The sequence below is a fragment of the Sylvia atricapilla genome, chromosome 5, assembly GCF_009819655.1.
Source record: "Sylvia atricapilla isolate bSylAtr1 chromosome 5, bSylAtr1.pri, whole genome shotgun sequence".
Taxonomy (NCBI): Eukaryota; Metazoa; Chordata; class Aves; order Passeriformes; family Sylviidae; genus Sylvia; species Sylvia atricapilla.
Window position 1 is genome coordinate 37477850 of NC_089144.1, and position 72089 is coordinate 37549938.

The 72089-nt window shown below is 41.5% G+C and overlaps 1 protein-coding gene across 1 annotated transcript; it reads right to left on the bottom strand.

Annotated features, from left to right (window-relative positions):
- Window positions 1-9912: 9912 nt before the first annotated feature.
- E2F7 (E2F transcription factor 7) lies at window positions 9913-27738 on the bottom strand. Its single transcript, XM_066319209.1, has 13 exons — window positions 27662-27738; window positions 27405-27485; window positions 24565-24840; window positions 22447-22615; window positions 19723-20004; window positions 18927-19085; window positions 17735-17872; window positions 16759-16953; window positions 16068-16149; window positions 14920-15439; window positions 13780-14050; window positions 12172-12596; window positions 9913-10875 (listed from the first exon to the last, which is right to left on the bottom strand). The coding sequence occupies exons 2-13, from the start codon at window positions 27483-27485 to the stop codon at window positions 10699-10701; spliced, it is 2775 nt and encodes a 924-aa protein (XP_066175306.1). The 5' UTR covers window positions 27662-27738; the 3' UTR covers window positions 9913-10698.
- Between the last annotated feature and the right edge of the window lie 44351 nt (window positions 27739-72089).

Below are 72089 nucleotides of genomic sequence, written 5' to 3' on the forward strand. Positions count from 1 at the left end.
ATGTACCCAGGGACACCTACCTGTGCATGCTACCCTGTCCTCATGGCTTCTGTCAACTCAGAACTAAATTCAGTTTAATTCATATTTCCTGGATAATATTTCCAGTTACAAGCATCAATCCTAAGTCGATCCCAATGGTAACTACAAATATACTTCAGAAAAAAATTTCTCTCAATGTTCTGTGATGTATATGAGCTGTACTGCCTCATGCCTAATATGAAGGGTTTTCTATTCCTCTGTATTCGATCCCTTTTCCATAATAGCAGCATAATGGTGGGAGAATAGCCTGTGGCACAGCCTGCCTTTTCCTAGCTGGCATTTATCATTCACTGCACCCAACTGTGCAGATGGTGGGCTTCTGTGTCTCCTAGTCCCCAGGGTAGGTTTGGCACCAGCCCTCAGGGTCCAGCTAAGAAATTGAAAAAAGTTGACTGTACTAAGACATGTGCCACTAGAACTAAACTGCACTGTCTTTTCAGGGTTTTTTTTTGTTTTTTGGTGTTTTTTTTTTTTTGGTGGTTTTTTTTTTTTTTTTTTTCCTAAATATTTCTAAACATTTATAGCATCCAAGGGATGTATTAAAAGATCAACTAGGCTCTGGCATGTAAAGTCAAACATACTGAATTGCACACTACTTAGTAGAAACAGTATTTTTGCTTGAGATACCTTCTGCCAGTCTATCAGCCATCAACGATTATGCAAGTATCCTTTCAAATGTAATTTTCTGGCTTTTCGTATACAAACAACATCATATACTACAATATATCACAAACTATCAGCAACAACTAGTGCTTGCACAACACCAAAATCTGTTCCCCTTAACCTATGAGGCAAATGCTTTCTAGACGGTGAAATCAATAATGTCACTTATTTGTCTATCAAAAAGTACAGGACTTGGGGATAAAACCAAATTACCTGTGAACAAAGACATGTCAGTCAGTGTAGGTGCAAGTGATGATGATTATTTACCTGCTATGGGCTAACAGGTACAGTGTTCACCAGCAGTACATGCACCTGCTTCTTTGAGAACATCGCTTTCCCAAACCTGAAAAAAAAATCGGGCAAAACCAAGTAGGAGACTTTAGTCTTTTGACACCAACCTCAGGACAGTGATAAGCAATGAATGAATGTATGATAGCACTAAAGCAAGTTCAGCTTTGCCTGTTGGAATTTGCCCTTCCTGGATGAATTTTCACACCAGAGATCCAAACCAAGATGACTATGCTGCCATAGCCCATGGTGGCCAGCCATCCCCATGAGACTGCAGGGTGATGCCTGCTGTAGCCCTGGCAGGTCAGGACAGTGGGCTGCCCATGCCATTGTGGTGTATTTCCAGGGGGAAGGGTCTCCAAACACACAGGCACTGTCTGCTTTTAAGAACAGTTAAGAACAGCTATTAAGTTGGTATAACCTGGAAGTCTCTTCTCCCCTTTCATATGGGGCTGGAGGAAGGAGACAGGTTCTCCAGGGAATCATTTCAGATCTTATCCTTCTTTCACCTCTCCAGCAGCAGCAGCAGCAGCAGCTCCACACCATATTCACTCTGTCAGTTCTGCTGCAAAGCCTTGAGAAAACTCAAGACTGGAACCACAGGGACAGAGCTGACCACAGCCAATGAACCCAAAACACACCAACTTAGGGAGGCCACTTCTGTACTCTGGTGGATATTGTCTCTATTTCAGATTGAGAGAAAGCAAATTCTGCAGAAACTGGAGCAGTGACTTCTAATCATCCATATCTGTGCCAAGACACCTCAGGTGCCAGAACATGTTACAATTCAGCAATGTAACTGGAATACGTGGGAGAAGACATTCATGTGAGAGGCTATCTTTTGGAAATGCAGGATGTTTGACTCAAAGGGTTTCACCCTCAGTTAATACGCACAGGCAGAGGCAGCTCTGTCTCCAGCTGTTGTGCAGTGCTGGATGAACATCAGAGCTCTGCCAGTTAATGAAATTAGAGGGGATGAGAAAACTGGCATGAAAAAGCATCCCAGTGCAATGCTCAATGACTGACTGCTTGGATTTGCTGACATTGTTCACTCTTTGCAGGACTGTTTCTGAACCTGTGATTATCTCACAGTTGTTTCAGATTTTCCTAGGCTGAAATGGAAGTGAGCTAGCTTCTATTCTGGTTCAGCTGTAGGTCACTGCCTGGGTGTTATTACCACAAAGGTTTCTGAATTTCTTTTCTTATTCTCCTGCTCCATAGAATAGGTTTCAGTTCAGCATCTTGTCCTCCAAAGTGTTTTCAATGGATTTTTGCCCCTCTCATATACAATTTCAAGCTGCTGTGAACAAGGTGTGTTTCTGGGGAGCAGACAGGAAACAATTTGAAAGAATAAGATTAATAGAAATTAATCAAAAAATTAATTAGCTAAAATTAGAATAGAAAAAAATTAATTAATTAGAATTAATAGAAAAATTAACTCCCTTTAAAAAAGAGCTTGAGTACCATCAGTTGTGGTTAGGCAGGTATTTGCACTTCCAGTGTGGCAATTAGACACTGCAGGGCTGGGCCATTGGAAGGATATGCAAACTTCTTATGATATACCTTTCTGATAAGCTGCTAAGAACAAAAATCCATCAGTTCTGGAAAATGCTCTGACTTTGTTTGCTAGAGGAGAATTTTAGCCAGATGTAGTAGGGCAAAATTCCCCTTGTGTCCCCAAGGTGGGTTACTGTTCAGTGAGTGGTGGGTGCTGAATCATCCCACAAATGGCTGGGTTCAGCCGGTCCTGGTGAGCATGATAGTGACCACAGATCCTCTGGTTGGAAAGATATTTATTCCATCACTTCACACTGCTACTCACTGATCCAAATATCCTCTGTTTGAAGTACTGCTGAAGGGGGAAGTTCTTTTTACTCCCATCTGGTTATGATTGATCTTCTCAGCCAGGCTCCCTTTGGCCAAAGAGGAGCCCAAGGCAAGAACGGTCTCTCTCCCGCTTAATTACACTGGTTTAACAGAGAAACACCAGTAATTAGAGCCCAGAGATGCCAGCAGGTATATGTGAACGTGGTGTCAGTTTACAAGGTGATACGTTAAAGCGGATTCAAGCCTGTACACAATCTCTTTCTCATTACAGAGGGGTAATTAATCACTTTGTCTCATTAGCACACTACTGGATTGAACAGAGTCATTCCAACCTTCCTCCCTATCTTGGAATCTACTCTTACACAACAGAAGCCAGTTTCCTTTGGAAAATATGATCAAGCTTTTGCCTCTGTGCGGACATGGCTCTGCAGAGTTAAGTTAATTTTAGCCTTCATCCGAAGTCGAATGACATGTTAAAGTCATTGTCTTGGAGACCACGCTGGTCCAGACATGTCATTGGCAAAGTAGAGGGACTAGGCTGGCTGACTCTGAGGTGGAGTCCTTTGCAGACAAGGGGAAGAAAGCTAAAGGTGAGACATTGCCCCTCCTCGCCCTTAGGAGCTGGTTTTAAGCTTTATGGGTGGTCCCACCCAGGCTAGATGGCAGCTGGTTAGCAGCTGTGCCTGGGCTCAGCCTGTGGCTCAACCTCAGGGCAGCCTGGTCACTGAGCTGGGTGGTTGTTGGGCTGCATCTGGCCATGGCTGCTGTCTCTGGGCCCAAACCAGACTCTTATGGGCATTCCAGCTCCTGGCTGCTGAGGCTGCTGCTTCCACCAGCCTTGCTACCACCCTTGGCTCCCAGCTTTCCTTCCCCGGGGAGCAGCCAGCCATTGCTGTGCCCTGCCACAAATTTTTAGGATTCACCTGAAGGAGAAGGGTCCAGGTCTGTGTCTTGCCTCAAACCTTGTTGGTGCCTCATTACCCCGCATGGAGAGATATTTCAGGGAGGGATTTCTGCTGCTTGTCTTTGCATCTCATTTTTTGTTTAATATTGGCCAAACAGAATCTCTTCTTGAAAATGAAACAGAGCAAGTAAGTATGACCCAATTTTGCATGGAATTACAAAAATAACATTTTTCCACCCAAAATCATAATCCAGAGCAAGTTTTTCTGAGCTTCAACAGACTTAAAAGGTTTATGAACCTTTGAGATTCATTTTGCTCTCTTTAATTAGGATCTTGTCTTGAAAAGGCCAAGGGGAGGTTTACAGATGTCTTTAAAAAATAACAAAACAGCAAGGACTTTGCTAGGAAAAAGCTGGTGGTCTGGTACTTTCTTCCTGTCCGCTGCTTTTTCCCAGAGATAACAATTCACTGGGGTTGTGTAGGACTTTTCAGCTTGCCTTAACTTAAAGAGATGTCCAGAGAGACTCTTAACAGGGCAGGAGGGAAGCTGGTGCCTCAGTGAATCCTTTTATCCTCTACAGAGGCTCCTGGAGCTCAGCCCTAGCTAATCTGGCAGGGTATTGCATAGTTATCCGATTATACCAAAATATATTCCCTGAAACATTTTTTCCTCTTTAATTGTGCATGCTGGGAAGAGCTTTTGCTTTCTCAGCCTTTGAAAATACTCTTTTTTTCTAATGCATTTGAAATGTTTTTGTAAATGTCTTTTATGTAAATGTAAGAGCTTCAAACTATGTGCTTTCTGCCACACAGTGACGAGTGGAATCTTACATTAAAAATCAGTGATCACGCAGAAAGAGAAGGTCACACCAAGACCATCAGGCTTTGTACTGCAGGACCACAAGGGCAGGTTTTGATCCTGTCCCAAGCTAAAAGGCTCTGAGATGTTCAAATAATGTGAAGACCCAAGTAAGTCTTAGCAGAAAATCCCTAAATTATTTTCAAAATTATTTTCAAATCAATGAATATATTGTCTGATTGTTTCTTAACACCTGCCTAACAGGGCTGGTCCTTGCACTCTTTCAATTTTCCTCCACATCCACAAGATGGATGCTCAGCTCTTGTGAGGCCAGGTGATATTCCTGGGTGCCATTTCTTTGGATTTAGAGAAGTCAAAGACTGCTTTGCTCAGTAATGAACAATACATCATGGGTAGAATTAAGAACTCCAGAACCAGGGAACTCACCCTCTTCCCCTTCAAGCCAATGTAGACCAAGAGGGAGTCCACTGAAACTACTGGCATTGTGTTACTTACTAGAAGGGCAGACAAGAACATGAGCATTTGAGTGTTTACCACTTAGGCCTAGAGCATCTGTAGATGATTTTTAACCATCATCTTCCAACATCCTAGTTTCAGTACAATAAGGATGAAGATCCTCATGCAGGTGAGGTGCCAAGTGGGGGATTTTGTCATTACTAGGGGCAAGCCTCAGAGCAGAGCTCTAGTCAGCTCCCCCCTAACATCTTCTACATAATTCATTTAATTCCTAGTGCATTTCAGGCACAGAACTAATCATTACCAGTTAAACAAGATATAGAATGTGTGTAGGGTGATTGAATTACCTGCTGATGGGTTATCAGTGAGATGCAGAGACTATGAAGATGCAAAGCATTTTTCTTAGCATTGAAGAATTGGCTGTCTGAATAAGAGAGGTGTTTCCTTTTGGACAATTTACTGTGGAACTTTTATGTTTACTTATTTTCTAGGCTTTAAATTGTTTCCCATTTCTTCCCAAAATATTAAACTTGGTCCAAATTGGCCCATTTCAGCTGCTGTTACAAGCATTTACCAAGATGCAGCATTTTATACATATTGATGGTTTGTTTGGTCTCAGTACATTGCCTTTGCTGTCACACCATGCTATGGGGATCAGAGTGTAAACTGCTGGTTCCTAGCTGTCAGTTTTGAAACAGGAAAGCAGCTGCTGGAAAAAAGAAACAAAACAGCTTTCATGCTCCCCTCCCACCCAGACTTGGTATATCATCTATGAAATTACACTGTTGTCACAGTCTCTCCAAGGTGAGAAATACTCAGCCAGAGTCAGGGGAAAAGCGTAAAAGTCTGGCATCTCACATTCAGGGCCGAAATGAGAAATTAGTTATTTGGAAAATGCAGTAAAACAGAGCAGCTCCAGCTGAGACAGAAGGTTTTGTCTCCAAGGAGATCCAGTGGTATCAGACTTGGAGGTTCCAGCATTTTGTGAACAAGCAATGCAGCCTTTTGCCACCCACAAACAAAGTTACTGTGGCCTGCAAGGGGAATGGGGGAACGTTTCATGCTCTCAGAACTTTAAGCTGGTGTTGACTGACATGATTAGAATTAATTTCATCACTCTAGGAGTCCTTGGAGAAAGTGCTTGAGAAAATATTCTTAAATCTCATTGCATTTCTGGTGCAATAAATGAATCTGGAAAGAATCTGGACACTAATGCTTCCTACACACATGGATCTTTTCAGATCATCACAGGCACCGTGGCTTGAATTTGCCTCAGTTGTATGTGAAGCCTTCCTTAACACTCCTTTACATCCCAAGCCATTAAATTTTAAATTTTTAAGTAGGTCATGGAGCCTTGATCAGGAACTCTGGGCTGGAAGGAGAAGGCATTGCCATCACCAAAGCACCTGGAAAACCTTCTTGTGAAGACCTGTTCCCTTGGACATGATGGGGGCAGGCTGTGCTTTGCTGTCCGCTGGAGGGTTCCCTTTTGCTTGCCTCTGGCTGGGTTTGCTGGCAGTGCTCAACACCTTCCAGCACTAGGGGGTGACTCTCCCAGCTGGCTCTGGGCTGCACAGCCCTTGCTAGGAAGCACTAAGATGTTCATCCACAATGGTACTGCTTGCTAATTTCCCTTTTTTATAGAGAGAACTGGATCAGATGGAGTTTGGTGTACTCCCCTAACTACATTTTACTTCAAAAAACAGGAGTTTTAAGTGCAGCTGGGGATGGAGGACAAGAACTGTTAGAAGATACAGCCCTGCTCCTCCTCAAGGAAACAACGGCCATGTTCCTGTTAGTGGAGCAGTTAGAGCTTGTTAGCGATTCTCATAGTGTAATCTTATTAAACTTCTATTTTTTCTTGTATCAAGTGAAAAGGGAAAAGTATTATTGTTGGAGTAGCAGGTCAGAAAAACACCAAAAAAACCACTGACTGAGCTGCTGAGTTTTCCTTTTAGAAATGAGGTTTGAGGACTTCAACCATTTGCAACTCAGAGTTGTTTTGCAGCCATTGCTGGTGACATGAGACATTAACTCACACCTCTTTAATCGCAAGAGGGGGTAGGGTGGCAATACTGGCCTTGCTGAAATCAATAGTGAACCTGCCATTGATTTTAATGGGAGCAAACTCAGGTTTGAGTCGAGCTGTGCCTTATTGTGTGTGATTAGGAAAGGGCAGGAGAAAGGGAAGTGGAAGCAACAGGTATGTGGCTGTGCTGTCCACTTTTTCTTTCCAAGCAGCTGGTGGTTCTAAGGATGCAAAGCCGCAGCAGCTCCTGGTGTGTCTGTGGCCGCAGTTGGGCAGGCACTGCTGCCATCCTGTGGAGAGCAGGACCGAGGGATGGCTGCAGGGCCACCGGGGCCCAGGGGGTGTCTGCGCAGCCCTGCAGTGGTGCTGGGGTGGGCGCCCATGGTGGCCAGCTGGGGAATCACCTTGCCTGGCTTTGCGCCAGGGTCACCCAGCCTTGCCCTGGACAGCTCTGGGACTTTAAAAGCCAATTAACATTGCCAGCTTACACTGCCAATTTATACTGGGCCTTGCGCCTGCTGGGTGGGAACTGTGCCCATGATGCGTGAAATAGCTGGATGCTGGAGCCACAGGGGCGAGCTGTTATCCTCTGCTAGTCCTTCAGTGCTCACATCCCACAGAGACTCTTCACCTGGACATGTGGTGCAGGAATATTTCTTTTCAAGGGTGTTCTTGAAAGTCTTCCGTACTGAAGTCACAGCCTCAGTTTTAATTTAATTTTTTATTCTGTAAAAGTTTAATATTTTGCTAACAGATAGTATAAAAAAAATATTCAACCCCACAGTGTGATTGGAGTAAAGCTATATGCAGACAGGTAAACAGATAGCTAGAGAGCAGGAAAAGCAGGACATCTAATCAGTAAAGAACAGTTATAAACAGCAATAAAATTATTATCTATATTAAACTAGCAGTGCAAAAAAACCAAACTGGAAGCAGCTTTACATTAAAAATACAGCTTTTTAAATACAGAAATAGCACCAATTTACAGAAGACAATCAGAAATGTAAACGTGGCAGATAGATTCAAGTATAAGTTATATGCTCAGCCTCCTCAACAACTGACTTAGGAAAGAAAGGTTTCACAAACCCTGCAGAACTTCCTGGGTATGCACTTTCCCTCAGTGCAAGAACAAATTCTACTTTTCCAAAGCTACTTTGCTGATGAGTTGTTCCTAGTTTATTTAAATTCTTAGCTTTCAGTGAAGGTAAAGATAGGAAACGTAAACCGATTCCCTCTTGACAACCCACTGCCAGTCTAGTTCAGCAGCTTGGGTACAGAGCGAAGCTGCCCGAAGCTGCTTCAGTGGTCTCACTCTATTTCAGTGAGAATTTTGCATTGACAAAACCAAGACAGCATATCCACATCCTTTTCCTCCTAGGCTCAAAACCTGCTTTCCCAGCCATGACCCACTGAAGACGGAGTCAATCCTCATTACCAGACCTGCTGTACTTACAGAAACTCAAAACTGTAAGCAGAAATTGGAAATTGAAAATCCATTTTCACTCCCTGCATTTTCAAGTATAGTTAAGTTAATTATGGCACACTATAACATCACTGACAAAGAAAGGCAATTTTGGTGATGATGCTTACACTGGAGCAAAGAGCCAGTATTAACTAATCCTTCTCCCTGCTCCCAGCTGCCATATCACTAAAAGTGCCATATCACTGCACCGTACTAGAGGGAGAGACAAGGTTTGGAGAATCAGCACCCACTGTGTTCCCTGGAACCCCAGCAGCAACACATGCACACCAGCAGAAGTGGAGGGGCAGCACTGTGCTAGTTACACACTGCTTTTCAAAGCAAAATTCATCTTAGGGGGTGTATAAGATGAAATAATTCAGAAGAAAAGATTGTAAACTTTCATAACTGTAGTGTCATTAACCTATAAAAAAATTAGCAGTCTGAAGATGCCTCTTTACCACCCCTGAAATTTCCTATAATAATTCTGCTATAGATTTTCTTCCAAAAAGGGCTAACCAAGCCCTCTCAAAAACCTGTTATTGGTCTATTCTAAGAGAAGGCCACATTACTCGAACTCTCAGCTTCATTAAAATTCTTTTTTAAATTTCATTTTCATTATACATTTCATTATAAAAATAAGATACTGTCATCAAATCCCCAGCCTCAAAATGATAACCTCCCTTTACCAACAAAATAGCACATCCAAGACTGCATCTACCCTTGGAAAATCAACACCAGTACCAAAGAGAGAGTTGATCCTGGTGGCCTTACATTTGCTAAAAGTTCAGGCTAAAGTGATGTCAACAGCAACACTTTCTGTCTTTTGAACAGGAGACTGCACAAATTTAATTGCAGTTTGCTACGTGAGTGAAAACATACCCAAATATAAGAGCATTAGCTCTTAACATTATGTCCTATATTAATAATAGAACCATCTATTATTTGAGGACTCTGAATGTGAACTGTTGAGATCTTTCTTCTTTTTTTTTTTTTTTTTATTTTTTATACTACTTTAAAATTCAATGCTCCTGCTCTTTTCAACTTCTTTTTCTGGTTTAAATAGGTAAGTTCTCCGTTGTCTTCCCAACATGCTCAAATGCACTATTAACTAGTCACAAAATTCCTGTAAGTGAAGTTAGGCACTTAAGTACATACCCCTTAAGTACACTTAAGTAAACAGCTAAGTAGGCACTTAGTAAACTCAGGTTAGACTGAATCTAATCATGAGTGAGGTTAATGACTTATCAGCATTCCTTGGTCATAAAGTCCAGACTGGTTATTTAAACAGGAGATGAAACCTTAGCACAGTCCTCTCAGTGGTTTGTCACTCTCAAATCACTTTGTCAAATCTGTTTAAAGACTCAGGTTTTGTATTCTTTATATCTAATTGCATATTTTGCTCAGAGTAAAAGTAAAAAAAAAAAAACAAACCACCAAACAAAAACCAAACCAACCAACCCAAGGACTAATACAGTTCATTAACACAACTATAAAAACGTTAACATTCACAGTTATTTTGGTCTTAGTTTTTTTCACATGTATACATTCAATGATACTGTGTTATTATTAGGTTTCTCTAATCACAAGTGCAGGGCAAATTGTACAACAACCAACTGACATTCAAGTAATCCTACCCTGAGAAAATCTGTTATTTTGAAATTGCAAAAATCTTTTTTTTCTGCTAATCCCACTCCAACATACAAAATAAAAAGCAAGAGGCTGCACTGCAGGATTTGACAGATTGGAATCAAGGAAGCAGTTGCTCTCACAACTGCAGAAGTTTATCATTTTCACCACAGATTTACTCAGGGTAAATAGAGTACATGCGAATGAAATGCTTACCCTGGATAAGTGCTAGACATCTTACTTAAAACCATAAATAAAGAACCCCTGGGGACTTCAAAAGAATCTGTTTGCATCTCCTCACAGAAATAAAGAGTTTTCCAAATTAAAATCACGTGCCCACAAGGCTGTGTGAAGCACAGAATCTGAATTCATATCAGTATGGAAGGAACAATTCAGTAAAAGGATTTCTGTACCAAGGGTGATTTTGAAGAAGATGGCTAACAGAACCAGTGGGTGAATAGATAGTGGGGAAGCAAAAAAGGGGTGACATTTTAATGTGCTCCTCTTGCCAGGTTAAGAGCTTGTTCTCTTGTAATTCACTCAGAGTCCGGGGACAATCTGCTGACCCCTTGCGAAGAGCGGAATTAGTCAGGGCTTGTACTAGAGATTTCCAGTCTCCTCTGCACAGAGCTGGCATTTCTTGTCTGGTTGCCTACATGTTTCTTCCATGCCACAGGGTCTCCAAGACTTCCAGGAGTTTTGAAAAATGCCTCATGATGAGCAGGACGAATATTCTTGGGAGTGAGAGGAGCTGAGGAAGGCTATTTGGGAAAAAGACCCCAAAACAAAACACACACACAACAAAACAAACAAACAAAACCAAACAAACAAAAAACAAACAAAGTGATTTGGCAAGGTTTTCTCAAAGCCTACACACAAGCAGGCAAACAGAGGACAGCTGGGAGACATTAATCCCTTTACCCTGCTACACACCCTTTCAGAAGCTCCATGTGAAAAGCTATGGGCTTTGCCCCTTCTCGTACTGGATGCCAGTACATCACTGCTGGAAGATGAAAGCCTTTATCTCACTTCCAACTTGAATTTTTTCATGATTAGTTCATACTCATTTATTCTTATGCCAATCTTGTCCTTTAGCTTATACGGCTTTTTAACTACCGTGATGTTTTATACACTTTTGTTATTTGTTGTCACTAAGAGAAATCAAAAATTAGTCTTCTAAACCCTGACCACTTCTAAGTGCCACTCTATTGTAACTTCCAGTGTTAGTATCTGTAATCAGACTGGCTGCCCACCAATCTCTTATTACAGACTTTTTCTAAGCTCAAAAAATATAAACATAATGTTTATAACGCTTCCAAATGTTTGATCTATTTGTCACTGAATTAGGCAATAGGCAAACAAATCACAAATTTACAAATGTAAGCTGAATTAATGCCAAAATGTCACTGCTAATAGTTGTAAAGACCCAGGTAGCACACTGTAGCACGACTGTTCTTTTTCACTTGTATTTCAGATAAATGAGTTCTTCCTCACATTTGAATTTCTGATTTTTTTTAACCAAAAGTCTGGTTCTATGGTAGACTTTAAAAAAATATCTTTATACAAAAAGATAAACGATGCTGCAAGAATAATTGTTTTCACTCCGCTCTGATGCTGCTATTACCTCTCTATTACATCGTGAAGAGAGATCAGAACAGGGCTGAAGGGATAACCCAGGACACTACCGCCTGAAAAAGTGTTGCAGCCAGCCCACTCCTGAATTGTGACGCATAATCCTCTTGTCCTCCTAATGCTTTTCTGTAGCCATTGCATAGCACACAATGACACGATCAGATGGGGAAAAAAACCTTAGGTTGCTGGGGGATTTTAGAACTTCTGTAAGAGTTATAAAACCACTTCACTGTTCAGGACTAAATGTGCTGTGCTGGGCTATGTACTCAAAGACCCTGTGCCACTGCTAAGATGGGCACACACAGGCTAAGGGGAAGACACCAGCTCTCAGCACCGACACAGAGGCATCAGCCTGGAGCACACACCGCCATCAGGCACCTGGCACAGCTCTTTCATCACCACTCCTGATCACCTTTCCCCCTTACCTGCTGCAGCTTCAGAAGGGTCACTGGGTGCCCCATACACACAGGGGAGTCCAACTTAACAGCACTGCAAGATCTTGTAAGCACAGGACTCAGGTGCAGAGCAGGGTGAGGCGGCTGCTGTGGCTCCACTGAAGGGGCAGGTGAGATCTTGGGGGTGACGACGGCCGTGGTGCTTATGAACACAGGGGTGGTTGATGCCAGGCTGGACACACTGAAATTCGTGGAGGCAGCAGCTGGGAAGGAGCCATCGGGAGCTGGGGCAAGAGGACTGGTGAATGAGGGAGAACAGACAACAGGGAAGGAAGCCAAGGCTGTTGATGGCACCATGACACAGGGTACACTTAGAGAAGGCATCTGGTTCGCAGCCAGGCTGATGGCACTGGGGGCTTGGTTTGCAGAGAACAGGAAATTGAAGTTGCTTAATCCTAAACCAAGGAGAGGAAAAACGAAGCATTAATAAACCTGAAAAAGGGAATTAAACTACTGTAACATCATCTACAATAGGAAAAAGGTGTGGCAATAAAGAAAAGTCGGCCTAGGAAGTAAACTATGACAAAAATAATAAAAAATAAGTAAGAAAATTGTCACAACCCCCTAATTCTTCTGTCCAGCTCTCTTTCTTAATCTGCCTCCATTCTTTTCACTGCTTGTTTATTCAACTATTATGAAGTACCAACTGCGCCCCTTGCAGTTTTCTGCTTCTAACTTCAATTACAAGCAACATCCAGGCTAAAAAACTCTTTTTTTTACTAACTGGAATCATCCTCTGCTATATGCAAACATATACATTACTTTTAATGATGAAAAAAACCCCAGACAAACCAAACCAAACAAACAGGAGACACCCACAAGGATATATCACAGAGGCATTAATTTTGCTGAGAACAGCTGAATTACTGTGTTGAAGTAGAAGCTGCTCTGGCTCCCAGTCTGTCTGACCTTCCAAAACACCAGGATCAGCACTTTTAAACTGAGCATCTCCAACCTAGGTGAAGTGCCATGAGTGAATCAAAGACTAAAGCAGTAGTCATGGAAATCTGCCACACATCCTATTGTCACAAAGCAGTCATCCACTGCACACACAGGCACAAAACGTGGTGGACATGAAATCCCATTGCAGTATTCTCAGCTGCTTCCTCTAGACCTCCACAGTGTCATACAAGCAGGACTGGCTACATTCCCAGTGCCTTGGGTTTCAGGGTTATACTGATAATGCATGTTACAAGACAGTACAAAGTTTGAAGGTGATGAAATTCATACACTCAGAGGATGCTGCTGTTCTATATTGGCCAGCTTACTGGCAAATCTAGGCTTCCAGCTCCTTTGAGTTTTAATGCTGGATAAGTGTCTTTTTTGCTGCACACAATTCAGGCATGCAAACCCCACATTGTTCAGTGCTATTAATGTTTGGGAACCTCAGAAAAATGCCTCTTTACAGAGGAGCAACAGTTCACATTGAGTCAAGAGATTTCAGAGTTACTAATCTATGACAGAGAATGGCTGTCAGTGGTTTTTATGACAAATATTCATCTATTTGTAGGAGTCAGTATTTGCTCAGTGAACAGATACAGAGATTTGGGTGTGTCTAGATCTCATGTTTGTCCTTACCAGCAGTAGGCTGAACATAAAGATATTGTTGTTGGAAAGGCTGATTGGCATTTTCTTTAGAGATATGCTCATTTCCTGTAGGGGGTTCATCAGGGTCTTTGTTCTGAGATTGTTTTTCTTGCTCCTGATAATCTAAAGGCTTAACAGACTCCTTGTTTGCCACCTCTGGAACATCAGGACTTGCAAGGTCAAAACGATCCATTTCTAGATTTACAGCAGCTGAACAGCCACTTCCTGGGGAAGATTCTGCCTTGGGTGACTCAGAAGGCTTCTAAACAAACAGAAAAGTGGAAATGAATATTCAAAACTGAAATAAAACAGTGCAATACCTCTCATGCACTTTCCGCATACATCTGTGCAAAGGAGCAGCACAAAACACTTTAGCAAATCACCAAGTTAAAAATTTTGTTTGAGGGTTTGAAGAGCCATTAGTGATGCCTAAACCCTGTGCCCTTTGCTGTGGTTCACATTGGACACATTACATAAGAAATAAAAAACTGACTTCTGGGATTACTTTTTTACTGATGAGGAAAAACACTTGTTTCAAATGGTTTATATTCAATATTCAAATAGCTTATATGACATGGGCTTGAGCCTGACCCCTCCTTTCAGTATTTAAGTAAATTCTGAGATAACTACATGTCACCTTCATCATCATCATCTTTCTCTCACCAGCCCACTGTGGGTAACATTGGACCTCAGAGAGAGGGACTCAGGCTGAAGAGTAGGGGGAAAGAACAAATCACATTTGCTATAACTCAGTGCAGTAAGCAACACTGCTGCTGTCTGGGAAAGCCCAGACTAAAGGGGAAGATGAGAAGTAATAATTACGTTGGTTTCTTCCCCTCTGACCCATTGTTTTGCTGAAAAAATGATCAGGACGCTAATTCCAAAGAACAGCTGAGCATCACATCACTATGCAAAGAAATCTAAGTCCATTTTCCCCTGGTAGTGTGAAAACATCTCCCAGTTAATGCTTATATTCCCTGACACAGCCCACTTGCAAGTTTATTAACATGTGGGAGGCAGCATTTTTATCTCTTAAGAGCAATGTACTGAATCTATCCTTCTGAAAACAGTCTTAGGCAAAAGTCTGTCCTTATTATGGGAAAGCCTAAGTGATAATGAAATTCACTTTACCTTGGGTACTACAAATGAGAGGGGCAGAAAACTGTGCTCCAATGTCTGCTTTTTTGCTGCTGGCTCTTCATCATCTACAGGTGCAGAGGGTGAGGAGCACTTGTGGGAGCTGCGTTTTTGGCAGCCAGTGGGAGGTACGGCAGCCTGAGCTTCTGCACTCCTGTTCCCCAGGTCTCCTGCTGCGGGTAGGAGCTCACTCAAGTTATTTTCCTGAAGACCACCACACAACATAAAAAGGGATGAAGATGGGAAGCACAGGAAGGGTTGGTTGGGGACCAGGGTAGGTTTTCCATTTTCTGTTTTGGAGGCTGCTGGTACGGAAGGGTGCGAAGCGTGGCTGCTGATGCCAACTGATAGTGAGAAGCTTGGCACATCTGCCTGAACCACAGGGAAAACTGTCTGAGGCAAAGGATTAACACAAAAATCAGAGTCCCCAGGAACCGGAAGAAGGGACAAAGGTAAGCTTATGTTGGAGTCCTTTGCTGAATTTAGTATCGTTTCAGTGTCGCAAGCTTTATTCCTAAAAAAAACCACAAAAACAAAAAACCCCTAACAGTAATGAAAAGAGAAAAAACATTTATTCCAAAATTAAACCCCTATTTTATCCTTACAAGCAAAGAGATACATGTTTGGACATAAATGCGGAAAAATTCCACCCCAAACAACAATTTTTACTCAATTTCAAAGTTTATAAAGAAGGGTTCTAAATACACAGAAGCAGAGTTCTCAGGTTTTTTTAGTGGATCAATAATAATGCTTCTGGCTGCACTTGACTATCAAATGAATCAAACAAATGAATTCAAATTGGAATAGGCGTAGAGAAGACAGATGAGAGACAGAGATGCCCTTCCATGGAACCATAATTTGCTCAGCCTATCCAGACATTAGGTCAAAGGATGCAGGAATGACCTATATAAACACATATGACAGAAAGAACTACTGAAGCAAAACACCAACACTAGTACAAGTACAGGTGGGTGTAAAATGACCATAAAAAAGAAAGCCATGCTGACATCTATCAGTATTAAACTTGTAATAATGAGATTTTCTGACAATTTTTTTATCTCAGTCTTATCAACAGAATCTATTCTTAAACTAAGCATGATAAGCACAAAGCTGCAACTGGACAAGAATTAAGACCAACCTACCGAGTATCTTCCTCTATCTTCTGCCTGCAGACAGCTGCTAGATTTATCATTTTGGAATTTTCATCTGAATTCACAATAGAGGCTGAAAGAACAGAGAGACATTCAATTAATCACAGATAGGTTTACCAAGCATATTTTGATACTGGCCAGATAAAAGAATTGCTTTAATTTTTTAGTCCTGACACATTTTTATAACATCCACTAATCACATAGAGCCAGAACCTGTAAGACACTCAGAACTCTCAAGTCCCACGGGAGACATGTTTGACACAATCATTTCCTATAAGAGGGAACTGTGAAAAGCCCTGTAATTACTTTATCTTTTTTTAACAACTATCCATTAGATTATTACAGTAAATTTTACTATATTAGAAACCATAAAATAAAGCAAGCATTTTGTGGCTAAAGATTTTTTCTTAATCAAGTTTTCACAGAAGAAACTGCAGAAAATCAACTGCAGGTCCAATTGTAGTATGGCCCAAATTCACTCCATGTAACTTTAGGCATTTGACTGGAGGTTCTAAACCGGAAGTTTCATTATCACATGGACAGTAGAAATATGGGTACCTTCCAAGAGTAATTAATGTGTTTAATTATGCTGATTCACCTAATCAGGTGCCTTAAATTGGAGCATGCCCTCATTTGGGCAGGCCCAGTGGGATAGAAAAGAATATGCTTAATTAGTAGTTACCTTGCTTCTCTTGATGTGGGCTGTTAGGCTCAGAACTGACTTTCCTTCTGGTTGCTTCACAAGGCTGTGCACTGTTAAATGAAGCGTGACGTGTAAACCTTTGCTTTCCGGTAGCACTGGTCTGGTACTGGACACAGGCTCCTCTCTGTGTCCCTGGCAGAGGATCTGATGTTGGGCTATGCCCTCTTAGCTCATCTGTAGAGACACAATATTGTACAACTATCCTTCAGGTAACACAGCTCATCATATTACAGAACTTGGTGTTAAGGGCAGAGGCAACTTCTATATTATCTCAAACCACACAACACTGAAGCAAACCTAGAACTCAGTAAGCACCCGTAGACAAGGTAAGGGCTCCCTTCCTATCCATTCCACAGTAGCTGCAGCAACTACATTCTAGTGTGCTAGGCAGGAGGAGAAAGGGTGCTAAGATAGTGTTTACATTATCCTTCACTTTTACTTGTTCCCAGCACTGTCCTGATGCAAACATCAAAGCCAAAGGGCTTCCCTTTGCTCTGGTTTCTAGCCAAGGAACATCAGCTTACAGAGATGCTCTGTCCCACCACCTTGTTCTCTGCAGACAAAGCTTTTGTAAAAGGGGCCATATGCAAGAAATAGCCCTGCTCTACCTTGGTACATCCCCTTACAAAGAAAGTAATTCACTGTATAATTATTACGGAATTACCAAAATTTTGCAACCCAGAACAGCTGTGGGCCCAGATTTGAAGATGTCAGTGCTATCTGCTATTGCTCTGCAATTTTTACGGGTATGCGTAGTTATCTGAGTCAGTGTAAAAGTACAAGCAAGACACAGTATCCTTCAACATCCCTCCACAGATCCAGATATTGGGTGCAAAGTCTAACAAGGGCAAATGTTGAGCTGGCAGCAGTTCTTTATGCACAGAAAACAACCTTTTACCACTTGGGAAGGGACAGTCAAAGCAAAAAGAATATAAATGCAAGTTACACAAGTTACCAGTCTTTTCAGGGAATTCCACAGGCCCAATCCATTTGAAGGCCGGTTTGCGCCCTCGTTCCTCTGTGACATGGACTTTCTTGATCAAGCCTAGGCTGGTGAGAACGTTGGCAATATCATACAGTCTTCGTACCTTTGCTAACCAACAAGGGCAGGAGTAGATAAGAGAGTAAGGTTTACAATGCATATAAGACACATTTATGTGCTAATTTCATTCCAGATTATCACCACAGCTTTCATAGATGAGGTGGACAAAATCAAATTGGCATGGACTTACGCCACCTCCTATGAAGCCTGCCATGCCAGCTCCCCCCTAATTGTCACTGCTACTTTATATCTTAACTGCTCAGATTTAAACTCACCTTCCCCATTTTGATGGAAATAGATTAGGAAGTGATTGCATCATCAACTTGCCCAGAAAGGGCAACTACCTCCACACTGGTAATGAGAAGCTGGGGGCAAGAGGCACAAAAGTGCACAGCTGATCACAAGAGAACACATTTTTAAAAATGTAGCACACTCAGAAAAATCTCTGTGACTCTAGTAAATAACACCTTTGAGCTGACTATGTTACCTACATATTTTCCAGCTAAACTCCTGGCATTTCCTCTTATGTTTGGGGTAGAATTTCAAGACTGAAGTGAAAGTACTTTATTTTAAAAGTACTTTAAAGACTTAAGAGTCTTGATCTCAGAAGATTTATTTACTAATGCTAAGTTTTCCGATGATATCCAAGGGATTGAAGTACTAATCCTCACTAACTGAAAGCAAACTCTGCCATCCAGCTGTAAAAGATTTCTGGGGTAAAAAAGAGAAGGAACATATTTCTGCACAGAGAAAATTAATTCCATTAAATTAAACAACATGTTTCTGTTCTGAAAAATCATTCAGAGCAGTACAGGAAACAGGGTTTAAGAATGAAAAAATAAATCAACAACAAGAACAATGTATTTTCTTCATTATTCTGAAGCTGAACTTGGGAGATAATTGTCCAAGTGACCCTTCCCCACACCAAGCTCTGTTTTCACAAATATGCATTTGCAATGAAAAAAAACCCCAGCACATATTCCAGGAAAAGGTGCACCAATTGGTTTTGCTATTACACACTGGTGGTGTCTGCTGGTGTCAGTCCAAACATGCCCCATCTCTTTACTCCCTGACCGATTCATTTGCCTGTCATTAGCCATCTTACTTTTAAATTTGCTGTGGTCCACTGTATCCTGGGTTTCCTCTATCAGTATCTTTGCTGCGATGTCCAGAGTGACTATCTTGGTCTTGGAGACAAGGAACAGCATGACAAACTTTTGGCTCATAATCCTCAATGACTTGTCCTTTCTGCTGTTTGCAGATGCTGTGTTACAAATAATACCCAAGGCTCTTAGCATATGTCATCCATCACAGTCAGAAAACTAATAAGAAGATTTCTCACACACAAAATAAGTGATGTATTTCCTTGCCAGAGAGCAGACATTTATTGAAAGGCAGCAAATAACAGATTAATGCAGACAGGAGTCTCTCTTCAAATGGCAATAAAAATTCAAATGTGCAGAAATAGCTTTTTGAAATTCCAAACCTGATTCTAGGTTATGTTACACAACTTTTCTGCCACTATAACTTTGTTACTCTAATGCATTTCATAACTTAAAACCGTTATGTGTTATATGGGCAGCACACAAAGAGTGGACAAATGAAGATGGTGCTTTCTGTCAGGATAAAGCATTTACTGTCAGATACAGGTGGGGAAAGAACTGGATTGTCTGGCAGAACTTCCAGCCAGTCTGCAGGAGAGAAAAATCTGTCTTGAGACCTATGTTAGGGACAGAATGGAAGAAAGAATTCCGTACCTTCCATGGTGAATTCAGCACCTTTTTGCAAAGGATAGCTTTTTATTATTTAATTTAATGGCAAAGCAAGGGAAAAAGTGACATAGGGAACTGGAGAAAGAGATCCAAGTCTGTGTATCATCACACATTTATTAATCATCTTACCAGAGCTGCCATCCTGTTCTGAAAAGTCCAATAATGGCCTGTCTTGAGAATCTGGAATAGTTTCCTTTTTCCGTTTTTCAAATTTGTACTCTAAGTCCTGCTCCTTGTGCTGTGAGGTCATTAACTCTCCATACTGCAGCTCTCCTGCCTCCTGAAGCATTTTCAGAGTTTGGCTGAGGTTGTGCCTGCCATGCCAGCAGTATTGGTTCTTGGCCACACGGCTGACCAAGTGCAATGACTCCAGGACATTCACAATATCATAAATTCGTCTTCGCTCAACTCCTGTTTGGGAAGTGGGAGGAAACAGATGGGAGGAAAAAGACAAAGATGCTCATTTTAGTTCAGCAGAAGCAAATAGAGAACATTAGATATTTTCAAAGTTCATGTGGGCACATCCAATTAGATACATCTATATTTGCACACCGAAAATCTGACTTCTGCATGGCTGTGTTCACAGTATGCCGCTCTTTGTCCATTTTCTCAACTTCCAGCCCAGCCATGGCTTCAGCTAAATGCACCTACACTGTGTTTACAACTGATTGTAGTCTGCCAAGCCCATTCACTCAGACCTACCCACACCGCCCCAGGGTTTGCAGAGCACTTTGGCTCTTCCTTACAGAGAGCTTCAACACTCAGACATGTACCTGTACACAAGCCTGCGTGTAACAGAGGGCAGAAAAGGGTCTGCCACAGCATAGAGATGAAAGCTCCTTGTACAGGAACCAGGGGAAGTGCAGTCCACCACTTGCATTTACACTGACACAATTACTTTTACTTGCTAATCAAGTACCAAGTAAAGGGGCATCAAAAGCTTCACAAGATGCAGAGTAGTGTAAAACGAGACCTGCTCTTCCCAAACACAACAGAAATGAATCATCAATGCTGGCTGAGTCTACACCTATGGAAAATTTATGAAATATGTCCAACTTGAGTTCAGCCTGACTGATGTGAGCAAGGTTGGGGACTGAATATGAACAGATTGGTGGCAATCCTCACTGTCCTAAGTGCTTTTGTCCAGTGCTGTTTGAAGCATGGCTGTTATACGTAACACAACGTACTATACACTGGTGGCAGCATCTGCACAAAAAATCTTCTAACAGTTAATATCAGCTGAGCAGAACAAGTGCTAGTTAGGGTGAAAGGTTTTGAAAACTTCCCTGTGAGAGGCAAGGCCATAATGTACCTTTTTGCCCATCTGAAAAACAGGGGTAATACTTACCAGTCTCAAACACATATTGGGTGAAAAAATTCATGAGCGTTTCCAAGTGTGTGAAGAATTTGGAGCGAAACATAATTCAGAGAAACAAGAGTGCTACACTTACCCTGGTGTCTGTCAGGCACCAGCAGTACAGCCCCCTTTGTGGCCTTCCCCAGGTGTTCCGTGAACAAAGCAATATACATTTGTAGCAAAAGCTGTATCACAGACACCATTTGTTACATGGAGAGCAGCAACATCAGCAGGGGTAATTTTGTGGTCACTGAAGCAAGTGGATACAAGCAAGGGAGGCAAAACCAAAGGGAGAAGGACAATCAAAACCTTTCCCTTCCTGGAAGCTAACATTTCCAACAGGAAGTTTTAAAAGAAAGTTTCCATTATTTAGGAAAGCAAGGTAATGCCACTCCCAAAACAGAGTAAAGCACTATTCATGTTCAGCTGTACAAGGTTAGAGCATGAGCATCTCATGGAAACACATAAATGAGTAACTGCAGAATCTACAAGAAAAATTAATTTTAAAAGTAATTTATCTATTTACCTAATTTGTATTCTATCCTATTTCCAATTCACTCTACCATGGCAAATAAATAGGTATTTCAGGGCCTTTCTTAACAGTCAGAGAAGATATAATTCTTTTGTTCCTTTTCTTCCCAAAACAGACAAATTACATTTTTGCTACATCTTTTCTGCTAATACCTGAGTTTTAAATTCATTTCATTTATTTATTTCTGAAAGATTTATTTCATTTCAGTCCAATTTTGTAAAACCCTTCCTAGCTAAGAAACAACCTCTCCAATGACTCAGATATTTTTGTCATTAATGTGTCCTGGCTAAGCCCTCTCTCCCAAGTTTTATTACTTCTTGCAGATACTTCATTAATCTTTTAACTAAAACCAGACTTAAGAGTAGAACCAGAAAATGGGCTACTCAAAACCATCTCACCACCTCAACACAAGACATTTTCTCATGGTACTCTTGCAGTTCTCCCAGTACCTTCCCATCACAAGGTGATATTTAAAGCTAAGGTAACCTTGCTGAACCACGAGATCTCAGAAGATATGATGTCAAACATATTCAGAAGTCAGGAAGTAAACACAACTGATCTCCTACACATACCAGTTTGCAATTGTTCTCCCAAATGTTTCATTTTGACAGAACTTTTTGTCTATAAGTCCTCCTTCAGAGGGTTTGTAAATCTAACTCCTTCAGTGTTCAACAAATTGAATATTTAAGACAGCAACAGAGCTGGTAAACAGCTGGAAGCAAGATCTGTCTGGTAAAAAGTGCATAAAGTCAGAAAGCAGAATTCAAAATGGTAGTGCTACCAAGTAACAAAGACACTGAAGAATATTAGGCATTTCCAATTCTTGATTAGTATGATTAGAAGAGCATCCAGACCCTGGGGAAGGCAGATCTTGAATGTAGTCTGTTAGAATATGATCTTTGGAAGGCCCACCTCTTAGGCTACCCCAGGTGATCAGTTACCCCAGTTTTGCAGGCATACATACCAAGAATTGAAGCCACTTCATCCAAAGAAATGGTAGTTTTCTCTGTTGACAATGGATAATTTGGATAGCGAGCTAGAAACTTTTGGCACAAGAGTCCTAAGCTTTTCTGTTTTCTGCTGGGTCTTTGCTTTTCAAATTCATCAACCGTGCTGTCATCTACTATATCATACTGTTAAAAAATAAATGTTAACCCTTTAGTGCAGAGCTTTTAAAAGCAAGACATAGTCAAGTGAGACATATTTCAGAAGTTACCAATATTTAAGATCAGATTTTCTAATTAAAAAACCATGGACTCCTTGAAAGCACAGAGCACTTAGATAATACAATTGCAAGCTTTTCTTGTTTCATCACACAAGATACCTACAGAAAAGCTCTTATCTGTGCAATCATGAAATAGTGGTCATGCATAAGGAAAAAAAACCAGTAAGATCAACACCCAAGACTAGCAGATAAGATTATACTTGGAAAGAGTATTTCTTTTGGAAAGAAGGAAGAATATGCTCTCAAACATTTCTGGATCTAAAAAAACAGGAGATGCAGAAGTCATCAAGAAGTTCCTGCAATACCTCTTTTCACTGACTCTTACAGTGACTCCCTCACTTTAAGAAATTGGTGATTGGGGAAAGGGTGGGGACACTTTGCTGAGAAACTATAAAAGGTGCTACTCAGATTTTGAACCTTAAACTTAGTCAAGATATTAACTTAAGTAGTTCTGTAGGATGGCCTGAATGTGGTCTTTCTGACTCTGCAGTGGGAAAAAAAATAGAAATCAGCAAAACCATGGCAGCAAGAATATTGGAAGAGGTATGTTTATCACAAAATGAGAATGATGGAGGATTATTTTGCACTGGTAACAGTGGGGTTTTCTTCTGTCTTATAAAAAGGAAAAGAAGTCTTGCCCTCTGGCAAACAAAAGCTGAAGGTGGTGGTAGCTGTTGAAACCCATGTTTCCTTGCTTATGGGATCTTAAACTGTCCTTTGCTAGTTGCGACTAAGTAAATGTGCGGCAGGTTGGAGCTCTGATAGAATTGATTTTTATATGGTATGGAAATAGCAGTATTTTTACTCTAAAACTTCTATTTCTTTCATATATTACCTTTCTAAATGGAGAAAATTATTAAATGTAAGTTTTATTAACTAGAAAATACTTGAACTCTTTATAGTAGCCACCCCAAAAATGCTGTGTGATCTTAGGAGGCTTGGAGTGGTAATGAACTAACCTTAAACATTAGCTTTTTTTTTTACCCACTGGACTCTATGATAGGAATGATCTTTAGAGAACTGGTTTTGTTATGACTATGAAAACTGCAGAACTTTCTACACTACTGTTGCTACTGCAGTTGCTGTAAAAACTGCACTTCTAGAGTGATCTGTACCTATGAAATGATGCTTCTCAGCAGGAGGACCCAGTACTATTTTCCTGTTGCTGAAATCACCAGGGAAGGATATCCTACAAAAAATAAACCAGGAGAGAAAAAGCAGTGGTTGGGAAAAAAAAAAATGAAGGAAGAAAACCGTATAGATGATTACTACAATCTGATGTCATTCTCTCCTGGGACAGACTTCCTAAAGTGAAGACAAGGATCAACCCCTGCATTGCCTGAGTCTTGTGAAGTAGAAATATTAATGCCTGACCTTACTTTCTGACCACTAGTTTAGGGGCTGGGGTGAAAAGTGGGAAGAAAATGCTTCGGTGGACCACTTCGCAGGACAGCTGTAGATGAGGTAGAAGATCTGGAAAGTATGTTCTCTGTCAAATTTATTTTTGAAAATGACATTTTTTTTTTAAAAGAGATCTGGCAATTTTCTTTCTAATGTGGTTCAAAAGTACTTCAGTTGGGGAAAATCACATTTATGCTCTTCACCCTTCACTGTCCTTTTAAGTAATACCCAGGCTCTTGAGGGGATCTCAGGTCAATTACTACTAAGACAGTAACTTTTCATGTCTCGAAGTCCTGCTGCTCAGCCAGTGCTGTGTAGGCAACTGTCCTTGGGAATGTCTTATTATTCTGCACCTTTCCACATGGAGCAAAGAACCCGATGGAAGAAAACTGAGGAGCAACTTAAGGAAGGTCCAAATCCTAACCCAATATAAGGTAATCATGTTCTGAGTCTCACCTGCAATGAGTCAGGTATGTCACTCTGCTCACTATTTTCTATGGGTCTGAAGAGCTCTTTCTTCTTTTCCCTGTCCCTCATGTCAGGGCTAGCAGCACTAACAAGAATCTTCAGGTTAGCAGTAGGAGTCCAGGGATCAGGCTGAGGTCTGTCAATGATCTTAACAGGTGTAATTGGATTTCTTTCCGGTGTGCAGCCTTTTTGCTTCGATAAATCAATTGGCTCATTCTTAATGGGAGTCTTTGGGGCCATCCTGGATCGATCAAATATGTTTTCCTATTAAAAACAAAGTTCTTTAGACACAAGAGGAAAAAAACATTCCATCAATCAATTTCATGATTCTTATGAAGTTAATTTTACTGACCTGTGCCTTGGCACTCATAGCTATATTTAGCACAGTTCTTCTGCCTTTGTTGGGAGTGTTAAAATATTCTACATGCTGCTGTACTGGAGGACATGTATTTGAGATACTGCCTTGAAATACAGAACCTGAAATCAGCCAGTCCAACCCATGGCCTATTAGGTTTTTAAACTTTGACTGTTATTACAAGAAAGCATGGCCCACAAACATAAATCACCAAATCCCAGAGAAACTGACATCATGCACTGGCCACATTACACTTAGCAAGAAAGAGGAGTTCTGTTTGAAAGGTCCCAGGCTAAAACCCATGCTGGGGATGCAGCTCAAACTCACAAAATGTCGAACTAAAGGGGATGTAACTTCATGTGCAAGCAAGGCAAGTTTTCCATCTGCACTCTTTACTGCTCAAAGCAACTAAGAAAATCTCCATAACTGTTCCTTGACTACACCCAAGAGCTGCTAGAAGGAAAAGTCTAATTAATCAGTTAATTTTTATCATTTCCAGAATGAAGCCCATCTCCTTCCAGTCCCTAGCTGCCATCAAACTTTTTTCATATTTTATCTATGGATCTCTTACTGCAAGAATTATCACTACAAATGAATTCACTTCAAGGGACCAACTGAAGGAAGTAATACTGGAATCCTTGACATAATGTATTTTAGTCTGTGCTGCAAGAAATCCAATTCAGAAATTGGATAAAAGCCTGAAACAAAATTTTATACTGGATTACTGCAAGAACTTTCTTAAGTTTTGCCTTTTACTTGGAGTAATTAAACTATTCTGAAGCTGAAATATATTTAAGTAGGTGATTCCAAAGGTCATCCTAACATGCACAGTCTAGCTAGAAAGCAGAAAGAAGTTCTAGTAACAACCAAAACTGGTGTTTACTAGGAGTAGTTTTGTAGCATTCAGACTGAAAACAAACCTGGTACACAAAAAGCATTGTGCTCTGAGCACTGATGAAGAACACTTCTGCTTACATTCACCTCTGAATTACCCAAAAGGATGTAATAAATACATCTCTCCTCTTTTTTTTTTTTTTTTTTTTTTTTTTTTTTTTTTTTTTTTAACAACTAACAGCCAGTTGTAACTTACTACACTGTGATAAACAGGGGTCAATTTAGAGGCTATGGTACTTCTTGGAATATATATTCATATAGTGCTGGCATTCAATATTTTCTTGCAATTTCATGTTTGGCATCAAATCAACTCTTAAGTAATGCAGAAAGTCTATCTTCCTCTAAAGCTCCTGTTCATTATGGCCGGTGATAATGGAACTGCAGTGAGGGCAGCTGAAGCAACCTGCTGTTTTAGTACCTCAGATCTTCATGTTTGTGTAAATACTACAATGAAAAATGTAGTGCCTCTACATGGAAAACACATGACTATGCTCTTTCAAATCTTTATTTCTTACTATCAGATCTTTATTTTCTACTATCATTATTATTTATTAAGGTAAGGAACACTTTTACCTTCTCTTGCCTTTTTTTTTTTCTGTAGCTGTAACACTCTGTGAAGTCCTACCTGTATTGCACAAAACTGCAAGGTCAGTTGGTAGACATAAGAGATAGAGGACAGGAAAAGCCAGCTTGATGACCTTAGCATGTAAAGCAGTAATTGAAACAAATCTCTGATATAATAGGAGCTGAACCTGACAAGAACTGTGTGAATTTTGGAGGACTCAGATTGCGCATGGAGAACAGTTCATGAATTTCATCTAGTTCAGGAGACATTACAGAGCAAGGTTATGCCTACTGCTACACGTTGTGTCCTGGCTGGTAAGGCAGTAGGGAAACAATGAGCTTGTTCCTTGCTGAGTGGCTCTACTTTAGCCTTTTGACTGGAGAGCACAATTTCATGAATACAGACCAGAAAGCAAGCTAGTGGATGTGTCCATCAGAGTGCTGAAATTACGGCTAAATAACAGAACTATACCATTCCTGTACCAAGTTAGGCCTGGTGGTTCTTACCTTTAGAACCAAGAGTCTCTACGAGAGCCCTCTCCACCTTAGCACATGGGTAACCATTGGGATACTGGAGTGAGTTTTACTCAGATGAAAGGTAAATGGTGTTTCCCGGTCTGTAGTACCAGAGTGCAATCACTTAAATTACTGACAAGAGCGGCATGACTCAGGCTCCTTACATCGGATGACTTCATTATCTTTAGGGTAGCGCTAGACATCCCAGGGTCCCAAGTGCTCTCAGGTAAGATGCCGCTGTACAGACCAACAGGGCAGAGCAGGTCCCATGGGCAGCACCTCAAACGCTGCCCACGGGAGCCACAGAAGCGCGACCCCTTCCAAGTCCCCCGGGTGGCGGCCCTGCATTCGCGGGGCTGGGGCTCCGTGGCGCCCACCGCCCTCACCGCCCTCCCTCCCTCTTGCTCCCCTCCCCGCACTGGCCCGGGGCTCCGCACAAGGCGTGCAGGGAACGCGCGGCACCGGACCGGACCGGACCCCCGCTGGCCCTCCCGCTCACCTTCTGGGCCGCCTCGACGCGGCCCCGCCGCGCTGGCCGGGCGCTCGCCAGGTCCCGCAGCGCCAGGACGCTCACCTCCATCTGCAAAGCGAGAAGGCGCTTTTAGCCCGGCTCTTAAGAGGAGCCGCTCCCGTCCCCGGAGGGACGCGCGGGGAGCGCGGCTGCTCGGGGCTGCGTTCCCGGGGCCGGAGGGAAGCACGGAGGGAAGGCCGGAGGGAGGGAGGGGGCGGGAGGCTCGGCGGGCTCCGCGCCCTCACCTCGGCCGGGGCCGGGGCGCGCGGGGGGCGCGCGGCTCTGCCGCTCCCGCCAGGCGCCCTCAGACATCGCTTTACAATCCGGCCAATCAGGCGCGGCCGCCGGGGAGCCCCGGCCGCGCCGCCGGCCAATCAGCGCGCGGGCAGGCGGCGCGCGGCATCGGGCGCGCGGGACGGGGCTCCCGCCCGCGCGGAGCCGTTTCGCTCCTTTCTTGGCGCTCCCCGCCCTCCCCCTCCCGCGCCCTTCCCGCCGCGCCAGGCGGGAAAGCGCCGGCGGTGCCTGTCCCCCGAGAGCCCCCTGCCTCTTTCCCGGAGCCGCTGCCGCCGCCCTTAAACCTGGGAGCGGGGAGGAAGGGCTGAGTCAGCGGGCGGCGGGTGCGGCCTCGGTCGCTCGGCCACCGGCTCGCAGGAAACGCCGCCGCGGTGTTCGCGCCGGGGCAGCGCCGCCCGGGGCGTGGGTCGAGCGGCTCTGCGGCCCCGGGCTGCTCGGACAGCGTTATGACCCTCGCCTCATGCCCTGAAGCGAGTCTGGTGCCGGGAGGGGAAAGCGGGCAGACGCCATGGGGAGCAGCCCGGGGTTTTCCCTAGGACTCCTCGGTGGTCTGCGCTCCTTTGGTACCTCATTAGGTACCGAGATAAAGGAAGATCTGGAAGGGAGCCTTGTCCAAAGTTAACAAATTGAATCCCGGCAGCCTGTGGAGCGGTGCGGTGATGAGATTTCAGTTGTACCTGTTGAGACTATGGAGACGCAATGTTGCCAACAAACAAGCAAACCAACCCCCCTTCCCCAAACGAACGAAAGGAAAAATGGTCAAGATCATAGCTCTCTGGAACGTAGAATACTTCAGTCATGAAAGTAATTGCTCTAGGCTTGAGACCATTTCTGGAGAAATCTGCTCCGTGCAGTGAAATTGAATTTTTTTCTGAAACGTGGTTGTTGTTTTTTTTTTTTTTTTTTTTTTTTTTTTTTTTTTTTTTTTTTTTTTTGTATTTAAGATTTTTTAAAATTGTAGTAACAGCAGACATGCTGCTGCATAATTCCTGTCTTGTTTTGTTGTGGGAGGACTTCCCTCTGAAATAGCTCATGAGTTAGTAATGAGTTGTCACAGAGGAAAAAAACCCAAGGCACAGTTCTGATAACTTATAAAAATATTCACTTAGTAATTTTTGAGGAATAGAAACATTTTCTTTTCAGTAAGAATGTAGACACCAGATGGATGTTGTCTCTTGCATTAATTGTAATTTATTCGTTTTTAAAATACTCTGATATTTTTCTTTTCAGCAAATTCCAGTACACCACAGTTTGCTGAAGAGAATGAAATATAAACTCTCAGAGAATCTCCTTTTATTAAAAAAAATGGGAAATGGCCATTTAAAAAAAGCTCTTAGTGCTTTTAAAACCTTCCTATTTTTGAGAGGAACATTATTTCCATAATGCAAAATGTGTCTCTCAGTACATATTTGCAGATGTGTAGAGAGAAGAAACATTTCTAAGGAGTGAGCTATTACTGCTGCTCTCACTCATAGGAACTCCATAACTCTGAAAACAGACTCATTAAAATCGTAAGAAATGCAGAGTCATGGAAAATCTAAGAAGAATCTTGTGTCACAGACTGACAAGCCCAGGCATGATTTCTAGGAAATCAAAGGAAAGAAGTTGAGAAGAGTGTAGCAACTGAGAAACTGCTTGTGTGCTGCAGCCCCAGTGACAGGAAATTGCCATCTGTCCCTTTTAGTCATCTAATTAATCTAAAGTGACACAGAAATATACATTCTCAGCTCTATATTTTAGATCTGTCACAGGCATTTGTGTATCCACTGCCAATTAATAACATCTATTGTAAGGTATTACATGTTGTGAAAGTTTCCTAGGTCTAACCACATTCGCAGGTCTAGCACAGAGACTTTCTTTTTAAGACCTTTATGATGGTTAGGAACTTAATATTTAAGTCACTTGCTAAAATACCATGGCATGTGCATGTAGAAATTCGTTTGATCACAGTGACTGCTTCTGGCCTTAGCAATCTGGTCATTTACAAGCCATTAATCAGAATATCTGTAGGTTGGCACAAGACTCAGGAGGCCTAAGTCTCAATACCTGTCAACATCATTACAGGTTATGCAGGCAATAGGGCACTTTCTACTTGGGAGGTTTCTGATTTATTATACTATAATGTTGCTACTGGAAAGGACCTGGAGCCTTATTTGACCTTCAAGACTTGTGACTTCTTACAAGTTAAATGAATATAAATGAGTTACTATAAAGGTCTCTCAAAGCTGTCAAGGGAGAACTAATTTGAATCTAGTTTGACACCTCCATTTTATGTTGCTGTCGTTTTACGCTCACAGTATTCCTGGCAGCAGGGCTGGGTACTACTCGAAGGAGGCTGGGTGAAATCTGCTGGGTTAAATTCAGCCCCAGAAGGTGTGGGGCTCAGCATGTGGACGAGAAGTGAAAAGCAGAGGTGAGGGAGAGGGGCCTCACGCCTGTGCTTAAGGGAGGTGCTAGAGCCCACTTTGGCACTGAGTACAGTAAAGGGGGGTGTGTGAGTCTCATATATAGACTGAGGTGGAAGGAGTGAGACATAGCACCAGGTGGGCAGCTGTGGGAGCCGCAGTGGGTGTGAAGGGACACTGTGTGCTGATTTAGTCTGAGGAAATGATTTTTATTTAGACTGGAGAAGTGCTTCTCATGGGAGGTATTGACAGGGATTTGGATTCCTCTGTACAATGATTCTTCTGTAATATGGAAACAAGAATGTTCAGGATTAATATATTAAACTGTTACACAATGTGATGAACATATGTAACATAAAAATATACTTTTCTATTTGTTATGTATTTTTATATAGAAACATATTTGTTAATAAATGCTAATCTTTTCCATAATATGAATGTTATAGTGCATTTAATAAGCTTTTTTTTTTTTTTTTTTTTTTGTGCAGTGAAATAAACAAAAACCCAAATCTCTAATAGTGAAATGCAAATTTTGAGTGGTAAACAAGTTACAAGAACAAAACTATGACACTGCATTTCCTTGCTTGGCTATAGCAGCTGAAAGAAGGTTGCTGATTATCAGATAAGATTAATTGTTACAGCCATCATATATCATAGCATCTTCCAAGGTGATTTTTGTATCTGTTTTGATATGCACAGGAAATATGTTACAACTGGCAGGAATAAGTCAACAAATTAACGACTAAATTTAAACACAAGTGCCTTCTCTTGAATGATTTTGTTATATAACTTTTTACAGGACCAAAACCCACTATCTGATTATTTATGATTTTGAATGAATGGTACATGAACTAAGATAGAAAGTCAATATCTTTGACAGAAGAGATGGATAAAAACAAACACCAATATGTTTTACAGCACTTTTCATCTCAGAATAGGAAATAGTTTTTAAGACATTTAAACCTGTATGAATTCTTGTAATGCAAAAAAAAAAAAAGATGGACCAAGACCCAGTAGTTCCTCTATTCTCTCTTTTTTTTGGCTGCCTTTTCCTATGAGCTCAGTTATGATGGAAAATTATATTTCTCCATCTGTTTTGGCTGATATTTGAAATTTCAGGTCAAAAGCTGAGAGAGAGGAAGAGACAGATCCAATTATGAGCTTTTATTTCCATTAAAAGCCAGAGTGAGTCACCCAATTGCTGAGCCATCAGGGAATCTGTGCATACCAGCATTCTCACCAGTGGAGGTAGTGGTGTGCCCAGTGTCTGTTGGTGACGGTTTCCCAAAATGCTGCTGACGTAGGTATCATCTCTTCCCTGGGGTAGCCTGGAAGCTTCCACACTTCAAGGACCTCAGGCTGCTGTGATCTAGGCATATTCTGCACCAGCAGGGGCAGTAGCCATGACAATTTGACATTCAAGAACCGCTGAAGGAGATTGCATTAAGAGATTCTATTGACACATGACATCAGTAGCAGGGCTGGGGGTGGGACCTGGAGCCAGCAAAGCTCTTCTCTGTGCTGTGGGGTCACTTGCTTTTGAAGTTGTATTCACTGTAATACAGAACCCCAGCTCTGACAGAAGGGGCAGAGAAGGGTCACAAATAGATCAGAGGTGAGTGGCTCACTTAGTGACAGAGAAGATATGCATGTTGGAAACCATTCCGGTAGAGGAAGGCATTGGATGAGTTTCCCATTTTCTGCCTGCTGTAGTTGCTTAATGTTCCATCAGTATCGTTGCTTTATCCCTTGGCTCTGTCTTATCTATAAAAAGAGTAGGTGATTTCCCTGGACTCAAATCAAGGAAGGAACCAATGATGTTTAACCTCAGGTTACAGGTTCATAGATGGATCTCAGGTCTTTGGTATTTCCCATTGCCTAATTCAGGTGCAGCCCTGCTCAGGGTTGCCAGTTCACACAAAGCAGCTGATTTTTTGCCTAGTGGGCAGTGTAGGCAAGTGCTCCAGTTGGTTTGAAAAATCCCGTCTAGGAGCTGAGGAATTGTCATGGCCATGCCTCAGTCCTTTTATAGGTCTGATCTCAAGTAACCTGACAAAGGTCACATAAGGAAGTAGGTAGCTTGCTAAATCACACAGATCTTGAATCAGCAATGCACCTGAAAATCACTTTGCATCAGCTGCTGTTAAGAAACCCGAATCCTTCACAAAGGATTGCACTTGTAGCATTGCACTCCCATTATTTTTTTCATAATTAAATTGCTGTTTGTTTGCATACTGAAATTAATGATCAGCTCTACGTAAAGTTCCAATTTCATTACTCTTCTCTAAGTGGGATACAGTTTGCTTAATGTCCTGTATGACAAAACCTTCTCTGCTAGGGCTCAGGTAGATAACTTTGCATTAAAGAGAAGTAAACAATCAATGTGTTTACTGCAAAACTCTTTTGAAATTATTAAAGCAATTACTGAAATCATACATGGTGACTCTAGAAAGCCACCTTGATGGTTGAAGCCCTGTCTCCCTGCACACTGGATATTATCTTCATCCTGGATAGGCCTTGATCTAAAAGCAAAAGATCTATTGGTATTTTTCATCTGATTGCTATAGCAGAGAGAAGCTGTGTGCAAACTGTGTCTTCTCAGATTACCTTTAGTGAAAAGTGTTTAAGTATCTCTGTGTAGCTTGTTTTGACTAAGATGAATCAGAACCTCCCAGCATAGGATGCTATTCAGACATGAGACCACACATCTATGCAGCTGCAATCTCCATTGATTCAAATTAATTAAAGTCTAGAGATCTTTTTTTTCTTTTGTGGAATATCAAGAAAACACCAACAGAGAACCAATCCTGCCTAAAATTCTCAGGAAAAGATTTCTTGTTCCATAAAACTCTCAGTAGTTTAACATAAAAGGGGATGCATTCTGTGTTGTAAATATTCAGAACTGTTCTCCAGCAGTTATTTGCTGTTATTTCGTTGTGTAGAATGGTACAGCAGTGTTGGTTTCCTCCATGGACCTGCCACCTGAAAGTTTAACTATTGAACTGGCAGTGAAATAGAATGCCAGGTATCTTCTTACAGATGAATGGTTTTCCTTTCTGATTTCCTGTTTAAAAACAGGACAACTGCTTTTCTTAATAGTTTTAAAAAATTCTCTTGAGACCAAACATGGAAAATAAAGATTTGAAAAATAAGCTCTTACCTGGAAATTTCTGTCATAAAGATTGTAACGGAAGTCTCAATTTAACTCAAGTGATGTGCTACCGAGAGAATTTTGTAAGGCTATTTACAGTTGGTGATAAAAATCTATTCATGAAATATCCTCCAGTGGAGAAACAAAATCAACAGATGGACAGGCATAATAGCAGAAAGTCAGTCCCATAATTTTTAAATTCTTAGCACAGTAATCCTGGGAAAGACTGCCATGAACACTCTTAACTCATTTAATTTCCCTGCCCTGTACTCTTTGATCTGATATGATTGTTCCTAGATTATAAAGCCAGAGGGACCATTAGATCATCTCGTTTGACCTCGCGTATGTTGCAGGCCATTTAAATTGTATTCATTACCCTTGTATTGATTCTAAGGACTTGTGCTTGGCTAAAGCTTCTGTTCTGGAGAAGCGTGTGGTATTGATCTGAAGACAACAAAAGACTTTGAATCCATCATTTCCACTATTATTAGTTTAAATATTATCCCATTGTCCCTATTAATTTTTTCCTTATTTCTAATTGGATTTTTTCTGACCTAAGTTTCAAACCATTAGTTCCTGTTATGCTTTCATATCTTAAACTGCAAGGACTTTCAAGCATTGCTTTATCCCATGGCAATAATAAGCAGGTCATGTCTTGCTCATTTTAACAGACTTCACTTCTAAAAAAGCTATTTTTTATTTTTATGGTGTACTGTTTGCTGGGTAAAAAACTCTCTGGATGGCCAAGCTCAGGGAGTGAATGGAGATACATCCAGCTGGTGTGTTGTCACTGGTAGCATTCCCCAGAGCTCAGTGTGGGGATCAGTCCTGTTTAATATTTTTATTGATGGTCTGGATAAGGGAATCAAGTGCACGCTCAGTAAGCTGGTAGATAGCACTTAGTTTGGCAGGAGTGTTGATCTGCTGGAGGTCAGGAAAGCTCTGCAGAGGGATCTGGACAGGCAGGATCCATGGGCTGAGGCCAACGATGTGAGGTTCAACAAGGCCAAATCTCAGCTCCTGCCCTTGGGTAGCAACAGCCCCATGCAGTGCTGCAGGCTGGGGACAGAGTGGCTGGAAAAAGGCCTGGTGGAAAAGGAGCTGGGCATGCTGATTGACAGCAGCTGAACATGAGCCAGCGTGTGCCCAGGTGGACAAGGCCAATGACATCCGGGCCTGGATCAGCACTAGTGTGGCCAGCAGGAGCAGGGCAGGGATTGTCCCTGTGCACTTGGCACTGGTGGGGCCACACCTCGAGTGCTGTGTCCATTTGTGGGCCCCTCACTCCAAGAAAGACACGGAGAGTCTGGAGCGTGTCCAGAGAATGGCAATGCAGCTGGTCAAGGGTCTGGAGCACAAGTCCTGTGAGGAGTGGCTGAGGGAGCTGGGGCTGTTTTTCCTGGAGAAAAGGAGGCTCAGGGAAGATCTTTATCATTCTTCTCATAAAGCAGTCCTTATGTCCTATGTAACAACCCTCCTCACCTGTGAATTTTATCAGTCTTTAGATTTTTGTCCTTGTTTAAAGTTTGCACCTACTGAGAAGGTACCAGCACAGTTGTCCTTTCACAGTATGTTTTAAAGGCTTGCTGCTTCTGCAAGTTACCATGCATCAGCAAAACTGTCACTGGACTCACTGCCCATCAATCTGCTGTGGAAAGGAGAGCAGTTCCCATTGGTCCCTCACGTTATATATGTACAATTCACAAACAAAACTGCCTGGCTGGTGCCAACTGGTGCCAACAGATAAAGAAAACCACTTAAAAAATAAATAAAAAGGGGGAATCTCTGCTGCCAATAGGACCTGAAGAAGCTCTTAGACATTGATAAGATTGATAAGATTCAGACTTGAAGTTAAGGACCATGTTAGGCAGATTTCAGCATCTAAAGTAGAAAGTTGTTACCAGGACAGCATCTTGTGATCACCAAACATCCATTGCTGCCACCAAACCTCAGAAGTCAGCTCTTCTGCAGAAGGAGATATGGGGTTTTCACCTGAGCAGGTCCTGCTGCCTAGGAAGATACTAGGCTGCAGCCAGAGCTGAAACTGGGCTACTTAGTCCATCACCATCAGCTGTAGTTACTGTCAGTAGCTAGCCCTAAACTTGATACAAACAAATTTGCATGGCCAGTAAAGCACAAGGCATTTGCTCTAAGGGGTGGGAGTGACATTACATACACCCTTTAGGCATTTGGGTCTGTCAGTGCTGGCTTAGAGGCCTCTGACTCTCAGAGTGGAGTCTGAAACTCAGTGCTACACTCAGCATTTGCAGAGGTAGATGCCCTCTGAAATGTGAACCCACATGCACAGTGGAAATGTAAACCCACATTTCACTTGGACAGCAGGAGATAATAAGGACAAGACTGAGCCCTGAAGCACAGCTTTATGCAAGTCTCTGTCCTGTGTGATAGAGCCTGGTGTAGCAGTCTTCTGAGAAACCAATCTTCGGGGTGCAGTCTTGAACTGAAAGTGTACATTGCACAGACACTCTAGTGACGACTGCATGTCACATTATCTGGAGATTTTGATTTCAGAAGTATATTATTTGGATTTTGGGCCTGAGCTGGTGCCGTGTGACCCTGCACTCATGCTAATAAGCCCTCAGGCTAATAAACCCTCTTCATTTCTATCATGAATGAAGTAGTATATAGAACTGCTGTTGCTTGTATCACTTTGCTTTTTTTCTGTGCCCCTTTTATCCCGAGGCCATTAACCAGTTTGCTTGGAGCTGCCTTAGATCTGTTGTTTTATAGGCAGTGATATCTCTACTGTTTTTCAATATTTTGTTTCTTAGAGTTCTGATCAAGGAGAGCTCCATGGTTCTTCAGGGGACTGAATGCAATCTGGCAGAGCAGCCCTTTCACTAGCTGGACGACTTCCCCACAGAAGCATTGTTTCGAGGCTATAGCGTGGAGCAATACAGATGCACTCATATAGGGTTGTCCCTGGGGTTATAAACTAGCACTAAGCTGCTTCTGCACAGAGCCATATGATGTGTCTCCAGCTGTGGTGAGGTCAGTCTGGAAGCCAGATAAATTGCCAATAAGAAAGAGAGCAGAGCTGACTATATATCTGAACTCTTGTACAACTGTGTTTTTAAAAATATTGATACTTAAAGAAAGCAATGGTCCAGTATTACATTTGATAGATAGTAGGGTCTTATTTGACCTGCAAAGCAATGAAGACATTTAGCACCTTCCAGAAGCAGACCCTAAATCTCTTTGTATTTGTAAGGATTTAGTATTATATTTACAATGCACTTCAAGGAAAATAAAAGTCTTATGGTTGGCACACGAAAGCCGTGATTTATCAAAAAATTTTAACCAGTATTTATGGAAGCTCTTGGAGGTGAAATAAATCAATATATATATTTGTAATGATCTTGTCAGGGCTAGAGAAGAGGATAGCATTGCCATCTTATATGTTTTGTGGGATATATTACAAAAGGTGTCCTAGAGGTTTCTCTAAGTACATTTTCATTTCTTCAATGTTTGTAAGCCCAGAGTAATATTTTCCCCTTTCTTTGATGTATGAATTGGCTATTTTGGCAGGGGTCAACCAATGCCGTACAATTAACAACAGAACCCCAGCCTAATAGGGTTTAGAATGCCAGTAGAGAATGGAGCTATGTGTCTCTGCTAAATACCAAGCACTATTTGTCTGATACTCCAGCCTTGCCCTATAAGGCTCATGAATCAGTTAGGGAACTGCTAGGAATTTGGTGCATTTTAGGACCTGATTTGCTACACCAGCTCAGTTGCAGTGCAAGGGATTGGATATGAAAGCCCAGAAAGCCCACCTACCCTCTAGACAGTTGCTCTTTTTGTTTCCCTTTTTACATTTCTTGCTTCAGTCCACTTTTGGGAAAGTCACAGGAAAATATTTCATCAACTGATGAAATTTCCAAGTGGACTCTTCTGTATTTTTTTAACTTAACAATCATGTGCTTAAGCTTGATATAGTTCATACAAAACAAATGGGAAACAAGATATTCTGCTGGAGTCTTTGGAGTATTTTTTATCTAGTGGTTTACTAGAAAGACTGTCAAACTCAGTTGTTTATATTCTTTTAGAAAAATGCAAACAATACCTCTTTTTGAATCAGAGATAACATTAACTTCTCTCAAATATAACTCTGCCATATGCCCTCCCAGAGGGAGATGATAGTAAGAAATCAGAGGAAGAAAAGAGAAGGAAATCACTTAGATTTGGTCTGGTCAGGCCTATTGGCTGCAATTACCTTGTGTAAACCCACTTAATATCCATTTTGTTAAGGACTCCCATGTACATACAATCTGTCAGTCACAGGAAGGATAGCAGGTTCAGAGAGGTTACCTTGAGCAAAACTGTGCAACTCTATGTTGCTCAGTAATTACAGTTAGTGCTGGTGAGTATAGGAAAACACAGGGATGAGCATGTCAGACTAAGCCAGAAGTCTGCCCTGAGCAGCCCTGTGTCTCACAACTAGCAGGAAAAACCATTTAAGGGAAGTACATCAAATCAGAATATACAGAAAGTGATCTTTTCCCTGATCATTCCTCCCAGGTCCAGTACTTCAAGGAACCTCCTGAGAAAGCACTTCCATCTAGGCAGTCACGTTGAGCAGCCACCTCTGAACTCCACCTGCACAAAGTTGTTTTTGAAGTCAGCTGCACTCTGAGCCACCTCAGTGTTCTGAAGTGACAAGCTCCACACTATAATTACACAGTGGAATTACTGGGTGGAAAGTACTTTGCTTTGAAATATGATGTCCGACTGAGTACAAAGGTTTTCTTTACATTAGGCTGTATGTTAAAACAGTAAAAATGAACAAATGAAAGATCTGCTATGATATACCACTATAGGATTGATCTCCAAGTGTGTTAACACTGCTAGTTGACTTGCAGGTATAAATCACACATTTAAGTGACAGTGCTGTTCTTATTCTCAAAAGCCCTCTAGAGTGTATGAATGAGATGCTGTGTTTGAGCTGCAGTGTGTGCAACCAGAGGCTTCTGGTTCCTTTGGGAATTCAGTGACAGCATGAAATTGATCTCTTTCAGCTACTCTGGTTGAGCAGGTGAAAAGTGAAAATAATTATTGAGGCTAGTTGCCCCTAGTAATTGTGTGAAAGCTCTGAATATGCCTGCACTGCAGCTTGCTGACATAGTTTGCAATTGCCTGAAATGAGATAGCCTCAAAATGAAGACCAGCACTGCTTTCCTCTTAAATGTCTGGAAAGCTGCAAAAGCTGGGTAGTCTATTACATGCCTTTAAAACACTGCTCATTTTCAGTGGAAGCATTGGGTGAACTGCTTATTCAACATGTTTAGTGTCCTCTTGACACATAGCTGGGAATGCCAATAATTGGGCTCAGTGTAGTGGCTTGTCTCTTTAGATGAAATACCAAGAACTAATTTTACTGTTCACTATAAAGGAAGAATGTTGCATCTAACCTGGAGAATTAGCACCAAACATTAAATTCAAGTCACCCATACTATTTTTTATTTTGTGTGAATACCAAGGATGGCTAAATAAAAGCTCAGGATTACTTTCATTGCTTGGTAAAAATTGTTAATAATCTAGTGCTTAAACTTTCTCACTCATTAAGGAATCAGAATAATTTCCAGAAAAGTCAGGAACTGATTTTGCTCTTATTTTTAGTTCATCCTTTTTTCCCCTCTTTTTTCTTTACATTTTCAAGTGATCAGTGCAAATGGGAAACTTAAAGATGCTCAAGAGAGAGGAAGGCTGTTAAAGAACCACATGTCTGTACTCAACAAACATAAAAGAAAATAATGAAAAAATGTTAGCATGTATATTCTGGTTTTGAGCTTTACAAGGCTTAAAGTTTACAATGAGCTTTGTTCCATATTAGGCTTGATCATTCTTTTGCTGCTACATTAACAATAAAAAACCAAAAAATACTAGAGCCACTTGGTACACTCACCTGAATGGACTCTGGAGTCCACAGTTAGAAGCTCACCTTCCTGCCTGGAGAGTGGGTTGGTATGGAATAAAGACAAGACAAATTAGCCCCCTGAAACCTGAACTCCTTGGCTTCCATGAACCTATGATTAACAGCCACTAGGACAGTTTGGTATCCAAAGTCCAGGGAAGTGTTTTTAGTCTTGCATTTCTAACCAGGTTACAGACAGAGAGGGATGCTTGAAGCACTCCTCAGGCCCAGAGGAGAGACAGGATTTCAGATCCTGTCTGATAGATTCTGATATTTAGAAGGACTGGCTGTCAGTCAATATTGACTGTGAAAATCTGCTGTTGCTGGAACGAATTTGACAGAATGAAAGTTCTAAGTGTATACCTGTCTGCAGTCAGATAGATGAGGCTTGACCCAGCCTCTGCACATTGTGCTGAATACCAAATATTGTACTTTCTGCAAGAAGACCTTGGCTTTAGGAATTCCCCACAGAGCTTGGCAATACCCTAACTAAATGTGAAATTGAGATCCAGATGGTGTTCATGCATAGATTCTGAGTGTTCCCAGTTATGCTGGATCTGGACATTCCTACACGTTTTGGAGGAGCCACACAGAAAGGTGTGTAACAAATTGATGTTCCTAGAGCACTGGAGGAAAATGCTGGACACTGGAGGGAAATGTTGAGTGATTTGGAAGATAAAGTTGCATCCTACTGCCATCTCCATTGAGGAATCTTGGTTGCATTTAGTCCAAGAACTCCAGGCTTTCTCAAGCAGTCAGGTCATACAATAAAGTGGCTTTTTGTACAAAATCACAGAACAAATGGGTCTGCTGCCACTGGCTGATGGCTGGTGACATTGATTCAAGGTCAGAATCTTGTTATCATCACTAGAGATAAGCATGAAGTATTTATGGGAATGAAATGTCCTTGCTCTGATTGATACTTAATAGCTTGTCTAGTTGAGAATGGAGAAATATCTCTTTTCTTGTGAAGAGACTTGTATTATCAGTCTCACAAACGTGTAGATGGATTTGTTAAAGTTGCTGCATTCCCCATAAAATTGGGAAGCATGTTAAGTACAAATTATTCAGCAATACATTTGTGTATACAGTGAACTTAGGCATTGAAGGTCTCAGACTCTCGCTTTTCTTATATTGTCTGTGCAGATGCAGTGTGATATAGAGTAGACTTGATTCATGAGGATTCTGATATTTAGAAGGACTGGCTGTCAGTCAATATTGATTGTGAAAACCTACTGTTGCTGGAACGAATTTGACGGAATAAAAGTTCTAAGTGTATACCTGTCACTACTCGTTTGTCCTTCCTGACCATTTTTATAGGTGTGACACTGGCATCTGAAATGAAAAAAATGCATTTTAATAGTTCAGAGGTGAAAACAGCAGGGTATAGAGGATGTGGTAAAAAAAAAATGCATGGGGAAGCCTTCTGTTTTCCAAGTAATTTCAATGAAAGTACATTGACATACCATCTGTTCACTGAACAAGGTAACTCAAACTGGAGTGTGAAAAACACTGTTAAGCTGGGGGGAAGGACAGAAAAACATGCTTCAGCTACTGTTTTAAACCAGACTGACTATTCTATTCCTACAGAAAGATCCATGACTTGTGCCATGTGTCATGTAGGCAGAGGATAAATTCAGCATACTGTCAGTAAGAACTGTAAGGACTTCAGTGTACACTCACATCTGCATCTTTCTCATGCACTTGGTTTATAATGTTATCAGATTTGAGTTTAGAGAGGATGTTGGGGGTTTAGTCCCCTACTACAGCATGGGGTCTTGTTCTCCCAATGATTTTCCAGGCATTTCCTGCTCAATAATTTTTTTCTCTCTTGTGGATTCCAATGTTCTGTACTCATAGTGTGCCCATGACACATCTTTTGAGGTATTTAATGATTGAAACATTTACCTTTCATTGAGTGGATGAGATACTCTGTCATTTCAGAGTATCATTTTCTTGGTTTTTTATCTGTGAGACTCTGAAGGACACAAGGCATGGGATACACAACACAAGTGTTGGAGAATTTTTCATGTAATTCTTGTATTTTCAACCTATGTATTAATATTTAGAAGAATAATATTGACACACCATTTTTAAGTAAAGACATTTCCTTTCCTTATGAAAGTTCCATATGTGTTTCTACAGAGTATTCCAAGAGATGTTCTCAGAAAGGACTGTGCTACTGTATTTTTCAGGAAACCACCTTTTGTGAGCAACTGGACTTCTCTGTTCAATATATCATTCAATATATCTAGCCTTGGGTCCAGACTCTATGGCCTGATTTTGATCAACTGGATGACTGTAGCATAATTAAGTAAAGGGATATGACCAACTTGACTCAGCCTGAACTGTAGTCTTGAAATATTCTTCCTGTTTCTTGACAGACTGACAAGGACATGACAGGAAAATAAAACAGAGCTGGAAAGAAAGTTAGATTATTAAATATTTAATGTGACTGTGCTTGAGGTATAGTAATTCTTCTTGCTGCTCATTCTGGTTTGTCTACTCCTTGCCAGCTGAGGTGTTTGCCTGACTGCTCTTTAAATATCTGGAATGATTTGGCTAACCCTAACCTTAACCAGGCACACATACACACACTCAAATCCAGGTTATTGTAATCTCATACTTTCTTTAGCAGATGGGTTGGTTTAGAAATTCCTCTCCCTGGGTAAAAAAGGATTACTTCTGATCCTGAGGAATTGCCTGGCCTAGTTCCCAGCACAGCCCCAGAAGTACTTGGCACTGTGGTGAGGGAGGAAGAATCTGAAGATCAAAGAGAGAAGCAGGACCTTCCTGGGACAGGATTGCCTCTTACAGAAGGACACAGGCAGCCCAGGCACAGCTCTGGCATCCCGTGGAGAGGTGGTCTCCACCTGCCAAAGGGCTGATGACCTCTCCATAGTCCTCCCTCTCCTTGCCATCTCCATTCTGCAATCCATCAGCATTCTCTTAAAGTGCTGATACAGCTTTTTCTGTGGATGCTGTGCATGCCAGACCAGATTTACCAGGCATTAAAAAATGCTTATTTGTGGCATGTTTTTAATTTGGATCCATTTCTAATCTGGATCATTCTACTGATAGTTTAGAGCATGATATGCTAAGGAGTTGCCTCAGCATAACACTGGAAAAAGTGAAGGTAATAATTCCCAGAGCCCAGAAAGGAGGGACAAGGAGAAGAAAACTCTTCTAAGTTGGCTTTGCAGCAGAAGAAAAAAACCTGTGGTTTTTCGACAGAACGCTACACATGGATACACTACAACACACTGTTCCAACAGATCTAGAGAAAAAGCAGTAGCATTTTGTTTCTACAAGAACTGCCTTAGAGGGGCTTCTCTCTTCAATTGTCTCTCCTGACTCAGCTGCAGGCTTCTGTGGGGCATGGGGCTGAGGGACCAGCTGGGTCTGGAAGATGTGACTTGCCTAACCATTCCAAAGACACAGCCACCACGACAAACCCCACATTTCTCTGTAGCAAACTACATCTCTAATGTGTCTTCACTAGTCTGATACAGCTGATATTGGTATATGCAAAACTCCTGTAAATGTGAAGGAGATTTTGCCTTTTCATGCAGCTTCTTGTACTGCTCAGAGAAGCACAGAGCTGTCTGAAAGGATCTGCAGATATTGCTGGGTTAGAGTGGAGTCCTGAGGTAGAGAGAGCTGTAACAGCTGTAACACCCTTCTCTGCTTGATGGGCCAAAGACAAGACTGAATGTGTAGGAAGAACCAGCAGTGTTGGTATCACAAGCATTTTATAGACAATTTCTAGCAAGAAAAAAATGCTTCTACAGATCCTAACTATTTCAAAATGCAGACTTGGCAGAATTTTTTTATCTTGGCTCTAGTATGTCAAATTTATGGGGTTGATTCAGCAAAATCATGAAATTTTATGGCCTGGGAATTTTGTTGCTATTTTTCTTTTGTTTTCAAACAAAGGAGGTCAAACTAAAAGAGCAAGATGGTGCTTTCTGGGGTTGGAGTGTATGAAAGATTCATTCACTCGTATTCATGTTCTCCTTTATGGTTACAAGGCATAAACTAGCTATCATAGCAAACCCTGGTAAAAGAGGAAGGTCTCTCAGAACTGATCTTGCTTTCCTGTTAACTGTCTGTTGTTCTACAACTTTCAGTTGTAAATCAAATGCAGCATTAAAACCATCCAATATTAATATAAATATGTTTTGGACAAAGTAGATAATTTTGTACCATGTACCAGATCAAAACTACATGTAAGCTTTAAAGCCAAAAGCATCTCTCAGGTGTTGGAAGCTTTAGTGGCTTTGAAAGTTTAAATTTGCTTAAATTCCAGATGGTCTTAAGTTCTTCAGACTCCAACAGAAGCCATTTGAAACCAAACTGATCTGGTCGTCATTCTAGTCAGATGTGTCAAAACAATCCTTACCAATTGTGGGTGCAAGAAATTCATATCCAGTAGAGGGATTTCAGGTCTTGACTTTGACCCTTCATGTTTCTAAAGTCCTGAAGTTTTCAAACCACTCTAGAATAACATTTTGCAGTAAATTTTTTTGGTTTGGCCCTTTCAGAAAGAGAGTGCCATGTAGCTGCCATGTAGTCTGTGAAAGGATTGAGACTATTAAATTATGTCTAATTAGATCACACAGCATTTGAAGGGTCTGTAGAAGAGAATTTAAACCCCAGCTACAATCCTAGTAATTATTGAGGAGCTGCATCTGGGGACAGATGAGCTATGGGCTCTGTCATTGCTTTGTTGTGTGGCACAGAGCTGGTAACTGCACTGTGCTAGCTGTCAGTCTCTCTCTCTCCAAAGCAGGGAGGAGGATGCTGATCTTGGTAAAGCTATTTATGAAAATAGGAAGATATTAACACTTATTTATGCAATGTCCTATTTATGCAATCTGCTTCAGGTCAAATTTGGACATCTTGGAACAAAATCTTCAATCTGCCAAGGGGAAATGTATCTGCAAAAGCTGCTGGAGAAGAGCTGCCAGACCAGAACAGCCTGAGCAGAAAGCCTCATACATATACTTCATACAGGCTCCTGTTAGCTATTAAGGTCCTGGTAGGGTGATACCTTTCAGCCTGAAATTACTTGATTTTCACTTCTCAATTTTTTGGCACTTGTGTGGCAGTCACTTTGGAAGGGGCATCTGTCATTTCCTCCAGCAGTCTACAAGCCAGAGCTTGTTTTCACAGTCATCTGGTAGATGCTCTCAGCATGAACAGTGTGTCACCTTCTGTCAAAGAGGAGGCAGGGAGAGAAGGAAAGAGAGACAAAGAAGGAATAATCAATTAACAAGGCAAAAGGCTGAAGGCTGAGAAAAAATTCAGCAGGAAAGGAGAAGAGAACAAGGGGTTCCATAAAAAAGAAACAGGTGAAGAAAAGAGTAAGATTAGTGGAGGGAGGATAGTGATTCCTGTTATGCACTTAAAAAGGCAAAGCATGCCTGTTGTGCTTTTTGTACACATGGAATAGTGGTGGTTGGAATTAGGCAATGAGGTCTATCCCCAAGGAAGAGTCTCCAAAAGTGCTGATCTGCTTCTAGCCGAATCAGTGTAAACATCACACAACAAACATCACACAACAAACGAGACAGCAGTGCCATTGCAGTTGCCAGGGCAGCAGCAGTTCACTGTGCTCAGAAGTCCCACCATGTCTGATCAGTTACATAGTGGTGGACATGGAGGAGAAATGTGGTCCGGCCTAGTCTGGAGCAGGGATAGGGATCAGTCTGCCAAGGAAACTGAGCACCCTTTAAGGAGATAGATGAGCAGGTTTCTTTGAGCAAGTGTGGGCCATTCTTCAAGCTCATTAAATAGACCTATGTTTTAGCTCAGCTCCCAAAACCATGATTTAGCTGGTTTCTGTCTTTTACCATGTGTAAATCTTGTGTGAGCGGCTGGCTGTCAAAACTTGGGCTAGAAGTGGGGTTAAGTCTATCAGATTACTGCATTAGGAAAGACCAGGCAGCTGAACATAACTTCTCTCCTGAGCTTTTAAAACGTGCCTCATATCCATTTAGTCAGAGCCATTTTAAGAAATGTAACCCACACTCCTGAAAGTGCCTTCATCTTTGTAAAGAATAATCATTTTTTTTCTAGTGGACTGTTTTGAGACAGTTTGCTAAATGCAACCTAAATGAAACATATTCGCAGTCAGTTGCCATTCCTTAGAAAACACACAAAATTGAGTTATAGCAAAGATCATGGTTTTCATATGCTCTTCTACATACAGATCTTTGGTGTACTATAGTATTATAAAAGGTATTAATTGCATGTAAAGTATTGTAGTATAGGAAGGTGGGTGTCTGGAAGTGAGCAAAAATCCCGACTGTCCAGCCAGGAAGCAAGCCTGTATATTTGTTTTTGTTTGCCAGGAATCAAAACCTCTCTAAGCCCCTGTGAGCACACATGGCACAGCAGCCACCCATTGGACATGTAAGGGAAAACAGTGAATGTGAGAAAAAGGCAGCATGTGGAATTGGGACAGAAAAGCAGAGGAGGTTATAATAATAATTTGTTGCGTAAATTATGAAGTTCAGATTTTTTTTGGCGAGGGGTGGGGAGGGTGTTTGCTTATATATGGGTCTCACCCGCTGAAGGGACAGTGCTAGCACATGTGTCTACCAGACCATCGTTTTCCTCTTATTCACGGCATGCCATACTCTGCTGTGCTCCCCTTTCTAGACACCAGGTCGTGTTCCATCGTGAGGATGGCTTCGTAGCAGGAAGCTCTCAGCCTGAAGAGGGACGGGCTCGGAGCCGCCGGCAGCATGGGGAGGCGCCGTGCGATGGCTGCGGGAAGGGGACACTCGCTGCCTGCGGGATCCGCGCTGCTGCTGCGAGGACACTGGTGCAGTGGCTGGAAGGGCCTGAGGAGGGTGAGAGCGAGCTCAAAATACCTCATTACAGTTCTGCTTGGGCTGATTAGTTCATGTCTGGCGAAAGAGATTTTAATGAGATGTTGGACTTGCATGGATAGGAAGCTTTTCTCGACGAGCTGTGTAGCTGGCAGCCTGCTAGTCCTGGCAGCTGTCCGGGTCCCAGCAGGGTTCCTTCTGCCTACGAGGAAATTTCAAGGGTGCTGTGTAGCCTCCTGCTATTTTATGCTGAGAAGTAGCCCCTGCAGGCGCCACAGTAGAAGTTACAGCTCTGAAAAAATAAAGAACAGAATATTAATGTCTCCTTCCCAAGTTTAAGCAGGGACTTTATCAGGGGACTGCAATACGGCAAGGATTCCCAAGGACTGTTCCAGCTGGGTGCCTTAAACAGTCTGTGGAAGCAGGAGGAACTGAGGGTGGTTCAAGGTCCTGCTTGATATGCTAGAGCAGCCCTTTGCAGCTCAGCACAGACAATACACAGCTGAAGCCATATAAGCACCTGTTAAGCCCAGAAAGACACTGTCCTTGTGAGGAAGGTGATGAAAAAAGAGGTGGCAGGGAGGAAAATCACAAACTGGTCCATCAGGCTCCCTCAGGCAAGTGGGGCCCTCCAGAAAGTCATGCACTTCTGGCATTTCCTTCAGATTTTATAGTAAATCCCATAATAATCTGCTCTTTGTCAATAAACTTTATGTGACAGCCTGTGCGTAAGGAAATATTTTATTTTCATCATCTCTAAATAAGATGAAGCACAAACCCCAGAAATCCTAAAACTATTAATACAAAAAAGCAAAATAAAAACAGATCTCATGATACACCTGGTGGCCATTTTTTATGTAAGTGTTGTGGCTGTCAACCTATTCCTTATGTGGGCTTTGCCTTCAGCTCAGAAGTTTCAAAATTGCCTTCTCCCCTGTTGCTACTGAGGAAAAGAGACCTTTGCAAATCCTCTCCGTAGTTGTGAAACGCAAACTGAGCATGTTTGAATTAAGGAAAACATTCCTCATAATCAATTACCATTAAACATTTGTATGGGCTCATTGTGTCACTTGATGAATGTGTTTTACGTAGATTTTTACATAGAATAGCAGGAGACATAATGTGCATGCCTAGGGCAGCACCTTCCATGGATGAGATGAGCTGCTTTTGCTCTAAGATCTGTAACAGTTGATGCTCCCATTTAGCTCTCCTTCTGGTAAACCCATGAAGGAAGCCAGTGGTTCAAGTATGGAGTGAATCTTAGCCAGATAATGAGATGTCTTGTGTTTTCAGGGCAGGGAGTAATTTGTTACTGTTGTGCAGATCCCTTGCAGAATGGGAGCCCAGGACCGTGACTGTCCTCTGCTGACTTGTAGGTAATGGTGATCCAATGTCCTACAGTGCATGGTGTCTGGTCCTTCTTCCCAAAAACCATGCATTTCTTGTGCCCGATATCATGTTTTTCCTAAGCATCTCCAAAAGCTAGGCTTTTCCTTGATGCAAGAGAAAAAAATTGCCAACCTACAGCTATACATTAAAAAACTTGTCAGAGATAGATTGTTCATTTTATATGTAATTTTATTATTTATTGCTTTAGTAATTACTTAATCTGATTTTCCCACTTCGTATTTTTCCTGCACTGTGAAATTCGGGAATCATTCTTTAATTTTGGTGTTTGTAAGTAGAATTAGAACCTGCCAAACTGATGCAAGTCTATCAAACAGGTACTAGGATGAAGGGATTTACTGGGCAAAGGAATCATTAAGCTATACATAAAAACCTCAAAGGGCTGATCTGGTAAGGTATACCCTGACTTAAGGGGAAACATTCTAAAACTCTTTAGAGCCTTGAGAATGGCCAAGCATGAATTATGCTGATACATGTCTGCATTACTATTTTATTGAGAAAGATAAAGATAAAAGAGGAAAATCAATCATATTCAACCAATCCACAACTACCAAATACATCTTTAACTGCACTAGGCAAGTATTTTTATCCATTTATATGGACAAATACTTTGTCTTGGTCATAAAGAAAATAAAATGTGTGTTTTTATCAATGGTCTGTTTAAGCTTTGCTGCAGACATAATGGAACAAAATGGCACAATAGCCTGAGGCTGCACATTTTGTCTGAGGAGTCTTTCTCCTTTTTGTGCCTGAGTGAATATTTATCTTGGGAGGAAAACATTCTTTTACCTGAAAATAAGATATTTCTCAGTGGTTTGGCTTTGATTTTAGTGCACATATTTTTAGGAAGAATGCAGTTAAAGAACTGTTCTGGAAGCAAAAATAAATCTAACCTTTGAAAGTTTAGTAATACGAAATGCAAAAATCTGAATCTGTAGTATGCTTCTGTGTAGCTGAGGTGTTTTCTATGAGAAAGTTTTAACAAAAACAACCCCTGAATCTGGCTACTTAAAAAACATATCATGCAACCCTAGTCTAGTTATGGAATTTAATCTATTTCTAGAGGGACCTGTGCTACATCATTCCACAGTTCACTAGGATTCTGCTTCTTATTCAAGAACACTCACTGAACCAAAGAAATCTAGGTTTGACTCAAACTAATTAAGCTTGTGAGGATTTACAAACATCAGTCAAAATATTGCCAGCAAAATATTCAGTGGGATACACTGTAGAAGCTCAAACCTCTCTCTGCAAATTGGACAGCTTTCCTTGGATCTCCAGCTAGGAGTATGAGGCTTAGGGGATATCTTTGATTTAAATAAGGATTTCAGAGCACAAAATGGAAACAAAATGCTTAGAGGCAAAAATGCTTTACAACCTTTTCCTAGTAGGCTGTGCTGAATGTCTAAAAGCCTTAATGGCTGAACAGATGATCAGTTTACAGATGGAAAGCTGAATTGCCTTAACCTGGCCTGTTTGTGCACTCCTGACTTAGTGCCATGATAAAACAAAACATATTAAACTACCCTAAATATATAGGGTTTATTCCTTTGTTGCAACGAGTCAGAAGTATGCAGATGGTTAGTTTAAATCTTTCTGGTGATGAGTCAGCTTCTCAGACCACAGTAAATCAGTTGTTTGCAGTTATCTTTAATGCCTGTTGTGGTCTGACTTTACCCTAGCTAAACAATAAAACTCCAACAATCTTAATTTTCCATTCCCAGAGCAATAATATTGCACCTGGCACCACACACACAACACCTGGGTGTAACACAGCCCAAGAATGTTCTTCAGAGCCTGCACGTCACACAGCCATTTACATTCCCATGTCCTTTCATGAATCTTGAGTGAGGTGGGAGGACTTCAGTCTGGCAAATTTCTGTATTTTTATATCGGCACTGCGTCAGCCTGCAAAGCTGTGAACACGATTAAGGATTAGACCCACTGAGCACTGAACATGCTTGTGTTTGTGGAACTGGCTCGTCTCTCTGAGCCTGCATGGTGTTCACCAGCAGATGCCTTGTGCTGGTGAATGTCATGCAGACCCGGAGAGGAGAGCCAGTTCCATGAGCGTGTGCATGGCCAGCCCATCTGTTACAGGATTCGGGCTCTTTGGGTTAAATCTGCTTCCTTCATGTAACTCGTGCTTCTGCTGGGTACAATCCTTATTAATGGATTCCTAACTTAATAAAACTCTGACTGGCTCTGTTAGGAAGAAAATGTGTATTGAGCTGCAATTTTTTAAAACCACATTATTGCTGATACTGGCGTTGAACTTTTTCTGCATGCTCTGCCTCTTACATGGTGTGCTGAGGGGTAAGACACACTCAGAGAATGATGGAGAGCAAGTTCCAGAGGGTGAGCCTACTCCTGCTCAAGATGAAACCCACAAGTTGTGATTTAGGGCCTCTAGAAGCTTTGCACCTTAACAGAGAGGCATCTGGACTTGGGTTGGGACAGGCTAGGATGTTAATGACTGTATTCAGAGAAGTGAATTGAACATAAGATACTTCTCTTGCCTTCAGAAGAATGTGATGGCATTATGACTCTTTAGTGGTAGGCTCTGTAGTAGATATGTCAGAAACTGTAGCACTTACTGAAGCCATGGCATTCAGTGGTGTGTGCCATCAGACACTCCACTTTCCAGTGAGGAGCGTTCCTTAGCTCAGGGAATAAGCAGGAAATATCCAACACAGGTTTGTCCAGAGAGAAAAGCAGCTGGTGGGAGGAAAAGTTCAGAGGCAAAAGGTCTGCATCAGTGGTGACAGGTTTCTTCCAGAGAGCAGGAAAAGGAGTTTCAGAGGAAATTATGGATCCAAGCTGGCAGGAAAACTTCAACAAATATAGACCAATATGTGCGTTTGCATGTTTTTCTTCAGCATTTACCTCCACTTGAGATAGCGCCTGTGCAGTACAGAACTCAACCTTTTGTCAAACCCAGTACTTTTTAATAAAGCACTGCAGTTGCTGGCTGTCCTGCCTGTGTTAGATGACAGCCACTATGGAGGAGTGAAGGAGTCACTGCTAGGATGCTACTGAAGATCCCAGTCTGCTCTGAGGAGTGGTGTTACATTCTCACCATAACTAAAGTAGTTGTGATGAGCTACTCTATAGACTCTAGAGTAAATATTTACCAACAATTTGGCTTTCTCCTTAGTAAATTCTTCTTACACACATATATGCTGCTGCATTTGCACCTACTCTATCTTCAGTTATACTTACACTTGAACAGCTAGTGAGCTGTAAATTTGGGCTTTAAAAGGACAGATGATGTCATTCTGACAATATTTATTGCCAGCTTTTTCCTCCATCAGGAATCACAGAACGGGTCAGGCTGGAAGGGACCACAGTGGTCCAAGCTCCTGCTCAAGCAGGGTCATTCTAGAGCACACAGCATAGGATTGTGTCCAGATATTTCTTGAACATTCCTTCAAGGGAAACTCCATAACCTCTCTGAGAAATCTGTTCTACTGCATGGTCATCCACACAGTAAAGGAGTTCTTCTTTATATTCAGGCTGAAATTTCTGGGCTTCAGTTTCTGCTCAAGGGGTAGGAAGAAGCAAGGGTTGGGAATGATTCTTTCTTTCTGGAGATAGACTGTGAATAGAGGAGAAATATGAAGAAGAAATTTTATTTTGGAATATATTTTCAAATGATGCTGAGGGATATCCTCTTTTACAAAATGGAGATATTTAGAGGACTTTATTAAACAGGTTGTTCCAAAACTGGTAGGAAGAATACTAAACAGTAAATTGTATTTCATGAAAGGTCCTTCTTCCATCTACTGCTTTTTTTTTCTTCACTAAACCTTGTATCTATGTTTCTATTGCACTTTTCAATAATTCTTTACAGGTGGGTCATCTTTGTTAGCTATTTATTATGCTCAGCACCAATTACTTTCCCAGTCAATAGCTGTAACAAGAAATACAGTAATCCTACACCTGCTCAAGTGCTTACTGTACAAAGGTTATCCAATCCTACTGAAATCATTGTTGTAGCTTTTTATTGGCATTTGATCAAACTTTTAATTTTATATCCTTTTTTGAACACTGAGGCTATTCTGTATCAGATAAAAGGAGCACAGAGATCTCACAAAATTGTGTTATTGATGAATAATACTGAAAGATTGCTTGCTCATTTCCATTAGTTATTCGAGTAGTTTCAGCCAGCCAATAGCATATTATTAATCCTACTTTAAATCTAAAAATGATTCTCTTGAAAGTCTCCTCTTTCATCTTTTTCATTGTACTGTAAGGTCTATTTGCCATATTTTAAATGAGCTATTTTTTATCCTGTCTGAAGTATTGAAAAAATTTACCATTTTAGTAATTACTTTAGAATAGCAAATTACCAGTAAGTCACAGCATTTTATCTTCTGAAAATAAAAATACAACATCTATAACTGTCATTATGATATAGTGGTTTATTCATTCCATTGTTTTTCATTCTATTTTTTGAGGGAGAGGGAAGGTAAGTTTGTGTTTGGTCTTGAAAATAGACAGGAAGATGAGCAACTCCTGACAGAATGATCTCAGCAGATAAATAACTGGGTTTGTGTGTACAGAGACATGAACAAAAAGGACAAAAGAGATGTCTGGAAAGAATTTGAAGTTGATTTAGTGAGGAGTCCTGTGGGATGCTTGCAAGTGCTTTATTTTGAACATTAATTATTTTAGCAAGGTCAACATCATGAATGATGCTGTGTGATTAGCAGCAGAGATAACTGAGCAGAGCACTGCTCCCACTGCTGGCTGATGGCACCTGACAAGCCCTGTGCAAAAGGCAAAGTTCCGAGAGGTCTCTGAATGAACAGCCAGCAACTTCCAGAGCAAGAGAGGACTTGTGCTTCTTGAGCCCAGTATGTGGCAGAGACAAGGATAGAGAGCTGGAGACAGTGCGACAATGTCAAGTGCTGGGGGTTCATGAGTGGCAGGGTTTTAGCCAACAAGTCGTTGCTTAACAATAATTTGTTGTTTATCTCACAGCTATAGCTCCATGATGCTAAGCAGACACTGTCAGAACCACAATATATTTATGTATATTTTTCCCCCTGGAGTATTTATTGATATTTTTTCTTCTGTACACTCTGGAGCAGGCGGAGGCCTGAAGGGGGCTGTGGCCCTGTGGGAAACCTGTGCTGGAGCAGGGCCCTGGCAGGAGCTGTGGCCCCGTGGGGAGAGGAGCCCGCAGGGAGCAGGTTTGCTGACAGAACAGGTGACCCCATGGAGGACCCACTCTGGAGCAGTGTGTTCCTGAAGGACTGCACCCTGAGGGAGGGACCATGCTGGAGCAGTGTGTGAAGAGCTACATCCCATGAGAAGGAAGAGAAGTTTGTGAAGGTCTGTCTCCTGTTGGAGGGACCCCACGCTGGAGCAGAGGAAGAGTGTGAGGTGTTCTCCCCCTGAAAAGGAAAGAACAGCAGACACAGTGTGATGAACTGGCCACAAACCCCCTTGTCATCCCCCTGCGCTGCAGGACAGGAGGAGGTATAATAAGGAGTGAAGTAGAGCCCAGGAAGAGGAAGAGGTGAGGGGAGGTATTTTATAATTTGGTTTTATTTCTCATCACCCTTCTCTGATTTTGTTTGGGAATAAATTATATTAATTTTCCCAAGTTCAGTCTGTTTTGCCCAAGTTGTTAGTGGAAAGTGCTAATTCATTATGACTGGAGAAATGTTAAGAGTTTCTATCCATATTTTTTTCTTCCAGTCAATACTTTACCCACAGCTTGTTTAATTTTTCTGATTTTGAACATGACATAACCATGCTCAAATCTCTTTAGCACGTTAGTGAAGTCTCTGGTCTGGATCTTTGTGAATTAAATCACTCTCTTATTCTGTTTACACTAAAATTACATTTATAAGATATATTTATAAAATCTGCTGGCATAAGCTTCTTTTTCCCTTTTGACCTTGTGCATCGGACTCATATTCTGTAATATGGACGCGCATAGAGTATCCTTGCAGGAAACTGTAGAAAGCAAATCAGAGATCTAGTCCTCTGGTAAAGGCTGATCTATGATTAAGTGTCCTTGCTGCATGCCCTAACCTCACAAAGGAACAGACTATGGAACATGATCAGAATACCAGGGATTTGGAATATCCTTATGTGCTATTAACTATTCCACACCTCTGTCTCTGTTGCAAATATGCAGAAGAAGAAATGTTGCTGCCTGTGAATCACAGAATCCTAGAATTATTGAATCATAGGATATTCAGAGTTGGAAGGGATCCACAAGGATCATCGAATTCCAACTCCTGGTCCTGCACAGGAACATTCCCAAGAATCCCACCATGTGCTTGAGAGTATTGTTCAAATTCTTCTTGAACTCAGACAGTCTTGGTGCTGTGACCACTTCCCTGGGGAGCCTGTTCCCATGTCCGACTGCCTTCCAGGTGAAGGACCCTTTCCTGATATCCAACCTAAACCTCCCCTGACACAACTTCAGGCCATTCCCTAAGGTCCTGTCACTGGTCACCAGAGAAGAGATCAGTGCCTGCCCCTCTGCTTCTGCTCATGAGGAAGTTGCAGACTGCTGAGAGGTCTCCTCCAGACTGAACAAAGAAAGTAACCTCAGCTATTCCTTGGATAGCTTCCCTTCTAGTTCCTTCACCATCTTTGTAGACCTCCTTTGGACACTTTCTAATATCTTGCTTTTATTGTGGTGGCCAAAAGTTGTGAGAGAAAACACTTGCCAAGGGAGAGAGAAAGGATCACCATTAAGACAAAATATAAGCGGAAGAACACATAGTTGTTTCTGCTGCGAGTCCTAAAATTTGATTTACAAGCCTTAGAGGCACATAAGTCATTCAGATTTCTCACTGAATGTCAAGAAAGGTATTGTATTATGAAACTGTAATTGATAAAATTCCAGAAGCAAGAAAAAGAATTGAATAGAAATTTAAATTCTCACTTTTCTTCATACTTGTACTGTTTTTAAATGCACCCATGCAACTTCAGAGTTATATGATCATTCTTTTGACTTTGAAATAAAATTGTTACCAAATTATTTTAAAAAAGCTGGGCTTCTCGCTCTCAGGCTTTAGGAAGTGTTGCTAAGTAATACATGTTGTAGATTGAATCTATGTCAATATTTTCTTTGCAGTTCTTCTAATTCTATGTAATGGCCATCAAAGGAGTCACTGGTTCCATATTGCTCTGCATGGAGGCAGGTTGCATACTGAGCATGCAATCACAGAACCATTTAGGTTGGAAAAGACCTTTAAGATCCTCAAGTCCAGCTGTCAACACAGCACTGCCAAGTCTCACTAGACCATGCCTCAAAGTGCCACATCTTCACATTTTTAAAATACCTCCAGAAATGGCAACTCAGCCACTTTCCAGGGAAGTCTTTTCCAAAGCTTGAGAAGATTTTTCTTGAAGAAAATCCTAATATTCAATCTAAACCTTTCCTAGAATACATCAGCAGAACACGAGGATCCAAACTGAAATGCTAATGGTTACTCAGTGCACCAGATAGCAGCTGGGAAAGCTAAATTAAAGGATGAGATATTAGAATGGTTAATCTTAAATGACAAAAGCCTTGGTTGGCTCTATAATTCAAAATCTGTCCTTCAAGACTTTAGTCTATAAACCAAATCTTTTCCTCAGCCTAAACTTGCAGACACTTTCAATGTACAGGACTCTCCTGAGATAATCTGTCAAATTTATTTGTCTCTCCAGACAGATTGCTGACCCATTTTCTTTGCACTCCAAAGACAATTTAATAGAACTTGGAGAAGCATGAAGTAAAATAGTGGGTACATAAAGCCTAGGCCTCCCTGTCAAATAAGAGGGTGCAAGTTTTTAATTGTTATTTCATGAAGAGTTTCTATTGCCTCTTTCTCACAGCCTATACTTAGGCTCAAAAATCAAGAATTTTGAATTTTTTTGTTATCACTGCACCTGCTTTATCTGCCCCTCATATATGGCATGTATCTCAATTCAAAAGGTTGAAAATTTCCTTGTGAAGATTTCATAAAATAACGTGAACATTGTGGGCAGGGGGTGATTTGCTGATGCCCCACTATTCTGTGCAGGCTATACAAAAACATTCACGAAAACCATCCTCTGGCATTAGCCAGAGGAAGCCCTCCTTTGGAAAAAGTTATTAAAAAATTATAAAAGAAAAGAGGTATGAGCCCACAATTTCCACTCCCACCCAAGTCATGTTATCTCTGCTGGGGATCTCAGGGGTTAGTACTTCTTTGCTTTCAGGGTCCAAATCTGCACATAAAAGCAGTCTCAAACTGAGTAAGTGAGGAAGAAAGGAGGAAAGCTCTTTTGTTTTAAGAAAATTATGGAAGCACTGAATCAGCAGACTGCCAATAGTAACTAAAATATCCATTCCAGTGAGATCAGAGCTCTGCTCACCTCTCTTCTTTCTCTCTAACCTATTGCTATCTACAGGGACTAACTCAAGGATGTTCCTGTCATTTGTCTTATCAGGGTTAACTAGGATCAGATCATGAGTAAAGATTCCTTTTTAAAACTTGCTTCTTTCATTACAATGCTCTGTAATAATTTTTCTAGCCTCTGTTCACAGACTGCAACCTTCCCATCCCTTTGCTGCCTAACACTGAACAGATTCAAATAAATCTCCTTGTGCTTGCAAGGAAGCTGTCATTCACTGCCAGTGAGTCCCCACCATTTACACTCATGCCGGAGGTTACTGGCAATCCAGGTGCCAAGTATATTTAAACTCCTTCCCTAAGGCTGTTTTTGCTTCTTTCTTTGTCTACCCTGAATTTTGCAGCATGTAGCTGGTGAGTGTGATCCTTTTGTGCTCTCTCAGTGTACAGGGGGACTGGCCTACATCACAGCTGACTGACACTCTGGGTACTGCCTCTGAGTAGGTCATCTCTAGGGTGCTGAGCTGCCTAGGACTGAGGTATCCAGTACCAGGCTCAACTTCAGAGGCAGTTTGCCCCTGCACTGATTGCAGCTGCAGTAGTGTCACCCAAAGCTGATGACACAGGAGCTTGCTCCTCCCATGGGATGCTGCTCTCATTTTGGTGTGTTACCAGCACTGGCTAGGAGACTCCTAGCTTTACCCAGGCCAAGTGACCTCAGTGCTGCAGATGCTGGCTGATGGTCACAATCACAAATTCATCCAGTTCTTAGTTGCAGAAGTAGTGCACGGATCCTGTGACCTCTACATAAGGTGGGCCCCTTAAAAGTCAAGCTAGATCTTAATGCTTTCCCTGCAGTGGAAGGGAAAGAGGATGCAATAAGGATATTCATGGTGTTTAAGGTTCTGGAGTGCAGGGCATCCTAAACCCACATAGCTAAGACTTGTCTGTAGTGAATTCTTGGCTTGAGCTATATTAAATAATTCTGCTGCTCTTGAGTCACCTAGCAAGGGTTTCTCTCCCAGCCCCAGACCTCAGATCTACCGGATTTCTCACCCAAGCACAGAAAATGTTTGCTGAAGCACCTGAGCAGGGACTTGCTGGTCTAGCGCCTTCCTACAGTGCATCAATAGATGGCAGCAGGCAGTTCCTCCAGGAGCAGTCTTCGAAGCAGCGGCACCAGCAGTCAGTGATGATCTTCCTTTGCGATGGTTTGAGATTTAAATCTGCCTGCAGACACTTTTTAGGATGCTGTCTCCATGAAAAGCAAAATGTGTTGGTTCTTAGGTATGTTACTGTAGTATGAAAGCAGTAAATAAGTATTGGCCTCTAACTCTACAGTATTGTAAGAAGATTAAATATTTGGAACCCAAGAGATTTTGTGCTACATTCAACCACTTTCTTGCCAGTCTTGAGTGTTCACAAATCCCACTTCTTTCATTCCTTCTTGAGCTGGATTACTTCACAAAATTCTGGAAAGGGGATATTCTATTCTAAGAAGAGAAAAATCACAGGTAGATTCCATGTATTTAAGAAGATAGAGAAAAGAACATGCCTTAAAGTAGGGTAGTGTGCTTGATGGGCTTACACGCTCCCTTTCATTCTGAACATTTCAATTGTGAGTTTTACACAGAGGTTGGTTGTTAAACTGTGTCAGTCTGTCTTAAGCAATGAGTAATAGGTGCAGGTTGTGTTAAAAAAAGCTCAAATTCCACATGGAAGAGTATAGACCTAGATTAAGTGTTTGGCCAAATTAGTCCCCTATTCACCAAAAAAAAAAAGGAGGGGAGAACTTTTGGAACGTCCAACACTCATAAATGACATAGAACAGAGCTGATACTGCTCACTGACTGGGGACTGCAGGAGCTGGAATTTTACTATGGGTCCAAGCCAGAGCTGGCATAAAGCTCTTTTGCATGATGGAACTCTTGTGCTGCAAGGCATTTTGCCCATAGTTTGAAGGCATAGCTTTGTTTAGTTCTTCTTAATGAATAGTTGCATTACACTTCAGAAAGGTTGTGTTGAAAATTACCAGTAATGATCAGAGTGATGGAAGAGAGTTTTAATGTTCTATCTAGTGGATAGAATTGACCCTCTCTTGTGTTTTCACCCTTATGTGAGACTAAAAGGTTTTGTAAGCTATCAAGCTGATTGTTAATGACCAAACTTTTGCCTTGCAAACAATATTAGCAGACCTTTTATCAAGAGGATGTGATGTCTCTCTGAACTGGCTCCAGAGTCACAGGCACCAATTTATCATGGTCATTTACTGTGAAAACAGCAAATTTCAGTCTGCAGTGTAATACAATGTTTTGCTTCCCAGATTTGTGCAATCTCCAGAGAGGTAAAAAAGAAATTTCACGTCAAGTTTTCTTGTGAAATGATGTAAACATAAAATTCAATTAAAGTCAAGGTGAGCTGTATAACAAATTTCTGATCTCAACCTTCAAAAATGACCTTAAGATGATGTTTTTAATACAAGCGCTTAGGTTTTTGCATCAGGAAACACTTCAGCTGAAGGAATACATTTGAAACCTGTGGGACCTCCCTTCATGGAGGATTCTATTCCTTTTGGGGGTATGTAGGTCCTCTTACATCTCTGCCTTCACAGCATAAGGCACTTTTATTTTCACATCTAGCTATATTACATGGTCTAAGGGAAGGATTACAGTTCCCTGTTTAAGTTTCAAGGTTGCAGTGGGCCTAGAGAATTTTCAGACTTGGTCTCAAGTTGAATATTTGTGTATGTAACTGTAAAATTTAGAAAGAGGAAAAGAGAGTGAACAGAGACAAAAGGTATTAGACTGATTTACAAAAACCTAGAAATCTGTGTGTTTATTTAAGAACTCTAAGAAGGCATTAAGGAAAGACTGCAACCTTTTTAATATCCTCTTAAAAATTATACTCTGAACAGCCATATTTTTGATTTGATATTGCTTTTTATTATTATCTAGATTGATAAAATAAGGATGAAATATTGAACATGAACAGGCTGCCTTGCCATCTCTTTCCTGTAGGATGTTTTCAGAAGCACAATAATTAAGGCAGAATTTCTCTGTATGCCTGTAGTCCAAGTCTTGGTATGTGAATACAGCCAGTGTAAGCATTAACATTTTTTTTTTTTTTTTTGCCATTTTAAACAAGACCTAATAGCAGAACAAACCCAGCTGCAGATAACAGCCTTCAATATCTTTTTATTTTACATTTCACAAATATGGTAGAGCTGCTGTTTGTAGTTTTCCACACAGCTGAAAAAGTCAGCACTGAATTACTCACCAGCCTCTGGAAATCTTTCATATGCGCTGGTTTCTGCGATCTGTAGAGCACCAGCATTCCCACTCCAGGGGACTAAATCACTTCCTTCCTCTATCCTGATATATATCAGGATGTATGTGTCTTCTCGGTGCCTGGGTGACAAGCTATCAGCTTTACATCTTCTGCTGATTGTTCTGGAATGCCTTCACAAGTAAATTGAGGAAACTAAAAAGATGTGTAAACATGGAGTGAGAAATGCCTGTGATAAATAACATCACCAAATCCTCTTGCACAAACAAGTGCTCTTCAGCTACATCACACTTGAAACCTGCTGTTTATTCTGCCTGTGGTAGCAACAGTCAGGACCCTCCATCCAGCTGCTAGGATAGAACAAAAATGAGACACTTCACCAGGGATTTTGGTTAAAGGAAAGTTGCACTGGAAAAGGTCTGAGGCCATTTCTGGTGGTGCAATTTGATGCTGTGGGTGACTTGATTTAATAGCTAATTGTCCCTGAAAGTGGCATTCCCATGGCTCTTCCTGCACTCACATCACTTCCCTGGGGCTGGCGCTCCCCTGTCTGCCCAGAGACTGACTGCTGAATCAAGAACTACTGCCAAGCTCAAAGAGTAAGGAAGAAAGGGAAAGTGGGATCAAACCTCTTAGCAACAAGTAGCTCTCATCTTTGCTTAGCCAAACTATTAACAGCATTCTTGGAGCCTGTAAAAACACACTAACCCTTGTAAATCCAGCAGTTTGCATGGCAAGAGCTTCTGGGCATTGCTGAATACAGAGAGGATACATTTTGCTCTGTGATTCCAGCCTCACGTTGGGGACATTTCCATTATTATGTGGAGCTCACAGAGTTTGGTCCTCTGTATGGACAGAGTAACTGAAACTTGTGTGTTCAGTAATGCTGGTTTTCACAAGAGGTTCCCACCATCCAGGTAGCAGTGCTGCTTTACATATTGTCCATGAGCAAGAAGCAAGAGGAACAGAGTGGAAATTACTGTAGTTTGTTCTGACCTTTCTTTGAGTCAGTGCTGGTCATGAAATAATTAGCTTAAATCTTACTGAAGTAAGGTGCATTTATCATGCCAGCTCAAAATGCATGTCCCACCCACCAGAGGGATTAAATCCAGCCTCAATGCAGGCCAGCAGCTCTCCACTCAGCAGTGTTCCTTGGCAGGAACACCCCAGTCTTTGAGGCAGTCCTGAAAGACATGATGGGCTCATGAGGCCATGGCTTTGCAGCCCTCAAGGGTTGGATCTGAAGGACTGATGGAGTGTTGGTTGGTGTGCTGGAGTGCACAGGGGTCAGCTTCAATTGCCTGTATGACACCTGGTGTTACATCCAATGCTCTGCAGTAGTCTAGACTTGTGGGTTTTTAGTCTTGTTTTTTTTTTTTTTTATTTCTTTTTCCTTTGTCACCCCTTTTGTGGGTACGCTGAGGTATCTTGAATCTATAAGATAGTGTCTCCCTTGGACAGCTGTGACTGTGCTGTGACTGACCTGGCTGAGAAATTTAGCTTCAGGAAGAGGTGTACAGCTAAGAATGGCTGTTATTGCAGTTTTAGAATTTAGCTTTGCAGTTGTCTTGGTTTGGAAAAGACAGATGTCTGCCAGGGAAAGCTGGAGCTTCCCTTGGAATGGAGAATGTAAACCACCTCCCTCCAAATGATTATAATTTTGCAATTAAGGGCCTTTAGGCAAAGATTTGGGAATAGGAATAATAATTTCTTAATTAGGAATATTATAAACGATAAATGTAGTAAAAGAAGCAAACAATAAAAAAAATCCTAGAAGCACTGACAGTCAAAATACAACCTGACACCCTGTTCAGGGTGTTAGGAGTAGTCCAAATAAATCATCCTGGAGTAAAAGATGTGGTTCTGTTGGAGTAGAGATGATCCTGTAGAAGGGTCCAGTGGCAAGATGGGTTTGGTTTTTCCTTTGGGAATCCAGTGGAAAACAGGCTGTCCTGCTGTGCTGAGTTTCAGCTCTTATCTAGGTAGGAATTCTTGGCTCCTCCCACTGGGGGGAGCATCTCAGAATGGGATGATGTAATGTTATCACTCACATGGTGAGCCTTAATGGCCCATTAACAGAAGATATCCCCCAGAGGGAGGATGGGTTGTGGAAGAGATAAGGAACATTGCTCCACCTGGTTTTAACAGCTGGTCCATTAACAGAAGGCACCCACTCCCCCCTCACCTCTAGACTTTAAAGAAAAAAAAAAAAAAACCCTATTTAGCTGGTTTCAACAGACTGGGAATAGAATACATGCCTTTGGTTATATATTGCAACTCAAGACAGCAGTCCATTTTTTTCCTGTTATTTCCTCCTGGCTAGATATAACAGCTCCCTTCTGAGCATGGTGACTTCTCAGCATTGATCTGCTGGATGTCTGGCTCTCCCCATGTAAGATGTAAAGAACCGTGTACCTCCGTTGCAGCAGTGATTTTCACTGTGGGAACTAGGATCCTTAGAGTTTGACTCACAAGTTTATTCTCTCTTAGTTGTCTCAGGATCCATGATGCAGTATCCTCCATAAATTTGCATCCTTAACTTTGTCAGGTATCTCAGAGTTGGAAGCTGGTAGACAGGATCCTGTGGCACAGCTAAGAAATATGTCAATGCAACCCAGAAGGGCCCTAAATCTGACCTTGGCCATGAATGAATGCTTCAGAAGACAGGTGAAGTGGCAGCTAGAGGAGGAAGAAATCTGGTCAGAGGGAACTCCCGTGGGTCACAGAGATGAGTGAGCAGCCAAGAGGGAGCTCTGCCTCAGTGCACACTGGCGCTGCTGCCTGAAGAGGATGTCAAGCTCCTGATATTGGTGTTGCAGGGATTCAAAGCATAGTTAGGTATTTCTGTGTCATCTCAGGCAGATACGTGAGTTGGTTGGAGAAATATCCCACTCTGTGTGTGTGCTGTTTGTCCATGTGGAAATGGATTCAGTCTCACTCAGAGATCTCAAAATAGCATATGGAAATATGTTCTTGTTTTCATGTTCATTTTGTTCTGCCTTACACCTGTTAGATTTCACATTTTCCACAAAAAGGACCAGCCATTACCTTTTTTCAGAAACTTTTTTTTTTTTTTCCCCTGGAGCCAGCTGAACACCTTGTTCTCCTGATCAGTTTAGAAAAAGCTGTTCACCTAAACCCACAGATAACTGAATCATATTCAATGAGGTCACTTTTTCCCAACTAAATAAATGAATTTTCTTCCACGGTAATACAATCTTCTATTACACAGAGATTAAATTACTGGGTTTTAAAAACCAGAAGTCTCAACCTTTTATAATATTAAAAGTTTGCAATTTTTTGTTCAACATTCTGATTAGCAGAGTGCTTTAGTAAAGGAAAACAAGAAATTATTCTTCTTGAAAATCTTCAGAAAATGTTCAAAGTGTTCCAGCATTCACTTAAATAAAGATTGGTGCTGGAGTTTTTTCTCTCTACTGTCCCCAAACCGATCTGTACTGCCTTCACTGCTATAGCTACAAATGGCTTATGACTTCGAAAAGTCAATTAGGAGACTGGCTTTGAATCTCTCTTCTACCTAAGTCCTCTCTGTGGCTGATGTGTTGCCAAGGGAGCTGCATTGTTTCCTAGTGCAGCAAATGAATAAAGTTACATTTACATCTCACTATGTGCTAGAGATATAGAGATGTAGTTATGTATGCATTACCTTGAATATAAATCATATACAGATCCCCACCTCCTCTGTCTGCTACAAGGCATGCATGAAAATGTCCCCCTAGAATAGAAATAAAACTATAAAACACCATGTCTGTAGCTAGAGATGAGTCAGATGCAGAATTTAGAAGTGGATCCAGATTTCAAATGCCACCTTAATCTGTGTGTGCGATCAAAGGTTTTGATTCTGACTGAACTCTAAATCACCATAACAGCCTGGATGAGATCCTGAATCCATAAATCTCTACCATTTTATACATCCATTTGACCAGATGGAGTCCCTTTCTCAAACTGGAGCCGCATGAAACTGGGGGATGCCTTGCTGGGCATTGCAAGATGTAGGTATGACTGCCAGATCAGATGCAGAGCTATCTTGTGGCCTCGGGTACACAATTTACTCCTGGCTGTCATTTCACAAATGATGGGGCCCCAAGGGGCAGCACTGGGGCTGTCACAGGCACTTGGGGGAGGCATTGCCATGCTGTGGCACCTTGGGCAGGGGGACACAGGATTCGGCCCTCAAACTGGAAGTGTCCCACCGTGAAAGGCTTCCTGAAACCTCCTAGCAGGCTCTGCAACATGTTAAAGCTGATCCCAGCTACAACTTGCACAAGAGGAAGAAGGGGAATAGCTGGGCTCAATTCCCCCTTTTTTTAAACACAGCTTCTTGTCCTCATTCTGAATTAAAGCTGCCTTCATGCTCTTGAGCAATCCACAGCTTTGGTAATCCTTCCGTCAATGGCATAAATGCTTCTTCCGCTTCGCAAACATTCCTTGTCTACATTTAGGTGAAAAGTCTGCATTAGTGTGTTCAAGGTTAACACACAAAGTGAAAGAAAGCTTTCCTTTCAGCATGCAGTAACAACTCCAGCTCTAAATGGGAATGTTATTTCAAAAGTACATGTTTTAGGGCACAACTGTTCAACTTCAACCTTTTAAAGCTGTTTCTTGTTTTCTGAAGAGAAAAAAGAAGCCAAAGGGTTGGAGCAGAGGGTATTTAGAATGAGAATTAGAACAGAAATTTGAAAGTCCAGAAAATTTTCAGATGCTTTAAAAAAAACCAAATAAAGAGAACCCCCTAAAATGTTTCTGAGGCATTAATTTTGGTTTCTGGAGGCTTCCAGTTTGACAGAGACAGTATTTTATTGCCTCAGATCTGTGCAGAGAATATCTGAGCTCATGAACACTGTGTGGAGATGCCATATGGAAATCTTTGTAAGCCTCTGGCAAATATCTGTATCAAACATGCACTTGTGTATTACCTTCTGCATACAAAGCACAAAATGGCAACAAACAGAACCCCCCAGCACCAGCGGGTGGCAACAAATTACCTTTTCCACCTACAGATGGCAAAATGGGACCCACCTGTACTCCTTGTAGCCTCATCTCTGAGAATGTAGTGAAAAATGTTGCTACTCTAAGCCAGTGCTTTTTGTCTGTATTTACAAGAGAAGGCTCAGTGGGAAGGGTGATGAACCCAGTACCTGTCCAGGAAGAATGTGATCTAGATCAGGCTCTCGGGCCACCCTTCTGCTTTGGACAGCCACCCCACAACTGGTAAAAAAATGTATTCTCTGCAAAGACACAGATGCAGGTATCGTATTTATTTGGTAACTGAAGGCTGTGTACATTTAAACAGTTCCGTGGGAATATAGAAACATGAATAGGCTCAGGTTGTGTGATGGCATCGCAGCATCCTTCAGTGCATGGGGGGTGCCCTCCTTTCAACACCCCTTACTGTCACATTGAATTTCCACATTATTAAGCTTTATCTTGGTGGACCACAGACCTGTCACAGCTCAGAGTGAGGAATCTGGTCTTCAAGGAGCAGTGAGCTGGACAATACCCTTTATGGCATTCACCCAGGGAAGGCACATGCTGCAAAGCAGAAATGTAAATCATTTCTTCCCAGGCAGACTGTGAAGCAAGGTGACTGTTATCAGGTCTATCCATAATGAAAATGAAAAATGGACACATCATTCTTTCCCTTTTCACATGTATCTTTCACACTCAGTAGTACCCCTCAGCCTGAAATATTGAAGCACCTTTATTGAGCATTAAGCTATATTGTATACACCATTAATTCAGCTTCATAATGCCATTAACAAACAAGCAATTACGACCATCTAAACTGAATGTCATAGTAGGTAAATATGTGGAATCAGCCTTCATTCAGCCCATAGAGTTATTCTGTTCAAAAGTACCCTATATTCTGATTATTCAGGTGCCATGTAGAGTGCTATGAATTCCTCCTCAAGCACAGCAATTTTTAAGCGCTAAATTTTCCCTATCCATTTTTATATAGAGGCATGTGCAGTACTGCAACTACTCCTTGTAGAGTCTCTCATCAGTAACACCAGCCTCCCTCTCAGACGCCACTAATAAATGCTGAATTTAGCAGCTGTGTGCCCAAACAAGGAAATCTAACTGCAGGGTTGTTTATTGCCTGGAGCATCCACTGATAACAATAAAAGGGATACAGTCTTTATGAAGACCTTACATGCAAGGTAGATTATGCATCCATAGCTTAATTTAGCTCCCTTATGGTGCGGCATTATGATACATTTGTTAATTACATGATTACATACGGTGTTTTCCACATTCAACTCCTGCTTCAGTTTTTGCATAGGATGCACTGTGATGGGCAGCTGTTCAGCAGTCCTCTTTTTCCAGCTCTTCCATGCAGGGGTCCTGTGTCACTCTGACTAAGCACCGAGCTGTGTGAAATGGAGGTAATCAGTTTTTCCTCGTGTGTTCCTCTGAAGCAGGGATTGCTGGGAAATTTGACTTCTTCACAGATATCAGCACAGTTATCTTTAGAGCTCCCCTGTGATAACACAGTAAAGGGATTATCCCATTTCAGAGGCATGGCTGAAGTTCATGCAATTCTTGTATCTACTGCAACATTTGCCTGAATTTAACCCCCAACACTGCCTGAAGTTATTCAGTATCACTTCAGCAATCCCAGGCTGAGAGGTAAAAAACAGACGTTTGCTTTACAAGGGGAGTATGTGAAGCCTCCTTCAGAAAAGCTTTGAAATGCAGCAAGCTATTAACACCCATCCCTGGATGGGCTCCAGACTGTAACTCATAGCTTCCGCTGACTCAAGAAAGATCCTCTTCCCAAAGAAGAAAGCTGAAGCAGGGATGGAGGGTTTTGAGTGGTTTTGCCAAACATCCCAGCAGAAAGGGAAATGGATAGCATATGGACCATCAGCCAGAAGCAAAGACCTCCCCCCTAGGAGGGGAAAATCAGTCCAGATCATTAGCCTAGTAAAAGTGGGAGAATAATGATAAGAGAGCTATGTGACTTCAGCTCTGACTACTCTGCCTGGAGTACATCTGAAGACCAAAGCTGCCTAAGCAAACATAAGTGCATTCCACAAGGCAAGCTCATGTCTCAGCTGTGAGCAAGGAGAGTGGTTCTGCCTAGGCCTTTTCGGTCAGTCCAGTGTTACTGATGTTAATTAAATCCTTTGGCATGTACACCTGTCTGCAAGCCAGAGCTGGCCCAGCCTTTATAGCTGTAATGTTACATTAATGACTTCAGATGGCAGGTCATGCCATTGCTTTCAGCAAGGCTGTGTCGATTGCAGCCATAGGTGGAAGTGATCCTTCCTCTTTCTGTAGCTGCAGAGGAGCAATGCAGGAACATTCCACACGGGACCATCAATAGATTGAGACAAATTAAGGCTGGCAAAAGGTATGGCTGTTGACATAATAGGATTTGTGGTAGGAAATCTATCTGTTTCAAGCAATCTTGACTTTCAAAGTGTGTTTGTTATTGAATTCTCCATGCTTTCCACCACCACTGAGAAATTTTGTGCATACCAGGCGACATATACAAATACTATGCAAGACGAAATGCTTTCAGGTACACGGTGTGATTCTTGGAGTTGTCCTGTACAGGGCCAGGAGTTGGACTTTGATGGTCATGTGGGTCCCTTTCAACTTGGAACATTATTGTAGACATATTAAACTGAGTGAAAGTCTGGGCACAAAGGAAAGGTCTTTTTTGTATAATGATCTGTGAAATCAGTGCCATAGGAAGTCATGGAGGATATGAACATTCGGGTTACAGAGAGCAGTTATTTATACCAAGAAGGAGAATGAATAAATTTAGAACAGTAAGCTCCTTAAAAGATTGGTATGGGTGAAGGGAAGCCTGAAACCTTATACTTGCAGGTTAAGGCACTAGGGATCTGGAAAAAGCTGTTCTACACCTCTGTGTTATAGAATTTTATGTATTTTTGAAGTGTCTGCTGTGCCAAATTTGGCAGCTTTTTTTTCGATTAATCATTGGATAAAATTGTTGGGAGGAGGAAGGGACCAAACCTAACAGAACAGGACATAGAGCCAGTTCTGGAAAAGCATCCCCAAAGCAGAGACCAGATGGTTGAGGCTGGTTATACCTGATAGTATTACTCCTCAATTACTTTGCACAGAGGCCATTGAGTTGGCTCTGTGATGAAGCACCTTGAAGGCTCACAGAGAGACATTCAATTGCTATAAATACTTGGATAGTCTGGTATGAAGGTGCTTTAAATAAAAATTGAGAATTTGCTTATTTGACAGACCTGACATCTTGTCAGCCACATTAAGCTGTGTGATAGAAGGGATTTGCTCATGACTCTGAGTTCTGTTGATCAGAACTTGCCAGAGTGATTAAAGTAGCACCTCCAATTTCACTTACCTTGACCACAAACATCCAGTACTTTCTACACAAGCCTTCTTTGAAGCCACCACACGTCAGCACAGAGGTGACTCTTCTCAGCTCCTACGTGCTCTAGGACCAAATGCTGGGCACATGCAAGGAGGCAAAGCACATGGGTCTCAGCTCAGAAGGCCATGTGCCCGCAGGTTTTGCTTCCAGTCCACCAGAATTACATCCTCAGCAGTGCCATTCTAGTACAGAGCGCTTTTTATCCCTGGCCTGGCATAAAAAGTAGATGTTTCCTTTGAATTCACAGCAAAAAGCATCTGTTGCCCTCTCCCAGCTGCAGAGGCTTGGCCTCAAAACTCTCTAAAGAAACAGCCTCCTCGTGCAAGCAACGTCTCAATGTTTATTAGCAGTGGAGAAGTAGGCACACACCCATTCTCACAGGTCTGGGATGAAACCATCTTTCCTTACTTTGGGCACTGGAAGCACATTTAAACCTGCCAGCTCTGACGAAGGTTAGTGGGCTGAGTCCCAGCACCTGCACTTAATTTTCCTCCAGAGCAATGAGACATGGGGTCAGTCCTATTTCTGGGTCCTTAAAGATGTTGCACTCTCTGCCAGATGTATATGCTGGAGCCTGTTGGGTTTGGGATACTTCACCTTGTGTGAGGCTTGTGCCAACTGAGCAAATCCTGGTGTAAATGCTCCATCACCATCCCACTACAGAAGGAAAAGGCTGTTTCTGGTATCTGCAGGGGTCTACCTCCTGCTGGACGCTCCTTTAAGTGCCATAATTCAGATGATCATGTGCAGAAAAATTAAGTACCTGGGATATTTTACCTCTTAAACAATCTGGCAGCATTTTAAGACCTGCCATCTATCTTTAAGGCACTATGGCAGCCCAGCCTGGAAGTGCCATGAGCCTCCACTGGCTGCATGGAAAATGGGACTGCTGAAGATCTGCAGTGAATAAAATCCTAAAAGCTGTTAAGTTTGCATCACTCTGAGGCTCTTTTCAGCCTAATTCACAAAGGCTTTTGCACAACCACTATTAGAGCCTAAGCTCCATTCTCCTTTAAGTCCTCGCAATTTCGTTGGAGGTCATGGGGTTGTATACTCTATCATGTTGAGTTATTAAGTGGAAAACACACATGCACTACAGAAAAATCGAATGAGTCATATTAAGGCAGGACTATTCCTTGCAGTCTCCAGAACTGTGCTGTTAAGCCCTGAAATGAAGGGTTTAACAAAGGCAGGAGACCATTCTCTCACTGTCTCTAACCACTTGCAATTTGCAGTCAGGTTTTAGTGGTATGAGTGCTGCAGGATTTGGCTATTATTGAACTTCTTTTTAAATGTTACACTCACTCAAAACCTGACAGAGGCAGATTTTTGTCAGGAAGCAGATGAATGAGGCACTAGTGTCATAGCAGTAGACAGATTGTCTAGAACTCAGAAGATTTACTGTGAATGTGAATTTTAAAAGCATCATTTAATGTTTGGCACATTATTAAAGCAGTGTCAATTTCCAAATTTTTTTTTATTACACATGTGTGGGTTCAATATAATTACACTTCTGTACAGTGTGTACACATTTTTTATCTGCATACATATGTGACCTCATGTGGGACCATTTTGTAGAATTCATTTAAAAGCACAATTAATACTCTCTTACCCTTACTTGTATCCTAAGTAGCAATATCTAGTCCAAAAACACAGTGGTAAGGCAAAATGTTCCTAGACCAAGCCAATTTTTTTTTGGAAAACAGAAAAACTGTGTAGCTGTTTTATGCACATAAATACTGTTTAAGTGTATAATTACACATAGGAAATTATTTCAAACACAGAAACACAAGAAACATCAAATCAAGCATGATTCAGTAAAGGCAGTCATTCACTGTGCATTTCCAGGGGGGGAAGCTGCCAGTCTTAATCTGACATAGTGGTAATTTCCAGAAATGAAAGGAAAAGCTAAAAGCAGGATTCGTTTAATATAACTTTTTCATCTAAAAATAAGGCCTCTTACACAAGCTGTTCACCTAGACTCCCTCAATGATCTGAGATGAGAGAGAGGAGAGATCAAGAAGGAAACCCCAGCAGGTACCTTGTCATGTCATATAACAGGGGTGTCAGGAGAGGGATTTCTCCTGAAGATACCAATTCCAACCACTAATTAGAGAAACAGACAATTAAAACCTCTTTTTTACTTCTTTTTTATTTATGGCCCAAATTATGTGATTAAATCCCACCCTGTTGTACTTGCCAGAAGCCTCAGAGTAGGGGTACCCACTGAGGGGTTCCCAGGTACAGCAGCTTGACTCTTGCCAGAGGTGAACTGTCATCATCCTTTCTCTGATGCACTGAAAATCCTTCTGAACTCCACAATTCAGGGATTCTGTAGGATAGTACTCTTTAGCAGGATTTTCGTGGCTCATGTTTGAACACCTGCTGTCTGTGGGAGTCCCATATTCCCAGGGAGCTGCAGGCAGTTGTTTGCCACAAGTCAGACAGGGAAGGGCTGCACCTAACTGGTACCCTCTACCCAAGCTTTATTCTTGCTCTGCACATCAGCGTTATGCAGCTCTAGATTTCTTCAACTGTAAATTATTTACTTGCTCCTTCTGATTCAACAATATTTTTCATTTTTTTCTGTTTTCAATTTTTTTTTCACCTTCATTAATGAAGATACACTATATGTATTTTTTAAAATATATTCCTTGGGGACAAATTAAGCATCACCTGCGCCTTATTTGGGAGCTTATTTGTATTAAATGCTGACAACAGATAAGATGGTAGAATTTTTGACCTCCAAACATGTGCTTCTGATTAGATTACTCTTACGAACTACCCTAGGTTTAATTTAATTAGTCATTTAAGCATTATGATGACATATTCGTTAAGTCCATTGTTTTAAACAGAAGCCAAATGAACATGCCAATGGAAATTATGTCCCTTCAAAAGCTGTTCCCAGACCCCCTCCTTCCTGCCCACATGCTGAGGCTGCCTGCTTAAACACCCCAGGACAACACAGCATTGCAAACCCCATAGTACGTGGAAGAGCCTTGTACGAACATTTCCCCAGACACCAGGCTCACTGCTCAGAGCCAAGACTCTGCATAAGACAGCACAGACACCAGGGTTTGTGCTAATGCCCATGAACACTCACAAAATCCCACCAAACAGCTGCATTATTTTGTAATAAGGCCATTATTTTTAGGCAGAGCCATGCCCTGCCTTACAGAGTGTTCCTTCCAGCACTCATGCTTGTGGGTTTGGTCTGTGATGTACTTTTGGGAGAACTTGAGGATGTCTGGGTGAGGATTCAACTTCCTCCCATGGCGTGTTATTTCGCTGTGCTTTCTTGAGATATATTTAGAAGAGGTTTTTTCCTCCCATATTACTCTATATATCATCTCTGTTGCTTTAGATAGTACAGCAAAAGGAGAGCTAAAACAGTAATATAATATTTTCCTCATTCAGTGGAAAACATAAAATCTTGTTTGCTTGGTTTTAAGTCAAAGCATAAATCTGCAATTTTATTGTAACATGGCCTCTGTAAAAGGTTTTATGGTTATTTAAGAGGAATATGAGTTGTAAAAAAAATGTAAGTTTATTACACACTTGGATTAAAATTTTCCAGTTTCCCTGGTAAAAAATGTACAGCTTGTGAAAAACACATTAATATGCTACCTTTCAGATTTTCACACAAGGATATAAATATTAACACAGTAAATCATGCAAATAAAGACAATTTATGATAGACACAAAAAGGACGCTTGGTATCCAGAATTTTCCTCTTCTGTATTTTGAATGATCTCTTGTAAATGTGAGACTAGAGAACTCCATAACCTCACCCTACCGTGTCAGCCTACCTGTTTGCTGCTGCTTGAGAATGAGCTGGGTCTTTAGACATTGGGGCATTTCTAGACTGAATTATCTCAAAGCCACTAAAGGCAACAGTGAGAGCTCAGCTGTTTCTGAGCCAGATCTTGATGCTACTGGGCAGATTTGATATAACGAATGTTTTTACACCAGTGTTTTGCCTTTATTTGTCTTTGCATCAGACAATTTTCAGGCTTTGTGTCATCTAAAAGGTCACTTGCTATTCCTATATGTTCACTTTTGTATCCATCTATGTGGTTCTGCATTTTTAACTAACTGGCACAGAAATATCTCCTGTTTGCCACTGCATGATGTATGTCTCAGTCATGGGTCTGTATTGTTCTACACATATTACTGCCTTATATGTTTTTATTACCTTAAACCCACATTTAAAGCATCTTCATGGCAATATATAGGAAGAGTACTAAAATATTTATTAAAACCAGTATCAGATGTTTTATCAGGTTAATTAGCATACGATTTCCCATGTGGGCACTATCTGAAATAGATTTGCCACCCTGTCTAAAGAAGAGGAACATCCTCCAACATGGGAGTTCCTGCTTGCATTGTAACAATGCGTCCATGGAAATCACTGGTGCAGAACACGGCCTTGCATTGTAAATACAACCAACCAACCAAGTGCCTTACAGTTTTCCACAATGAGGGGATAAATGCACGTGGCAAGTAACTCCTATTAATGGTTAGGAAGCAATATGTGAACCTCTGGTGAACTGGTGAAAAAATAGACTGGAAAATTGGCAGTGTTGCAGTCTTGTCTGATTTGCATGC

Bases quoted from the DNA above. Each gene is read 5' to 3' on its own strand.
- E2F7 (XM_066319209.1), bottom strand. From the start codon at position 27,485: ATGGAGGTGAGCGTCCTGGCGCTGCGGGACCTGGCGAGCGCCCGGCCA. The intron at 15,440-16,067 runs GTAGGTTGGTCT...GGTTTTTTTTAG, and splicing joins AAGATAGAGGAAGATACTCG to GAATAAAGCTTGCGACACTG. The intron at 10,876-12,171 runs GTAAGGGGGAAA...TTTCCCAAATAG, and splicing joins CCCTTCTGAAGCTGCAGCAG to CCTTCCTCAGCTCCTCTCAC.